Below are 72089 nucleotides of genomic sequence, written 5' to 3' on the forward strand. Positions count from 1 at the left end.
ATTCTGTAGTTACAGAAGTTAAACACTTATTTATTGTTCCTTATTGCTTAGCCAACATAAGCTCAACTTTGTTTAATAGCCAAATGTATTGTTGATTCTGAATACTGGTGAGTCAAAGGTTGATATGGTGAGCTTGGTAGGACCATAAGTTATCGATAATACCTCAGTATTTCAATCCCAGTATCATGAGTACTTGTATATTTTCAAAAATCCTGTTGATCATGCTCTGCCTCTTCCCCTAGAATATGTGCCATTGAAATCGAGCCAGTCTCGGGGTTCCATTCGGACAAGTTTATACTTTGGGGGCGATTTACAGTTTGGAATGATTATAATTTGCTTGTTTTCCACTAGTGAAAAACCCCTACGGAAATTACTATCTTCAAAGTTTGCACTTCGTTCCTTTGCACCAGGAGAGCTGGTTGCCATACTTGGCTCATGGCGGAGATTCAGTCAACTTTCTACCAGGAATCCACTGGTGGGATGCCAGAACGTGCAAAATTAAATGCAGTCCTTTTCCACCTGTGAAATAACAACAGGTTTTAATACCACCACATTCGAAAGCACCCTGTTTGTCTGAATTAGAGAATATACCCCTTAAGAGCATTTAAAGGAGAATCTACATAATAGGCTTATTGTCCCTTCTACTTTCACAGCTGGGCCTTCATTCATTGTTGTGTCAAATAGGTCATTACAATGTTACCCCTCTGTGGAGTATGTGGATGTAGATAGCATTACTATGAAAGACTGGTAGCCTTTATCCATGATGTGTGATAGTCTGATGGCCTACATCAAGGGAGATGTTCTCTTGCAAAAGCCGAGCATGGAATGATTACAGAAAAGGTATTTTTTTGACAGTTATATTTGATCACCCACAGCTTGAAGATTGTCAGCTACTTTGTAATTAGCCTTCACAACATGAAATGGGTCAGTTTGTGAATGTACCATTGGCCCTTAATGATGATCTGAAATGGAGAATTGAACACAACTCAGTACTCAGAATGTTCCACACTCCTTTAGTCCAATGATGCATCAGTGAAGTGGGCTGTCAGCTGGTAGGTTCTGAGTGTCAGGCTCAAGCTTCCACTCCAATGGCTATATGCTGGCATTGACTATGGGGTTCATTACAAGTTTGTCGTCCTGAAATAAGGCTGCCGGCAGCAACATACTGGCACCCTTTCCAGACCGCCAAACTACGAATCTGTCGGCAGAGGCACCTATCTCCTGCCAGGCCTGACCTGCCGGGAGTTCAGGCCCCTACCGGCAGTGTTTTCACTGAAGCATCAGCACCAGTGCTTCAGTGACCCCATTTCCGTGGAGTCCTAAGGGACACCACAGGAATGGGGATTTACTGTTCTGCCGCCTGCCATGATATCCCGGTGGCATCGGGATGTCAGGTGGTGGAAACAGTGTTACGGAGTTGGCGGCAGCCCGCCGTTTACTGGCGGGTTCTACAGCTAACCTCGTAATGAGGCCCATCAATGTCTGCTCTTTTATAATGTTAATTGGAGCGCATTTCGGAAAACATTTATGGACTCAACATTTCCGTCACTTCTGAATGAATTACATTCTAGAAATTGGGTCAGAATCTGAAGGGAGAGTGTTGATCAACCTTGCACCTTATGAACATCTCTAATGGCTTTAGGCAAGGGTGTGTAATTGTCCCCTTAATATGTAATTTGATCACCTCTGATCCATCGCCGATCGGGTGTAAGAATGTAAATGGTATGGCACCCAAACCTGAAGAGATTGCTGTCCCTCCATCTCTTGCGCAGATGATCTTGCTCTTCAATGGCTGACTTAACTAGTCTTTCAATACCATTTGAAGAGCTGAAGAACTTGTTCTCAGTTGAATGGTCCCAAATTAATATTACCAAATCTAAGTATTGGTGTTTGCTGGGACAAGAACATTGAAAAGTAGTTTCTTGGTACAGCAGCTTTTGAGACAGTAACAACATGTAAATATCTGGGATTAACTCTAACTAGAGGGTGTAACTCGGGTGCACAAATTGAAGCACAGTGGAGGAAGGCAGAAGTTATTAATAGGCTGAATTACTCAGAGTTGGGAGTACATTTAAACTCTCGCTCCAAATATATAAAGCAAAAATACATTCTGTAGGGCTTTGTGGTCGGGTGGGGGGGAATTCTGCCCTTTTTGAAAAATGTTAAGAAAATGTCTGCGATATGTGCCTAGACTTAGTCATAAAAGTATCTACCAAATCATCTAGATGGGAACTGGGCCTACTAGCAAGCATTACCTCTTGTGCATTGGCGCTGACATTTTTTGTCACTTCAAAATGCTGACGGAAGATCTAACTCCTTGGTGGGGCTAGTTGTGGCAGGTCATTCAATTCACTGAAACGTCACTTTTATCATAGAGTGCACTCCAAAATGTTATCCACACAACATAGCATGAGAAAACAAGCTTCAAGCGATAGGAACAGGCTAAATGAGCATGAAAAAGCATTTCAAACAGTCAGAGAGTAGGGGTTCAAACACTGTGTGGCTTCAGAAGCTGGAACCTGGACTTATCCATCGCTATTAGATCATGTGGCTATTAGTGACCTCAAGACACCAATCAGGCATATAAAGGATCCAGAGGCATCATGGAGAGCCTCGGCTGGAGGAGACTATCTGAAACAAGGTCACAGCAAAAGTCAACTTCTTGTTTGTAAAATCAATGTTAGGGGAATGATGATGTGCTGTGGTCGGTCTAGCCAAGAATGTGATTTATTGTGGTCTTTACAGCACACATATGCCATTTCTATGCTGTTTGTGACATTGGCCATTGGGTATAGTTTAGGGTTAGGGATTAGTGAATGCACAGTGCCAAAATGTGTATTACATAAGAAAGTATGCAGGGGAGAGAACATTGGGCAGTATTATGAGCCACAGAAGAGCAGGTTAGACTACTGCAGTGAATTTACAGTGGGGGTGTAGCGAACGTCGGCTTTCAGAAGGTATTCTGCCGAATTCCAACTAGAAAAAAAGATATTCGGCTCCAGCTGAATACTTTGTTTTTCCATTTGTAATAAAGACAACTACCCAAAAGGCAAATATAGAGAGCAGAATGCAAAAAGAAAGTGAGTAAAACATTGATCAACAGCTATCTTTAATAAATAGCTAACTGAAGTCTGGGTGTTAGAGAGGAGTGGTCAGGATGAGTGAGATGAGCAGAGCCTCTCCCTGTGAGAAAGGCCTAGAAGGAAACATGAAGAATTCCCAGGATGTAGTGGAGACCAGTAGGCTGGGGTAAAGTCAACTGTACATCAGGCATAGCGGCATTCCTCCTTTTAGAGGGACCCTCCTGTTGTGAAGTCTCTCTATTCCCCCTGTAGTGCAGTCTACCTGAGAGAGCTTGGAGTGATAGCTGTGATATGTGTTTGTATGGGACATAGGTAGATAGTTATGCTGTTATTCGAAATTGGTAAGCAGCGACTGCATCTGAGGCAGATTGGAAGACTGGCAATCATCAGGTGCCTCTTCTTGATCGATAGGCTGTGGACGATTCAATTCTTTTTCAGGTTTTGCAAGATGTGGGCAATACTTGCCCACACAAAATGCCCAGGTAGAAGAACTTGCTTATTTAGAAATCTCTCCATTATCTTTATTTTTCTTAAATTTAGTATTCACAGCCCATAACTTTTGAAAATGATACAATAGCACAACATAATCGATAAAATAGACATAATAAATGTAAACCAATCTAACACATAAGTAACTCTAAAATGTCCTCGATAGCGAGCCACATCTAAGTCAAATAGTAAATAGTCGATAGGTAATTGTCTGCATTGAATCGCTCCCATACATATTCTGTATAATGAGCAAGTGAAATAGAAAGACCTGACCAGTCATATGCCCTAATTCGAAGCTTGTTTAGGCTCTCACAATACAAAACAAGGTGCTTGGCCGTGTCCAATGAACTAGTGACACTGAGTCTACACAGTCTGTGGTCCTTACATAGGCCCATCCTACTCCCCTTAGCCTCAAGTGTACCGGTCCAATTAAATTGTATCCACAAATAGGAAGTGAGAATCCTATTATGTGGGTCATCTCGTAGATATCTCGGAAGGCTAATTTGTTTAGTGAATTGCGAAAGTAACTCACTACTGTGGGATTTAGTGGCAAGATTAACATTGGTCTGTCCACAATCCGCGGCATAGAAGACCGTTTTAATGCTTTGCTTAAATCTTGGGTGTGGACAAACAAGGGAATCATGAGCGAGGTGGGTGCACCACTTCAGTCCATGAGTCACTATTGTCTTAAGGCAAGGTTTTCCAAAGCTGATTGCCGGCAGGGAAGCAGCTGATAGCAGTATGTAAATAGAGATGGTGCAGAACTATTAATTAGCTTCCAACACTAGTGACATCTGTTAGTGATAAGCACACTGCCTACTCTGGGCATACCACATTCAGCATACATGGACTCAATCAGGGTAGCACGTGGGCAATTGATGAGAGCCTTTAGACACAGCCCCTCAATCATTAAAATGGTGGACAGATGCTTCCTGACCCACATTTCTGCCCTCTAGGGGAGGGTAGATTTCATTTTGTACCTGTAGCTAACAGTGATGGTGTACCCACAGATATTGCGGGTGAAACGGAGTATGCCACTCAGCAACTGTCGCATCTTAATCTCTGTACGCTCCATCTTGGGGTAACCATCTCAGATTGCTATCAATTGTGACCCCATGATATTCATAGTTACCAACAGTGTCCATCTCTCCATTTCACCATAGGCCAGTTTGCCTCAATGGAAATGGGTAAGAGGTGAGAGCACTGTTCTGTGTGGCTACAGAGTGGAATAGCGTGTGCTGTAGTTGTTTAAACGTGAGATGCACAGAGAACGTCAGTGGGCCTTGCTTCCTCTGGGGTGGTGGGAAGGAGAAGATACAGGTAAGCGGTGTGGATGTGCATATGGTGATAGTGAGAGACTTACCAGCAAGCAAATGGGTTCTTACAGCTCAGAGGCATTGGGCAAATTCGGTTACACGCTCAGTCCTTTGCCCTGTCTTGTCCTGAGCAACGAGGCAATGCACAATGCGGGGCAGTGCCGGAGTGTTGGCATGGCAGCACCTGCAAAAACTGCACACGACAGTGAAGGTAAAAGACCTGTATGGAATAGCAATCTCCCATCTCAACTCACATTTCCATTTGACACTTTCATAGTGAGCATCATCCCTTAAGTAGGAATGAGTCACAATTAAGAGGACTTTGGGGTGCAGGCAGCAGTCTTTGGTGATTGATGCTAGCACACCCAATGCCAGATGCTGCCCCAGGCACACCTGAAGCAGTCCTGTATGAACCGCTTCTATCGTGTTGGTTACCTCATGCTCTGGACAGAATATTATGATTCAAAGCTTTTTGACCAGATGAGCAGGTAGGAACCATAAATATATCCAAGTGATCGGCAATGACTCATAATGTTACCATTTAACTTCATTTACTTTGAGACACCCTATTCCAGTCCTGGCATTTGATTTTATTTTTGTTTTATGTAAATCCACCAGTATCAATTAAAATAAGCCAAAACCCAGAATGCAATTGGCGGAGACCTGGAAATAGAGTCCCAGATGAAACTGAGTCATTTGGTAAAATGAAAACTCACTTTTAACCTAATCTACCCTGCAACTAGAGACTGCCATGTATGAGATATCTCATTGATAATTAAAAATCACAATGTTCATGTTGTTCAATGCAACCTGCCACCTTACCCTCATGGAGCCTGCCACTTTGAGTAGCAGTGACTTTGCATACATCTGTCCCCTTTCTTTAGCTAATCTATTATTTTCTGTTTTTTATTTAAAGACTTTATTTATCATTTGTGAAAAACAAAGCAGGTCAAAAGTAAAACAACGCTGAAACAATAGGGGTGCATTGGGCAAACACTAATATACTGGCAGTTTGAATACATTTCGACATCAAAATAAACGAGGCATACAGATAAACAAGACCAGACGGTTCCAGACCAAATGCTCTTTGCACAAAGATATTCAGATCAAGGAGACATTTTGTAACATTTGCAGTTTGACACTACATGCGGGAAATTTCTTGCAAAATTCATGGAGAGGAAGCCAAATATTGATGTGTTTGGGCAGGCAATCGTGAACAGAGGCGCATACGTTCTCCACTGCCGTTATCTCCCCGATCTTGTCCCACCAGATTTTGATTTGTGGCCCAGCCTTCCCCCTCCTATTCCTGGCAAATGCTATTGTGGGATATATTTACCCACTCAGCAGTACGTCCTCAAATCATCCAGCTGTACTTCAGCAGAACCAGCGGAATGACTGTGCTGGCTCCTTTCAGCACCAGGGCCTTGCCTCAAAACTGCATTTTGCAGATACAAAAGGATGGCTGCACTGTTTTGCCATGCACCATTGGGCAGGATGGAACAAGGGGGCACGCTGAGAAAGCTGCCAGTGTGTTTCTTACATGCACCAAGAAGAAAATGGAGAAGCAGCACTGCTTTGCTGCTTGATCCACATTTCCCTTGAAAAAGGAAATATTTGGCCTTTATAATGATGGCGCCCTGACGCTTTTTCCATCTGTTCAACATCACACTGCTTTCATGAATGCGGCCCTGCCATGCCGACCCATATCCAGATTGTGCTCCAGCAAAATAGAACATTATCCCTGTATGACAGGCTGTGTCAGCCAAATTTGAGAAATCAAAAGAAGCTTTATTTTCAGTCGCACAGGATAACGCTTGACTTTTGAGTTACAAAATGTCAAATATCAATGCTGCAAAAGAGACTCTGACTCTCTGGGTCTATGTCAATTTCAGTGGACCTGTGTCTTAAACAGATTGTTGTATAAGTGAAACTGACTAGGGCTGCAAAACAATGGGGGAAATTTAGAGAGAAAACCTTTTGAAATGGTCAGCCCAGCAGACTTCACCATGTGTTAAAATGCGCTTTTGTAAATAAGGAAAAATGCCTGTTTTAAAAGTGTAATGTTGAAAAAAGGCCCTTTTTTGGCCTAGCAATATAAAGGGGGTTTTTGCTGGGAAACATATATGGGCTGTTTTATCCAACAGGCTTGCTTTTGATTTAAAACTAAATAGAATAAAATAACAAATAAAGACATGGGCTGCTTTCTGAAAACTAGCCAAACAGGTTTCTGCTTGGGGGGTTGCTAGCAACAGAAGGAGCCACAATAGATTGTAGGACACATGAGTGCTAATTGCTACCCTGGAAAACTTTGAATGGACCCAAAAGCACCAAACAGCCTAGGCATCAAACGTTTGTCCAGGCTGAGGCCTCTTAAAATGGAGATTCTGGGACACGGACATGTGAAGTAGGAAATCACACGTCCCCGCGACTTCTACTGGCAACTTCAAAGCCAACTCAAGAGCAGAATTGGAACTATGCCCTTATATGGTGAACCATGCTCACCATTTTGGCTCTAAAGACTATTTTATTAATCAACTTTTAAGACTTTTGTCTTTGCAACAGGACTTCGCAGGAATGTAAAAAGTTAACAGTTTAAATGTAATTTTGTGGTTTTTAATTTCAGACATGGTAGCCTTCACTGCCATATTGGGAACAGAAATGGCAGAGAATTGGACAGTTTGAGGAAAGTGTACATGATGCCACTGTGAAATTCAATACTTACATGCCTTATGATAATCTATACCCATGTATAAAGTTATAGATTTTTAGGTCGAATATTTATCACTGAAAATCGTGAAAAACTATTAGACGGGCGAAACAAAGTCTTACAGACAGGAGGGTGGGACTGCCCTGCTCTGCATAAAATATGTAATCTGCCTATGTAATTTGTTAAGATGGCACAACTGTAAAAATGTGCCATTTAGGTCAAAACTGGATTTTAGCTAAAGTAACTGTGGGATGATCCTAGTCATTGTAAAGCCACATCATAAAGCTGATGTCATGTCTCTAAAAGTCCAACCAGCTGACAGCAAGGCGGTAACAATTACCCTTGGCCAATCCAGTTGTTAGAGGCATGGCCGGCCTAAACCTGCCCCACCATATAATTCGATGATGTTGTACAGGAGGGCGGAGCAACCTCTGATGGGCCCATGGGATCAGAGCTCACCCTCAAGTACCTAAACACGAGATAGCTGCACCTTGAAGAGGATGGGTGCAGGATTCTCTTACTCCAACACCAATCAATAAGGACAATCCAATGGTTTGGCAAAGGGAAGTCCGTTTAATGACAAGTACAAAAAACGGGGAAACAATGGAAATCAACAGTGATGCGATCGCCCGTCTCGCTTCATCTCCCAAAATCTTCATTCAGACAGCAATAGTTATAGTGAATTTTCGTCATTGTTGACGTGTTACACTCAAGGTTTATCATGCAATTCTATTGGTCAGAAAAGGTAACTTAAGTATAGGTGCTATATCTGTATATGGTAAGAGAGAATTGGATAACTCTTAACGGGTGGGCATCTACGCCCATCCCTCCACATCACTCGTGATAGACGTCACTACAAGTACGACGTCTCATTGGTTCTACTAGCTATACGACCCTAGATTATTTGATCCATTGTGATTGGGTAGGTTACACCCCTAGACATAAATCTCCACTTTAATTAGCAGCATGCAGAATGGACACCCAGATGCGGTGTGCCCCACGATTCACCCTGCATCCCTTCCATCAATCAGTACCCTAGGGCTATGTGTCAATTAGTTGGCTGAGAATGGCCTCGAAACTGTAACTTCTTATCAGGAAGAGTTATGGCACCCTCTGCTTTTGGATGACATCAGGCGTGGGTACCTCTTCGCGCTTGGCTGGTCACGTGTCAGTCCACCGTGAAACTGCTTCGTTTTCCCTCTATTTGTGTATTTGATTCTTCCTTTAGCCTTGCCACCTGCCTGGGCCCCCTCATCTCGACCTTCACTGGCTGGCTGCTATGCTCTTAAGTTTCGTTTCTTCGGAGATGCCACTCTCTTCCCTCTCTTTGGTGACCTCGAATTCCCAGGTATGAGCTGCTTCTTGCTGAGTTTCGATTCCGCTCTTTCGTCTGGCCTTGTGCTGGTATATGAATCCTGGTTTGTTTGACCCCTACCATTTTGGGCTTAGTTTTGTTTTTGTAAAATGGAGTCACATTTGTATAATGTGCTTCGTTGAGGTAGATATATAGTTGGCGCTTGCCGCTCTATTCTCCTACTAAGCTTAGCAAGCAGTACTGTTTTCTTAGCTTCTTGCCTATTTACAGGCATTTAGCCAGTTGCAGATTTTCATCCTGTATTATGGTTATGTTTCTCTATATTTCAACATCTTCTCTTCTTTAAAGTCCGTTACATCCTTATTCTTTCCATTTTGTCTTTGTGTGACATCTTTTGATAAACGTTTTGTTCGTCTGACCGTCTGTCCGGGGCCTTGTATGTTCACCATTTGCCTTCAATTAAGGCCCTTTGGGTCTCTTCGGGGACAGTAAATGGTCTTCATTTCGTGTCAACTGCTGGTATGGTTGTCTCAACGGGTACCGTGCTGCCCATGGTTGTCTGGTTATAGGCACGTCAACAGGTATTGCTCTTCTGATAGGCACTGGGCAGAACCCTAGCGCTGCTCTCTGTTGGTTTATTTGCTCCTCATACGTCACATATCTTGGCGAGTATGTTCCTGGTATCTCAACATGGGTGGCTGGAGTGCAGGCCATATCTGGGACCTCCTCTACACTCCCCCCTCTGGTCGGTTCATCGACCACTTCTGCTTCCTCCTTCGGATTCATCTTACTTGTTTCTTCTGTATCTTGTTTATCGTCTTCTGGGTTTGTACATGATGGTGCGAAAGATTGTGTCTTTGGAGTCCATATTTTTATCACTCCTTTCAGACTTTCTGCTGTTTTTACATGTTCATCTTTGTTCCAGGTCATAAGCTGGCACTGTCCATTTGGACTGCAATAGATCCATTTTCCTTCATACTTTCTTCGTTTTCTGGGATACACAAACTTTGTTCCTTCTGGCGCAAATTTGCTGGCCTTCACAAAGTCTCTTATTTCTTCATCAGTCAGGTCTCTAGGCTTCCATCCTGGTTTGACATCGATCATGATCTTCATCCCTATGGCTTTCTTCGCAGTTTTCTTGCACTGTGTGATGATTATCTTGACAACACCAAATCCTAATAGTATCATCAATAGCAGGGCTCCCAGAAACTTGAATATGTCTGCCTTCCATTGTGGGACCCATGAGAATAGTGTTCCAAACCAGCTGTCATCATCCACTTCATTAGTTTCATCGATCATCTGGTTCTGTGGGTTTGTCAGCATACGTATGGCTTCTGTTAAAGTTCAGTTTTCTTCATCATGCGAAGGTATAAATGTGCAACATGATTCTCCGATTATTACGCAAACACCTCCATCCATCGTTGTGATCATGTCAAGTACATATCTGTTCTGGAGAGTTATCAATCAGATTGCTCTTAGTTCTTCTTTAATCGCATGTAATCCTTTTATAGTGGTGTTGATGGTCTGTAATAATTCCCACCTGGTTATTTGCAACCATTTAGTGTTTGCTCCAACCTGGAATCTTGGCATGATGATTGTTGTGAACACTGATGAGGTGAGGCTGGACAGCCTGTGTTCATATGGGATTGCATGGAATGCTTCTTCCGATTTGGCAGAAAAGTAATTTTCTCTCTTCATTCGGGATACCAGTTCCACAGATCTCCTTTTCCTCAGGTGAGCATCTGCTTTTGGAAAACTGTCAATATTCAGGCCACTTTTCGGGACCACTAGTGCAGGAACTTGGACGTTTACTATTGTGCATATGCCTCTCCAGTTTTTGGGGAGCCTTATGTATGCCTTGGATCCAAACGCCAAGTAATGATCCATAATTACTGCGGTTCCGTGAGTCATTCCGGGAGCTTCATAGATTCACCCGCAGTTTTGATTCTCTCCCATCATCCTCGTGCCATTGTTCCTGAAGCATAATTTTGGACTTTCCAGTTGCACTATCTGCAAGGGTCCACCTTTGTCTTCGACCCATGTTAGTAACTTTACCAGCTTTGGCCATAGAGGTTTGCACAACCTCTGTGAGTTTTCTATTGCTTCTTGGCAGGCTCCAGGGACCATCCAGGCTCAGCAGATCACCACTCCTTCTTCCCATCTGTTTGGGGAAACCACTGTTCCCCAAATCTGCATTTGGCCTCTGTTCTTCAAAATTTGAGCCTCTTCTGGAGACTTTCCTTGGACGTTCAGTCTCGGGTTTATTTCCCATCTTGTTCCTGCTCCTTTAACTTCTGGCTTCTCATACCTGATCACGTGATTCCTAGTATGAGCTCTGTTTCTTGTCTTAATGTCCATCTTCATCGGGGTAATACGTTTCAGTCGCCCATATCAATGAGGCATTTCTCCCCATGAAGTGTCCTCTGGTGTTGCACATTGCTATGTGTGACAGACAGTGTGCTGTTGGGACATCAATTTCTACAGCCACGAAGATCTTGGATTTCCCTATGCTGTATGGTAGAAGTGCACAAACAAAGCATTCTCGTTCTGATTTCCTTCTCCCGACTTCTTTCATGTGTCGGTCCCAAATGTTGTTTCCTAGATGCGCTGTGCTGTCCAGGTAATCGTTTAGTTCATTGTTATCTTCATGTGGGCTTCTCTTGATTCTTAGTGTCTTTCTGTAGTTAGCTATAACTACATCTCTAAACGCGTCTGTGTGACTTTTCCTTGCTGGGGGTCTCTTGGGCATGCTGGTCGGTGGAGCAGGTTTCGTTATCTGCACCGATGTGATAGGTGGAGGTTTTGCAAATCTCTTCCTCTCCTCTTGCATTCTTTTCCTGCCCTCTATAAGTGCCTTTAACCACCACCTGTCTGTCATCAGCCAAACGTAAGGCTGCATCGTGGGCTTGGTACTTGTTCCCTGTGTTGGAACTGGTGTGCTTGTCACTTCAGTCTCTGCAGGTTTATTTTTCAGTTCCTCATGTAGTTTCTTTGCTCTAGCTATGAACAGGAATAAATGACCTATCAACATTTGTGTCCTTGCAGTGAACTCTCCTGTAGCCACTTCTGTCTTCTTGAGGGCTTTTGCTATGTCTGCTTTAGTTGGTCTTTCACTGGATTCTTTTTGGTCTCTTTCATTATTTACTGGGACTGGTTGTTCAGTAGGCAGTCTTGTGCTCTCTGTCGTCTTCGCTTGAGGTTCTGTGGCAAATGACACTTGCCCTGTTTCGTGTGCATTCAGTGTGTGTGTGCGTGTAGTGGTCAGTGCAATGTTTTCATTCATTCCGTGCTGACCCTGTCTCCAGCTTTTCTCTTCATTCGTTACCTGAAGTGTGTATGTACCACTGCTAATTACATTCATTTTTAGTTCATTTACATTACCATCAGATTTTCTCGGGACTGGAATAACTATATAGGGTCTGGGTGCTTTTGTGGGACCTATGTGTACATTATCCGGTGGGTGCACTGAAATTAGAATGCTTCGTGCACCAATAAAAAATGCAGTTCTGATCGTTAAAGACAGCAAGATAATAATAAACACAACGCATAACCACATGATGGTACGGTAGGTCAACCAGCAGCACTTCCTCCCAGAGAAGTGGGGGTGCCCCTCTGCATGTGGGAGGACCAGGTTACTGTTGTAGGCCCCCATCTCAATCATAAAAAATGTCAATGTGTTATTCTTTTCACTCACTCCATTGTTGTTTCTCGAAAAGTTTGTATCATAAAGTGTCTGGTGCTTCTTAAGTGTCCCCCCTCTTGCGGGTGATGATTGTCTCTGGATACGGGATACAGTTCCCTTGCTAGACTATGGAAAATAGGTTAGACTAACACCTTTGGTGAGTCACATTAATTGTGCATATTCAAAATAGGTGAGTTCCCAGTCCACCCGTGAATGAATCTGCTTCAGTCCTGAGGACATGCTGGAACCTGTTCAATGTGAAGAAATGGAAAAAAATGGCAATAAATCAAAATCAAAAATGAAAAGGTGAAGTTCTTGTCTCTGCTCCCTCGATTTGTCCCTCGGCGGAAAGATGAAGTATTTTGCCTCTGTCTCTTCGATCTGTCCCTCGGCGGAAAGTTTCATTGGAATCTCCACATACAATCACTCTGAAAGTTGGACAGCTCCACTTGCAGCATGATTCCATGGAGGAACGTTCCCATATGAGCAACATTAGCTGCATCTCTGATGAAGGTAATGACGTCAACCTTGATAGGTCTCCCCACCATTTCTGGGAAGTCAGTGACTAGACGAAAGAGGACGTTGTGCGCCAGTCGGCTGTCCTCGGGTGACAGAGACATTTGTCCTGCCTTATTGGGCTCTGGATCACAGGCCCTTCCCTTGGCATGAACAGTCCTTGCACTTTCCTGCTGCGTGGAGTGCGACTAAGTAACTTAGTTTAGTCCACAGCTGGCTCAACTGTTCAGAGTTTGCTGGATCTCTAATAAACGATTGCTGGGCACTCCTCTATGATGCGAAAGAAAAGTGTGTTGGTGAGTTCATCTACTGTCGCCTGTGGTGGAAGCATTTGTGACCTTATCACTGTATTCTGGTAACACAATGAAGGCTTCCGCGATGGCAGTAAGCAATTGCCGGATTACTTTCTTGTTGGCAGTATCCTGGATAAAGTCTGTGACACTGGTGACTCTCCCTATAAGTGACGGATATGAAACTAGTACTAACTGGAAGTAGGTCAGCACATCCCTTGTGATATTTCTGCTGGGAGACACCATAAATGCTGCAAAGCGACATCTTGATCTTTGATGATTCAGGATGCTGCATTAAGTTCCTTAGGGCAAAATTCCTTTTGAGTCTTGCTTCTCAACAACGCTTTAGTGTGAGTTGATTTACAAGTTTGTGTCAACAAACGTGTTGTGGCTTAGATGCGCAATTTTCTTCTTCACCCTGCAACTAGAATGCACAGAGGGTCCATTATGTCCTTATCCCCTTTTTGCTTATTAGAGGAAATGTCCAGTTTAAGCCACAACTTGCAAACAGGTTCTTTTGTCTTGGCTTCGCTGCTCATGTGTCCTTCTTCCTCGTCATGGACCTCGTCTGCACATGCTGAGGTTCTTCCCCGTTGTCTGTAATTTCTTCACGGTGGGGTGCAGCTTGAGGGCTTTCTCCGATATAGGGCTTAATGTCATTGAGAAAAATCCATGCTCTCCTGCCTTGCAGTTTCACAGCTGAAGGAGTGCAATCCTCCACAATGAAAGGACCATTGAATCTTGGCTCATCCCACCCAGTAAGGCTGGATGTCATGCAGTTCAGATATTCCTGCAACTCGGTTCCCAGAACCTCTTGGGTTGACTGGGCATCACATCTAGCTCTGTCTTGGGGGATGAGGGGGGTATTCATTCTCCTTCCTGTGACTATCTCATGTGTCGTAAGATGATGGTCAGAGCCTGGTTGGTTCCGAAGAGCATACAATGCCAGTGGAAGGAAGTGCAACCATCCCCTCCTTAGAGTAAGCTTCAACTTGGCTATCCTCTCTTTTAACAAGATGTTGAGCCTCTCACAAATACCATTACCTTCCAGATGATACGCCGAAGCAAACTTGCGCTTTATACCAAGCAACATGCTAATCTGTTCAAAGACAATGTTTACAAAATGACCCCCATTGTCTGATCTCCTCACCTCACACACCCCCCATCTAGGGAACACTTCCCTCACCAGAAATGTGGCTGCACAGGTAGAGTCTGGGTGTGTACATGGACCTGCTTCTATCCATCTAGAGAATGGACACACCACTACAATTAAGTACCTGTACCGTTACACACTTGAACCATGTCGACATAGTCGATATGTAAGTGCTGAAAAGGACCATTTGGCCGGGGGAGGACTCCTCTCACTACTTTTAATGTGTGCCCAGCGGTGAATTGCTGGCAGATTATGCAGTTCACCATAAAGAATGCAACATGCTCTGCTAAATTCGGTATAAACCAGTCTTCAGCGAGCGTTGCTGCTAGATTCTCTTTTGACATGTGAAATGGGTAATGCAATTGCTCCAATGCTATTTTTAGTAGGGCTACAGGCATTACTGGTTTACCAGTGCTGTCTCGCCGCCACAGGCCGTCAGAGGGGCTTAAAGAACACCCTCACCATTTCCACAGGTTCTTTTTGTCCTGCGTTGCCTCCCCTTGAAGTTCCATTAGTTGCGTCTGCCCCATATTGCTATAGGCTTTGGGTGTCGTTCGTGCCACCATCATTCTTTCATGGGTACATGCCACTTCTACTTCCATAATCGTCTCACTTTTGGATGCCATACGCTTGGCTTCTGTGTCTGCTGCATGGTTTCCGCGTGACAGGAAATCTGTCCCTTTGATGTGGGCGGCGCATTTCACGACCGCTATGCCCACTGGGAGCTGTAGTGCCTTGATCAGCCTGTCCAATAAGGCTGCATGTTGCACTGGTGTGCCGTCTGCTCGGAGGGAGCCCCTCCTTTTCCAGCGTGGAAGACCTGTGTGCACTGTAGACGTCACATATGCAGAGTCTCTGTACACCGTAACTTCTTGGTCTGCGTGATTCTCAATGGCGAGTATCAACGCCAATAATTCTGCAGCCTGTGCCGAATAATGAGATGGTATTCGTGCACTGACGAGTACTTGAAATTCTCAGTTTGCTATATGTTTCATTACGGCAACGCCTGTATATCTTTGTCCGTCTTCTTGGTCGATTCTCGAAGAACCATCAATAAAAACGATCTCACCTCCCGCCAGGGCATTTTCTTTCACACTGGGGATTTCATCATAGAATTCTTCATAGTTTGCACAGTCATGTATCGGCTCTCCTTCAGTGACTGGCTCAGCTATGAACGTAGCTGGGTTTACTGTTTTACATCGAACTATTTTGATTGATGGATTATATATGATCACTTCATAGGCAGATGTTCTTTGAGATGTCAGCGTACCCTTTGGTTTCTTTAAGATGGCAAATAATGAGTGCTCGACGTATAGGGTCATGGAACATCTCATTACAATGGTTGTCGCCTTCTCTATGGCTAACGCTGCGGCAGCTAAGCTTTGTTCGCATGGGAAGTGGCCTCTCATGACTGGGTCCAGGTTCCCACTGTAATACGCCAGAGGCTTATACCCCAATGAGGTTTTTTGAGCGAGCACTGCCATCATAACGCTGCCATATGTGTGTGAGAATAGGTAGAATTCCTCTGCATAATTAGGAATCCCGAGAACTGGAGCCTTACAAATCGCTCTCTTGAATTCTGTAAACCCCTTTTCCTTTGCCTTGCTCCATTCAATATTTTCCTTTGTCACCTGGAACTTCTTCAAAGCCTGGAGCAAGGGCTTGGTATACGAGCTGTAATCGAAGACCCACGCTCTAACATAATTGCACAGGCCCAAAAAGTTATGCATTTGCTTTATCGTGAGTAGCTTTGCTGTGTTCATGATAGCTTCAGCCCTTTCTGGGGTCACCTTTTTTCCCTCATGCAAGATGAGTTGGCCTATGTACAGCACTTCCTGTTGACAATACTGTCGTTTTTCCTTGTCAGCCTTATGTCCCTTCTCAGCCAGTATAGTCAGTAGCTTAACAGAATCGCGCCTGCATTGCTCTTCAGTGGTGCTGCAGATTAGGATGTCATCCACACACTGCAAGACGACACTACCTAATGCAATATTGCTTAAGTCCATCTGTAGGACTTAAATATGGACGGGGACTCACAGTACCCCTGTGGCAACCTTGTGATTTTCAGACACATTTGTCTGAATGTAAATGACGTCAGATCTTGAGAGTCACGGTGCAATGGGATTGAGAAAAAGGCATTTTTCAAGTCAATCACTGTGAAATAATTTGCCTCAATGGGTATGTTACATAGGATTGTAGATGGATTAGGGACTAGAGGGAACTCGGCTTCAACAATATCGTTTAATGCTCTTAAATCTTGGATTAGACGCCAAGACCCTCCTTTTGATTTCTTGACAGGATAATTCACTGTATTACAGGGTTATTCTGACGTCACTAGGATGCCCTGATCCATCATGGTGGAAATTGTCCTCGCGATCCCTTTATCCGCCTCTCTGGACATGGGATATTGTCACGCTCTTGGTAAAATTGCTCCTGGTTTCAGTTTAATTTTCACTTCTCCCACCCCCTTCAGGAGACCTACGTCATATGGTCCTGTAGTCCATACTGAGACAGGCACTTGGGCCATGTTGTCATCAAAGTATTCCGGACGTACCAGTGCCAACATCATTTTCTGAGGCACTTCTCTTTTAATAATTTTTACCCAAAATATGAGACTCACTTCCACCCTCGTCTCTTCTGAGTCTGGTTGCTCTTCTAACAGATCATCATCGGTGACGTCAGTCACTTGATACCCTTCCTCAATGGCGATAATCGCACACCACCGTCTACCTTCATCGTCGTATCCTTCGACCAATGCTACTTTCCCTCGTACTGCTGTAGCATGTATCATCAAGGGAAATACTTATCCCTCCTCTTCATGCATGGGTATTCTTGGTCTGAATAGAAACTCATCATGGGTTCTCATAGTTCTATCTGCGAGGCATGGCAATCCTGCCATAAGCACACGCATGTCATATGTGTAGACCTCTGGCTCTAGAGGCACGGCCCTCATGGCTATGTGTCCTGAGTTGCCCTGATAATTTCGCATACATTTGAATAGTGCATTCCTGGAGTGGAGCATACTATGCCCTCCTTCGTGAACGAGATTGTCATATTCAATTTTGTCATTAAGTCTCGACCCAAAATGTTTACTGGGGTCTAACGTGAATACAACAAAGGTACATTCATTTCCCACTCTCCTGCAGAGACTGGGACTGCGTCTGTAAAGGGAACTCGACTGTGAGCTCCTGTATAATTCTGAGTATCTATGGCCTTGCCGGACAAGGAAAACTTGCCTTCTCGTATGCATGAGCGTGTTGCACCCGTGTCAACTAAGAAGGAATATTCTTTACCCCCTATGACGACATTCACCCTTGGTTCCCTGTTAGGGTCTGGTGTCACTGATAGGATAGATCACATCAGGGTTCCCACTGAGCTGTCCTAGTTCATATATAAGTTTGGTCCACTGTACACTTGTGGATTCTCTCCATTCCCAGGGTCGCCTCCCCTTCCGGAGTTTGTGCCCTGAGAAGTTGCGCGATGGTGCATGTTGGAATTGCCCTTTCGACAAGTTCCACATGTTCAGGGGTTGAACCCCTTGTGGTGCACCTTGCTGCCTGCCTGGTGCTTACTGCTGCACTGTGTGATTCTGTGCACCGCCCTGTTATGAGATTGCAGGTGGATTCACCATGCCTGCTCCCATTCCTTGGCCATTTTGCCACGCGCCTTGGCTTCTGCACGAGTGCGCCAGATGCCCTGTCATTCCACACAGCCAACACACTGGCAGTGGTCGGACTATTTGTCCATTTGACATATCTGGACTGCCCATTTGCACGTTTTAAAAGCCTCCTTGATTACTTTGGAAACCTCCCTGATTACTCTGCCATCCTCTTCCTCTAAATCCCCTTCCCCTCGGGTACAATCCTACGTTACCTTGGTTGTTCTGCTCTGGGTTAGCCACCTATTGTACGTTCTGTACAGCTGGGCTAGTCAGCATGGCTCCTTCAAGAGCATACTTTGATCATTTCTTTTGCACCAGCTTCGCTTCCTCACCCTTTCGAGTTGCCTCCTTTTTTCGATTCTTTTCTTGCAACAATCTACAGTAATGTGCAATAGTCAACTGTATTTTGGCCCAAGGTTTAGCCTCTACAACTACCAATTTCTTAAGCTGTTTGTACTGGCTCTGGTAATCCCTGGCACAATATGTGATAAAATACAGGTATAGATTTCGTCCAAGATTCGTGCATTTCGAGCACCCACGCGTCTTGGAAATTCTGGATATAAATCAATGGATCTTCTGACTCCTTCATTTTTCGAGTCATTATAGCTCCCATATCGGAAGTGTCTGGGTAAAGCACCCGTAGCGCTTTCCATACTGCTGCTCTGCAATTATTAAATGGCGCTCCGTCGTGTGTAGTGCTAATTATGGTTACACCTGGGTACCCTGCCCGTTTCCACACATCATCTGCTCTCTCACCAAGTATGGCGATCAGGAGACCTTTAATGTCCCCTATAGCTAACGTGACACCGCCTGTCATTTTTTCTAACTTATGTATCCACTTCCCGGCTCCCGATGTCAGCATTGGGAGTTTGTTTTTCAGGTTTTCCCGATCCATGTGTGGCCATGGAATATATTGCGGTCTGGCTCCTCCCTTTTCTAACAGCAGAAATTGGAATGCGCAGCCTTCTTTCTCTTTGCCCATAGCTCTTCTGTCTATCGCTTGGGTAACATTCCTGCATCGCCGTCTGCCTGGCAATGTCCTCAACCTGTCTACATAGGCGGGTGCTGACACCCCCCTCTGACCATGGGGTGTTCCTTCATGCCGGTCAGAGTGCGCGGCAGACTCTGATGCCCTCGATGCAGACTCGCTAGCATCTGACCATCGTACCCCTTTGTCCCTTGGGAGGCGCTTTTCGAGCCGTCTCCCTTTTTCATTTGTCTCGCACTCGGTCTCCTCTCCGGAGTCAGACATTGATTGTTCCCAATTCACGCAACTCCTTGCGTCATTGTCGTTCTCACTGATTTCTAGCCTATCCAGGGACAGTCTCCTGCTCCCACTACTTCGGGTGACGTCCTCCGTGTCATACAGGTGAGTGCTTTCCAAGCACTCGTCTGCCCTTTGGGATATTGGTTCTAGCCCCATTTCATCATATATTTTATCGATCGCTTCCCCGATGCTTCTGGTGTCGAAGTCATCTTCAATATTAGCCCCACTAGTTCCTGGTACTGAGTCGTACGCAGGGAAGAATTCTTCAATGTCTTCCCATTCTACAACAGGATGGGTTTTTTTTAACTTCCCGCTCCAGATATTCGAGATTGCATGCCCTCTGTCTACGCTTGCGTTCAATATCATCATCAAATTCTTTGCGCTTCCTCGTCTCTTCTCTCACCTTATCTTCTTCCCTTCTCCTTTCATTTCTACGTTCATTTGTCCTTCGAACTTCCTCATCTTCTCGTCTCTTTATCCTTTTTTCACGTACTCTTTGCTCCTCTTACAACCTTAGCTGTTTCTGTCTGTACTGGTCATAGGCTGCTTTCTGTTTGCGATCGAGCTGCTTTTCTTGCTCCACGCGATATAACTGCTCTCGCCTCAGCCTATCTTTCCTTCTTAGCTTTTCGTCCCTTACCTTCTTTTCCTTCTCTTTCTCCCTTCTCTGTGCCTCATCAAACTTCTCTCTCGGTCTCACATCATCACTTCCTTTTCCATCAAGTTTCAACAATATCTGTCCTCCCAACCATTCGTCTTTTGCGAATGCTATCTCATCAGTTCTGTCTTCACTTCCTTTCCATTTCTTTCCCTCTATCTCTTTATCGAGAGGTGCACTTGTCTGTACCTGATCCTTCCTCTCATCGTCACGTCTCTCCTTGTCCCTCGGGACTGCAGAGGTAAGATTCTTATCCTGATCCTTCCCTTTATTTTTGTCACTACTGTACGTAGGGGACTCATATGCGGGGTTGCTATACCCCTTGGCTGCCTTAAGCTCTCTTAATGGGTAGAGTACCTCTGGCTTACTTCCCTCAGTTTCTGTTTCAGGAGGGGCAGGTGGTGTGGTAGGCGTCTCACCCCGCTGCGTGCATACATTTAATATCCAATCAGCAGGTGGCTCTTCTTCCTTCAACTGTTCAAACATTTTCCAAAGTTCTAGAACAGCGAGGCATTTCTCTAGCTTCTTGCCTGTATATGTGGCATGCAAGTAAGTCGTCACGTGTTGTATAACGGCTTTAGATAGAAGCCCATTGTGTGGCCACGGCATAAACATGTTGTGGGCGGTACCTTAACCCACTGGGTACTGTATTTCTTAAGCTTGGGGGCATGTTTAGGCAGTTGTTTACATAAGTGTGCTAATGGGATAATGTCTTCCATGCTTAAATCTGTTTCTAACGATACTTTCGTGCAATTTCACACTCCCAACAATATGAGCGAGCACCAAATATCGCAAGCTCCAATCCAATCTTTTCCCGTCAAAACCTTTGTTTCACCACTTTATTCAAGAACATCAATTCATGTGCGATTCTCTCATAAACTATAGAATCGCGTAAAACCCCTAATCAATTTCAAGCAAAAAGGAGACAAATTTCCTTACATGTGACACATCAACAGAACATATATGACAAACATTAAACAGACTAGACAAACACCAGCTGGACACAGATATCTCTGCCTTCTAATCAATACCCCGACATGGAGTTTAAAGGAACTCGTTTTACAACATCTTTAATCATCGTAGTAGCCTAGTCGTTCCCTATTATGTGGGACTATGAGTTCACGTTTCTTCTGACCGCTATTTTAAAGCGCAGGAACAAGGCAAATCCTCTCTTTATCTCAGGTGTCCGCCCCGGTATCCTCTCCCTTTATCTCAGGTGTCCATCCTGGTATTCATTATTTATTCAGTTATTCTCGAGTCATTATCCCCTTATATATATTCAGTCTTCTCTACTTCTGACTATTTTGTTTTATCCGCCTCCCTCTGTTACCGTTCCCTTACTTGTTCTAATGCCTATAACATTTGTCAAAGCATTACATTTTTTGTTTCACTCACCGCTCGCATCGTTCCTCTCTGGATCCTTGGGATCACCGCCTCCGTTACCGCCTCTTTAGTCTTTCGCCTGATCCACTGCCCGTAGGAATGGAAGGGTTTATGTTATAAAACGGGTGCCTTCAGACCAACTGCAGGTTTTTTGGACAGATTTAAACTATCATTGTCCACGGGAAGCTTCACAGTCTACTCGGCCAAATGGTGAAGGGCTCGTGATACTGCCGAAGACCTAGAGTTACTTCGTGTCGACGGTCAATAGGTGTCAATAATCAATAGTTGATGGTCAAAACCATCCTCTGCTACCAAGTGTACAGGAGGGCGGAGCGACCTCTGACAGACCCATGAGATCAGAGCTCACCCTCAAGTACCTTAAGACGAGATAGCTGCACCTTGAGGAGGATGGGGTGCAGGATTCTCTTGCTCCAAAACCAATCAATAAGGGCAACTCAATGGTTTGGCAAAGGGAAGACCATTTAATGACAAGTACAAAAAATGGGGAAACAATGGAAATCAACAGTGATGCGATCGCCCGTCTCGCTTCAACTCCCAAAATCTTCATTCAGACAGCAATAGTTATAGCGAATTTTCATCATCGTTGACGTGTTACACTCAAAGTTTATCATGCAATTCTATTGGTCGGAAAAGGTAACTTAAGTATAGGTGCTATATCTGTATATGGTAACAGAGTGTGAGGATTGGGTAACTCTTATCGGGTGGGCGTCTACGCCCATCCCTCTACATCACTCGTGATAGACGTCACTACAAGTACGACGTCTCATTGGTTCTACTAGCTATAGGACCCTAGATTATTTGGTCCATTTTGATTGGGTAGGTTACACCCCTATACATAAATCTCCACTTTAATTAGCAGCATGCAGAATGGACACCCAGATGCGGTGTGCCCCACGATTCACCCTGCCTCCCTTCCATCAATCAGTACCCTAGGGATATGTGTCAATTAGAGGCTGAGGATGGCCTCGAAACTGTAGCTTCTTATCAGGAAAAGTTATGGCACCCTCTGCTTTTGAATGACATCAGACGTGGGTACCTCTTCGCGCCTGGCTGGTCACATGTCAGTCCACTGTGAAACTGCTTCATTTTCCCTCTATTTGTGTATTTGATTCTTCCTTTAGCCTTGCCACCTGCCTGGGCCCCTTTATCTCGACCTTCACTGGCTGGCTGCTATGCTCTTAAATTTCATTTCTTCGGAGATGCCGCTCTCCTCCCTCTCTTTGGTGACCTCGAATTCCCAGGCATGAGCTGCTTCTTGCTGAGTTTCGATTCCGCTCTTTCGTCTGGCCTTGTGCTGGTATATGAATCCTGGCTTGTTTGACCCCTACCATTCTGGGCTTAATTATGCTTTTGTAAAATGGAGTCACATTTGTATAATGTGCTTGGTTGAGGTAGATATATAGTTGGCACATGCCGCTCTATTCTTCTACTAAGCTAAGCAAGCAGTACTGTTTTCTTAGCTTCTTGCGTTCCAAGCCTATTTACAGGCGTTTAGCCAGTTGCAGATTTTCATCCTGCATTATGGTTATGTTTCTCTATATTTCAACATTGTCTCTTCTTTAAAGTCTGTTACATCCTTATTCTTTCCATTTCGTCTTTGTGTGACATCTTTTGATCAACATTTTGTTTGTCTGAACGTCTGTCCGGGCCCTTGTATTGTTCACCATTTGCCCTCAATTAAGGCCCTTTGGGTCTCTTCGGGGACAGTTTGTAAGTGGTCTTCATTTTGTGTCAACTGCTGGTACGGTTGTCTCAATGGGTACCGTGCTGCCCATGGTTGTCTGGTTATAGGCACGTCAACAGGTATTCTGATGGGCACTGGGCAGAACCCTAGCGCTGCTCTCTGTTGGTTTATTTGCTCCTCATACGTCACATATCATGGCGAGTATGTTCCTGGTATCTCAAAATGGGTGGCTGGAGTGCAGGCCATATCTGGGACCTCCTCTACAATGTCACCATGCCTTATAAATAAGGGTGGCTGACAGAACTCTGGACTCTCTTCTGAATTTTTCAGCGCCTGCGTATCCAGATATTCCATCTTCGCTCTGCAAGATTCCAGACCCCACTGCCAGAAAAGGGATAGCTGACCCAGGCCTTCCTATCCAGGCATAACTACCCTTCAGCACTAAAACCCCATAACAAATTCCCACTAACTTCAGGGAGAAAGGGGAAAGGTGGATGAGCCCGCTCTGGGATTCTCCAGTGCCGCCTGCTTGCCCTGCTTACCCCCTCCATCAGATTTTGGTTCTGTTTGCTGCCTCATATCCATTACTACCTGCTGCTTCAGAATTATATTAATTGTGGGTTGAGAGAACATTGCAGGGGGAAATCCTAACTCTGGTGCTATCTATCCTAATTGAAAAAGTGCTCCTTTTCATTTGTGCTTTGGATATCTTCTTGTAGAAGGTTACCCAAGTGTATTTTGGTGGTTTTCATTGTAATTATCACCCTATTGGTGATTGCTGCCCAACATAAAAATTGTGTGATTGTCTTTGAAATTAAAATAAATAAATATTGTGTTACCACCCACCGGCCCGGTTCATGGTCCATTGTGAATACCCGGGGGGTATTTGTAAAAGGGGGTGTGAGACGGGTCGGGTATCGGCCCAATTTGAATTTGCTGAAATTAAAGAAAAAGCATTCTAATCATGCACTACATCTAAGGATGGGGGCATAGGTCCTGGTCCGGTGTGTGACGCCCGATTGGAATCCTCACACTATACAGTCTGCCAAACAATAACTGAGTTATGAGTGATTTTCTAGGGCCCCCTCAAGGGATAGAAGGAGTCTACTGGTTTGCCCAAAAGAACCACCAAAGGATCCATGGGTAGTGATGGTACCGTAAATGTCCCATCAGGGCAAGTACCTCCCCCAGGATGCCTGTGCTTTCACACAGGACCACCAGAGGAGCAAGTAATCTCAATTTTGGCCACAGATCCTCCAACACAGAGGGGGAAATTGTTGGATTAATCCTACGAAGCCGGATGGGGTACAAGTATCATCGAAAGATCACCTTATACTCATTCTCTGTGTTTTTGACACAGTTGGATGTGGTCTCCACTCTCTGCCAGATTCACCCCCAGGACTCCTCAGAGATGAGATGGCGCAGATCCCATTCCCATTGCCCCATGTATGTGACCTTGGAAGAAGGATCAAATCTATCCAATGATTTGTACAATCTAGAGAATTTTTTTTGTGAGGACCTTCCTCATGCAGCGCAGGTTCCAATGCTGAGGGTGGGCGAATGCCCACTGTTAGCATTTCAGGGTTAGTGGCCAGTGCCGAAGTTGACAATAATGAAAACTCTCTGTCTCAGGGTCTAATTATGAGTTCTTGCAGGCCGTGAAAGTAAGAGGGACTTTCTCATGATATATTTGGCTCAAATGACACAGGCCCCCTTCCCGCCACTATGTGAAATCTTTCTGGACCAGTCCGGGCAAACCATGGGTTACCCATGACCTATGTATCCCCATAACCTGATTGCTCCCATCAGGAATGGATCTGAGAGATGTTAGCTGCTATTATGCAGTTCTAGAGGCTAAGGAGAACAAGGCCAACACAATATTTGCTTGCATGAAGGGCTTGTCTGCTGACTCATGATTTATGACTGGCGCATATGAGTTTCATGATATCCCGGTGCAGGGCCTGGAGGGGGGGACAAGGAATCGAAACTGTCAAGGCTAGAGCATAGTAAAGGAGTCTGGGAACTATGTAAATTTTCACCACCATATCCCGGGCCAACCGAGAGATCTCCTGAGACTCCCACCTCGCCGAATCATCTGCCAGCATCATAAACAGGGCCAAATTTCACTCTGCATAAGCAGGCGTATGATGGAGTCAATTTAACTCCCAGATAGTCACTTTTTGGTATCACTCCATCGAAACCGATATTCCTGCTGGATTATGGACATGTTATCTGGGCATTCAGAGATATTTAGGCCCATAGATTTCCCAAAATTTATCATGTACCCTGAGGCAGTTTTAAACCTCTCAAGTTCAGACATCATAAAGCAGAGGGTCCTGCGAGTGTGCAACCTCATTAACAAGATGCTGTTGGCATAGAGAGCCGCTTTGTACACAGTCTGCCCCACGATTATACCTCAGATTCCCAGGTTAGAGCTAATATGAATGGCTAAGGGTTCCATTAACACCGCGAAAATTAAGGGGGGCAAGGGACAACCCTGACGCATGTCCCTAGTGATAGATATGAAGCATGAGTAGTGGCCATTGATGCTAATCGTAGCTCTAAGAGAATTATAACAAGCCATCACCTGTTTCACAAAGTTAGGGACAAAACAAAATGCTGAAGCGTCAAACAGAATAAATTGCAAGCCCACTCAGTCGAAAGCCTTGTTAGCGTGCAACGCCAACAGGGTCATCGGGGTCCCATTCCTTCTTCCAAGTTCCATAATGTCAATGGCCCTTCTGATATTATTGTGTGCACTGCACCCAATTATAAATCCAGTTTGATCCAGATGGATCAGAGAGGGGAGATGCTCCATCATTCTTGTGGCAAGAATCTTTGAATAGAGCTTTGTGTCAATATTAAGGAGGGAAATTGGTTGATAAGAATCGCAGCAAGTAGCGTCCTTACCTGGTTTGAGCAACAATGAGAGGTACGATTCTCCCATCGTTCACATCACCACTACTGAATCAAGAAACAAGTTAAACAAGGACGTCAACGAGGTTAGTCATTGTACTTTGAAGGTCTTGTAAAGTGCAGGACTGAAGCTGTCAGGACTAGGGGCCATTTGATTAAGAAGCTCCACCTCCTCCTCCATAATGGGGAGCTCGAGCTGATCATGGGACGCTAGGGGTAGTCGAGGAATGGACGGCAGAGCTAGGAAGGAGGTCTACACCCCGATTTCTGGTCGCTCCGAAGCAAGCAATTTCTCATGAAAGTCAGAGAAGACATCAAGCTTCTCCGAATCCGAGAACCTGAGAATGTCAGTTCCATCCCTGATCCCCAAGATATTATTTCTAGTCTTCTGAGTCTTCAATTTGTGTGCCAGAATCCTTTTAGCTTTATTTGATTGAGAGTAGTAACATTGTTTCGTTCAAATAAGAGAATTGGCCGTTTTGGAAGCCATCTGGCCAACCTCCATTGCATCATTGCTCTTGTGGTCCTATCATGAGCATACAACCTCTCCAGGTCCTTCAACTGCAATTCCAATAAGACCATAGAACAATACCTAGCCACAAAATCTGCTGCAGAGCAGCTAATAAACGATCCCCTCAAGAGTCTTAATCAGTTCTAGCGTTACCATCAGTACAGAAGAAGAAAGTACCAATCCTCGTCACCATGATTGTGCACCCCATGAAACACCCTGGAATTTGCAACAAAGGAAACCCTAAACAAGAAACATAACAACTGACACCCGCCCCCAAACCCAACCTGCCCATCACTGCCTTTTGGGCAATAGGGAAAGCTCATGCCGGGCCTAACACTGGCCCGAGCCCATTTCAACTAAAGTAGTGAAGTCCCATAACTTAGTGTGATTCCCAAAAACACAGCAAACCCATGACATTATCCCATTCTACTTCTCACCATCCAGCTAAATGAACCATCTGTACAAGCATTAAAAGGAACAGTGAGCCCAACTGACCGGTCAGGTTGTGGGGTGACAAGACAGCCAGACTCAGGATCTCTCAGCGCTCACAAGACCAGTGGTCATTTGGATCCTGATGCCGCCCTAGAACCATTGGACCTTTTGCAATTTTTGATCTTGTGACCTTAGACCTGGCTGTCCTCCGGGCTGAACTACCAACCAAAGAGACCTCTTCTTTAGGCAAATTGGAGGGAGAGGAGGGAAGCGAAGGGGGGTTCATAACGATCATTGCTTCCTGAGTGGATGAGACAGTCCTCCGCTCCCCCTCCGCGACCCCATGATAGGTCAAGACCACAGCACAGGGGAACACCCAGCAATATTTTATGTCCTTATCCCGCAGCCATTTTGTGAATCCCCGGAAAGCTCTTCTCTTGGCCAATGTGGATGGGGCAAGGTCCTGAAGCAGCATATCCTGGAGCCCTTGAACTGAAAATCTTAAAGGGCTCATGCGGTCACCATAATATCCTCCTTGACCCTGTAATAGTGCACTTTGGTTAGAGCATTCTGCGTCCAATTGTTGCATGGAAAATACCAGTGCGGTCCAGTTCCAGTTCCTTGTCGACTGGCCATTGCTGGAGATATCTTTATATATCACCACATAGGACCCAAGTTCAGAATCAGGAACCTGCGACAGGATATCCGTGAGCCGTATGTTGTTTCTCCTCTACCGGTTCTCTAGGTCCTCCTGTACCCGCTGCAGGCGGTTGTTAGTGGATTTGAGCTCTTCCCCCCTGCCCATTAATTGCAATAGCTCATATGTACCACAGGTACTTTTCTCCAGCTCGTCAATGCAGGATTACGCTGATTCGATCACCAGAACCTTCTGAGTGAGTACCCCCACTGCGCTCTGTATCTCTTTCTTAATGTCTGCAAACATTTGTTGCAAGTCTGCCCTGATAGACCAGTCTTTCTAAATCAAACTGTCACGCCCCTGCCACACACAAGTGCACGCAGGGGCTGACTGGCAGGGCCAGGCCGGAAGATAGAAGACACGGCCGAAAAGGGTGTTTTTATTTTTGGGTGTCTGTGTGTATGTTGAGGTGTATGTGTGTCTGGGGGAGTGTGTGTGTGTCAGTAATGGGGGTGGGTTTGGGATGAAGTATTTTTAAGGGAACGGGCAGAGAAGCAACCCTCTGTTTTAAATATAGAGGGTGGGGGATTGGATGAATGAGGCTGGGGGTTTGAAACCCTCCCAAAAAGGGAAATATGTTGAATTTTGCAGGCCGCACCAAATCGGCTGAAACAAATTGGTCTTTTTGGTGTATGGCCTACAATACTCGACATTTTCACTTAGAACCATTGTACGTATACCTGTGCATCTGCAAGTAAATCCTGATTCTTGGTCTTTTCCTGGTTGTGTATAAGTGCCAGGACATCACCACCCACCCCTGCTGCCCTTCTGTGTTTTTGCTGCCTTGTTTATGGGGGTTATCTTCCAAAGGAGAGCTGTGGGACAAAGTGGTGTCCCCCCCAAAGCCACCAATTCCGGAAAGCCACTAGGGCAGGGGCCTCAGAGTTTCAGATTGAATGCTGAAGGGTTAATTGCTCTGTGATAACAATTGAACAGGACTTGGGAGCACAGCCAAAGCCAGCACTTCCCAGTAGAATGTCTTAACCAAAGTGATGTGCCGATGAGCATTGCCACATAGACCATCCCGCTGGGTCTGCCGGAGAAACACTTCTCCCTCTCTGGCCGTGCCCTGCGTTCAACCGTGCTGGCAAACAACATGTGGGGATTCAAAAGAAAAAGAGGTGGGGTGGCTGGATGGCCCCCCGCACCCTGAAATGTATGTAGGCTGATTAAAGGGAGTCAGGCCCTGGAACTCTCACCTTGAGCTCTTGCAGAGCAGCCCCAGGTGCTGTCATAAATCAGAGCGCGGCTCCATTCAAGCACCTCTTCCGTGGTTCATGGAGCGGAGCCAAAGTCAGCGCTTCACAGGAGAGCGTCACGCCCACCACACATGGGGCCAACCACTGGATATCTGGCACAGCAGGCGGTCACGAGATGGAGCACCGGCCATCCCTGCCATGTAAACCTATTCACGTTGTCTGCCAAGGACTCACTTCCTCTTCTCCCCTCGTGCATCGGGTCCTTCCCTGCTGGAACACATCAGTTGAAAATACAAAGATGAGGGGTGGTTGAGGAGGGAAGGCAGGAATGCCGCTCCGCTTTCAGGCCGGTTAACAGGCCTGATGACCTGTATCACCTGCTTTGTGCTCACATAGCATAGCCATGGGCATCATCTTGGTTCGGATCACAGCACCGGATGATCGCTCCGTCGCGGTCTCTGGCAGGAGAAAGGTGGATTCATGGAGGCAAAGCCCATCCCGGACCGATGCTGCTCCTGGGGGACCACTTGTGCAGTGGTGGAAATGGGAAGAAATTGGCAGGGGATCCCACATGGGCTGGGGCACAGTTCCGAGGAGGCGGAGTTCAGAGGGGGTGGAGCTGGCTGTTGACCTCCGATCAAAGGAAATGTTCAAAATAATAGTTTTAAAACGGCCCAATTTCTTTCATGCTGCTTCTTTGCCAAACTCCAGACTATTTATACTCCGTCCCTAGACTAAACACACACGTCTACTTCCCACCCCAAGTCTCCTAGCAGTGCCCTAGGAAAATACTAGAGTTCATTGCTAACTGACGGTGAACTCTAGAATTTCCCGATAAGCACCTAGCTAAGTAATCTGTTTCGAGAAACAGGTCACTTAGCTAGGTGACGATAAAGAAAAAAAACATTAAGTACAGTACATGGTTCAACGCTCTGTACAATGAGAAAGTAAAACTTAAGCAAATATAACCAACGGTAATGTAATGTGCTCTGCAGTGGTGTACCGACCATAGGGGCATGCACCCCTGCCCCCTACAGGCCCTTTTGAAAGTCTGACCAGGACTTTTGTCACTGGGACACCTCTCCCGTTCTGCACCTCAATGAGGGTGTGTAAAGACTGGAGGGGGATATCTGTACTCCTGATCTCTATATGGCAGAGTAGAGGCACAAAGCACCCCAGCCAAGATTCTCTATTGGGTAGCGAAGGTTGAGTAATTAAGGCTTAAGCTCTCAGGAGGTGATGCGGACTGGTTCTTAAGTACAATGTAGTCCCCAAACACCCACAAAGGAATGTCCACACACTATGTTACTGAAAACACAGTTCTTTATCCAAATAGGCTCAAGTTATGTACACAATCACAATAACACACTTTGTGCTTAGGTAAATCTAAAATGATAAATATATACAGTTTTTATGTGGTACCACAATTACTCTTGTGATTCCTTTAAAATGCATCAGTTTCAAAAGACATACAAATCAGTTAATAATGTGAACCAACAATAGACTTAGGAGAAAAACAAGTTGGTTAAACAATAGGCAGAATACTGGCCTGTTACCTAGACACAGTTCTGTGTGAGGATCCCCCCACCTGGGCAACCTGTAAATAAAGATATAATACAATCCCAGACCATATATTGTTTGTATGAGTTTTATTTCCCTCTTAAGAGGTTCTACCGCCCCAATGTACCTCGTTAAGCAGAGTTCAACATTGGGTCATCGATGGATCCTTCTTGAGCGGCTCCCTTTAAGGCAGGAGCCACGGATCACCGAGATCCCTCGAAGAACTGGTGAACAAAGGTGTTGAGGCAGCAGCTTCGGTCCTGGAGGTGCTCGTCGACGATCAGTCGTGGATGTCCTGCGAAGATGGGGCGTGTGATGCACCTCAACGACGATAGTTTGTTGCCGCAAAGAGTTACTGAAGAACTTTGGCCCAGCAAGGGCGTCGGGTCGTCGGCATCTTTGTGGTCTTCGGGTGGCAGGAAACCCACCAGCGGATTCTCCTTGGCGCGTCGGGCAGCCTTGACTTTCTCCAGCAGGACAAAGCGGTCGTCGGTGATGAGCGAGGGAGTCCTTTGTTCAAAGTGTTCTTAAGCAATGGAGCGTTGCGGCTCCGGTCGACGATGATCATCGTCAACGGTGATTGACTTCAATGTCCGGGCGCTTCGCTTTGTGATTCCGCAGCAGTCCCCGTCTCTGGTCGGCAGCCTTTCGAGGACTGACTTCCAGGGTGCTTCGGCGAAGGTTAGCTGGTGCACGATGGTCCCTCGTAACTCGGGGAGAGGTCTCCTAGCCAGGTCCTCTCTTGGATCAGTTCCTTGAAGGCACAGCAGCTTTCAGATTGGCGAAGGACAGCAGCAGCAATTCTTCTTTCAGTGGGCTTCAAGGTTAAGCATCAAGTATCAACTTCAGCTTCTGAACGATTTCCATCAGTGAGAGGTCCCCAGATATACTGTTTGGTCTCTCATTCACTCTGCTGGGTCACACTCAGGCAACCAATCATCCAGAAGGGCATTCATTCAGGCAGGCAGCCAATCATGCTCACATTGCATTCAGGCCATTCTCCTCCCTCCAGACACGCTCAACAAGGAATGTGTATTGGGACAAGTACCCAGCCATTCAGCACTCCACACTGCATTCATCCCAGTTTAGGGCAGGACTTCTCAGTCTCTCAGAAATGTGCCAATTCCCTCTACCTTAGAGACCCCCAGCAATTTTGCCGGATTATGAGGACTTGATTTTTTTAACGTGGAGAGAGTAGGACCCTTTTTCCCACTCTCTCATGTGTTTTAATGTGATTTTGTACACTGTGTTTCTTTTTAATGTGGAGTCTGACAAACTCCATAGGCATCATCTTTTACCTTGTGCCACACAGCACCTTCAGTGCAGTGACATAGGGAAGTCTTTCAGTATTCCCAAAGGTTTAAATACCTTCTCTGGGATAAACTACTGTTTCCCAGAGCAGTAAAGTGAAATTGACTTTACTTCCATGTGTAACTTTCTAGACCCATTACACACTATCTTACAATAGGGTGCTGGAGGGGTTACTTAGTATCCCCTTTGTCTAGCTTCTCATGTAACATTTTTATGTTACCCATTCCTCACTGAATGACTGCTGGCAGCAGTTTACGTTTTTACTACCATTATGGGATTTTACCACAGGCTGCTTTCGCAGCCACAGTAAAGCACCCATGGGTGCCATTTTTGCCAAAATGGCCCGGTCTTCTTTTTTTGCCATTTCTTTGTGGAAAGGTCCTTCTTGAGATTTACTCTGCGCGCCAAACCAGGTTTGGTCCCCTTGTTCATTTTGTCTTTGGTGGGCTTAGCGAGTGAAACCCGCCTCTGGCTGCAGGGTGTCTGGCGGGGGCAGGAAGTGAGGGAGGTGCCCGAAACTCCCTGTGCTTAGTCTCCTAGCAGACAGGAATGCACTCTTGGGTGATTGGCTGGCTGGCTGTCCGGCAAGGACAGCCACCGTGCTGGGTGACTGACAGCTCGGCTGGAATGAATGGGAGCAAGCTGCATAAAAGGCAAGGCTTTTTGGCATGAAAGGCAGTCGACCACTGGATGAAGGAATCTGAAGAAGAACTGAAGAGGATGCCTGCTGCAACTCATGGACCGTTGGTTTGCCCGGTGAAGCCCTGCTGCTGTGCTGAAACTTCAAATTTGCTTCGACAGAGAAGCTCCTGCAAGGACGACTTCTCCCTTGGAGTTGGTGGGACCAATCAACTCCAAAGTAAGTCACCTGGACATCCTCTCAACGCTGGTCGAGTATCCAATGCAGTCGCTGCTGGAACCGGATAGCCAGGGAGAGGAACACCAGTTTGTGTGTGTTGCTTTTAAGCTGGCCAAGAAATCCAGGAAGATCCTCCGGACTTCCAGGAAGCAGGACTGACCAAGCCTGAGCCCCTTCAACAGAATGCGGGACCCCAGAAGCCCATCTCGACAGCCAGGAACCGCTGTGTTACTATTTGCGGTAGACGCGAGGAGCTGAAACACTGAACAGCCACTTGTTTGAAGTTTGCCGGTTGCGAGTGGTGACCGTCCCATTGCAGTGCAGGAGTCCCCAGAAGTCCTCCCTCTTGTCCCCACGACTGAGGCCCAGGAACAGCGAGATCTGCACAGCTGCACAGGAACAGAAGTCATCTGCTGCAATTTTTCTTCAACCTAAAGGTACTGTAAAGTCTAAGAGAACTTACCTCTTGTTGCTTGGTTGCATGTGTGGAGTTGCTGCTAGCTTCTTTACTTCACAAGCCTAATCAGCTTGTGGCCCTACTTTCATTGCTTCTATTCTACCAAGACTTTTTAGACATTGGAAAAGACTTTCTACTTACCTGCAAGAAGTGCTTCAGTTCACTTTGACTTTTTCTAATTTAACATTGGCTGTCCTAGGCTCCATGAATGACTCTTCTCTCTTCTGCTCATGTGTTTTGCCTTCCTCCCAGGAAAGGGTTAACTGACTTTGCATTGGGGGGTTGTATTGAAAGTACTTACCTGCTTGAGAATAACTGTGTGAATACTTGTTTTATTCTGAACTCTCTTCTCTTTAACACTACACCCAAGAATATTCTAAATGCAACAGTAATATATTAATGCCAACAGCACCCCCGCTATTGAAGTCACCTAAGAGTAACCTGAGAGTGTAGGTAGTGCCTCTGTGTCATCCCATATGGGTATTTGCTGATTTAGATAACTAAGAGTGTGTATCTTTGCAGTATATTTGTGTGGTGTTTTATATTGCTTCCCTTCTGAAGAAGGCTAATTCTAACAGACTGATAAATAAATTAATAATTGTTGTATCAAGAAACCTTGTGTGTAACAGTTTATTTTAATACTTGTCACTGTCAATCTCTGTGTACCTCCCCTACAGCTCACATTGACACCCCTTGAGATAAGCCTGGCTGCTCCACACGCTACCAACCTGTGTAGTGCAGACTTATGCCAAAGGTTGGGTTTCTATGCCAGGGGGTCAGGGTTGTTGTAGTACACCCAAAGGGTACTGCATAACACACTCCATTCACCCAGGTCACACCCCAAGAGTGTACCCACAACATACAGTTACTGGAAAGGCTCCACCCAGTCTGGCCTGGACTTCCCCACAACACCATATTTGGAACTTCAACCCAACAGCCAGTAGGGGGAAGGGACAGAGTCAGGGCTTTGAGAAAAACAAGGTAACAGGCAATAGAAAGCAAAAGGCCACAGGGGCCATCTTGTCTTCTAACAGGAATCAACTGATTCCAATGGCCGGGCCTGGGTATCCCAAAATGGAGGATACTCAGAGCACCTGTCAAATTCAGCATTGAGCTGCCACCAGCCCATTCCCTGCTCTGTGGTCCACACACAGGTGCCCAAAAACATACACTAGGAGTACAGAGTCGTACTCCCACCCATGGGTGCCATAAGGGTATCCCAAGTGTCTGTTCACCAAACCAAAAAGAGGAAGAGCCGCACCGCCTGGAGTCCCACATGAACTCCTGCGTGGAAAACAAGACAGAACACACATGATAAAGCAATAAAGGACAAGGATATGGAGGCCCTGTCCCTTCAATGCATTTTCAGCATCACAGGGTGCCCAACGGAAAAGGTGTCCCACTGGGAGGACAATGTGTGCTGAGCAATTCCTGCTCATCAAGGTCATTGTCCTGGCAGCAGGACACCTTACCCTTTCCGAACGGGAGAGGTATCCCGCTGCCAGGACAATGTCCTGTGCCTGCTGGGCCTAGAGACCCAAGCTGCTCCTTACTGAGGACGCCCAGCAAGGCTGAAACAAGTCTGGGGATGCTTGGGGTCTCGTGCAGAAGGGATGTGACCTAGCAGTTCGGGCTGGACTACACCTTTGTGGGTGGGACCAGGCCTGATTTGCATATGGTATTTTCCCTTTTGTAATGGCTTGGCAGGTGAAGAACGATGGTCTGGAGGATTGCCCAGAGCAATGCCAGAGGTTAAGCTTGATTTTAAACCTTACAGCCATCACCTCTTTTGTTTTGCTATTGTCGCCCTGAGTGGGATGGGTATGTCCAGATGTGGGTCCCGTACCTGCTGGGCCTAGAGACCCAAGCTACTCCTTACTGATGATGCCCAACAAGGCTGAAACATGTCTGGGGATGATTGTGGTCTCGTGCAGAAGGGATGTGACCTAGCAGTTCAGGCTGGACTACCCCTTTGAGGGTGGGACCAAGCCTGATTTGCATATGGTCTTTTCCCTTTTGTAATGGCTTGGCAGGCAAAGAACGATGGTCTGGAGAGTTGCCCAAAGCAATGCCAGAGCTTAAGATGTATTCCAAACCTTCCAGCCATCACCTCTTTTGTTTTGCTATTGTCACCCGAGTGGGACAGGTAGGCCCACACGTGGGTCTCATGCCTGCTGGGCCTAGAGACCCAAGCTACTCCTTACTGATGACGCCCAACAAGGCTGAAACATGTCTGGGGATGCTTGTGGTCTCGTGCAGAAGGGATGTGACCTAGCAGTTCAGGATGGACTATCCCTTTGGGGGACGAACCAAGCCTGATTTGCATATGGTCTTTTCCTTTTTGTAATGGCTTGGCAGGTGAAGAACGATGGTCTGGAGGGTTGGCCAGAGCAATGGCAGAGGTTAAGATTTATTCTAAACCTTCCAGCCACCATCTCTTTTGTTTTGCTAATGTGAGCCATTATGCACTGATGGGAGGGAAGAGGACTATTAGCAGGGACCTTTGTTCCTTTCGAAATATGCATGGGAGAGAGTGATCAGCAGTGAGAAGGGTGCATAATGCTACAGGCTTTATGAAATAATGGCTATGGCTTTAGCCAAGGGGGATTTGTTAGGCTAACATTAATCTGTATCATGCTATTGTGACTTTGCATGAAGGATAGGGAGAATAAAACTAAAGCCATCCTTTTATTGCTCAATATATTTCTATAATGCTGTATATAGTGTAAAGTTAATTATGAAAGGGTTGTTTCTTATGTAATGTGCTTTGCTTCCAAGGCATTGCTTTAAATAAAGTATTATTTAAGCACATGAAATGCAAAGGGAAACCTTAATAAATATCCTATCTATATTAACTAAACCTGTGAACATGTGCTCAGTTGCTTAATTAGTCAGATCCTGGTTTCACCATTTAACCAAAGTGTGTGATCCTGGGCCGATCATTGAATCACATTGTCTTATCTGCACCTCTGTGATTCACTTCAGAATTTATGTTAATAGATCATGCTGTTATTTTTTTTAAAAGCCTGACTATAGAGTTGCTCCCTAAATAACAATAGTGCAATTTAGGTATTTTGCACCACAAAGTTATTTGCCACTTGGATTACTTATGGCAACTTATTCTAAAGTCGCTTCCATGATGCCTCCAAGTATTACAAACTGTTCCTTGCGATGTCCTTTTCGGTGAAGTCATTTCTGTTGGTGCAATCCATATGCAAATTAGGAGGTGAATATGTATTTTGCCCCAGAGCGCCTGGACAGAGGTCCAACAGATGAGTGTCCTGCATCTGTAATGAATCTGCAGTTTTATGTATTTGTGTTATGTGTTAAAATGACATCTACCACTAATCTTACCAGAAAAGTAGATTGAGGCAGGGGTAGGTAGTTTGTGGGTGCGATTGAGACTTTTTAGAATTGCGCGCACTGCATTTGGTGGGAAAGTAGCAGGACTTTTTTTGTGGTTTGCCCCCCCCGACCCTCTCCACACTATTGCAATGTTGGATACTCCCCTGGTGCTCTGTGGTTGAGCACAGGGCAGATTAGATCCCGAAAATGTCCTGTACACAGCCACATAGCACATTACATCATCGATTGTTATATTTGCTTAGGTTATACAAAGCGCTTTTCATTGCGTTGCTTACCGGTGACTGGAGCGCTTGTTTTAAAAATAAAATTAAAAAAATCTTCAAGCTTTATGGGGCTGAGGCTGGCCGGATCCCGAGATCCGGCTACACATCTGATTCTGGATCTCATATTCGGCGAGAGCTGGCCCATTGGCCAGCGCTGTCCTTGTATATAAAAACCATTGGGGCTCGGACCCTGGATAGACCCGTCGGGCCACGGTTTACAGAGCGCACATCGAGCTTCTCTGCCATTCTTTTCTGTCTTACATGCTTTAAATAAGGATAATGTTTTGATGAATGAAGAGACATTTTTTTTAAAGTGAACATTTAAAAATAGTGATATAAGTATGATTTGTAAGGCTTGAAACATGATTTATACATCAAATCTTTGTCGATGTATAACAATTCATACTTATATTTGGCCGAAAACTTGACAAACTATTCGGCCGAATGCTAAATATGCTATTCAGTAAATTCCTACTTTATAGGAGCCAGAAGATGGAAAGATGTGGTAAAACTCCAAAGATCAAAAACCTGGGGGACTGCCTTGAGAAAAAAACATGGCCTGTTCACCCATGTTTCCACAGTCAGGTAAGAGATCCAATGGCTCTGATAGAGAAACCAAATTACTGTAAAGACCATATGCCTGGTCTTTAAGTGTGCCCACGAGGAGGACCCTGCCTGACTGAAATAATGACTTCATACTACAAATCTAGGCAGATTCTCTGATCAGGAAGAGATCTACCTGTAAATATCACACAGCGGGACAGGATGTTCATGATGTTTGGGCCATGGCTCTGAGATGTTTTTCAACAAACATTCAAAGCTCCTCTATAATCCGCTAGGTTTAAGAAAAGCCTTAAGGGCAGTCAATGTTGAAGGCAAAGAGCAGTCCTCAAGGTCAATGCCAGAGAACATACCCTTTGTACAAGCAGTCTCAAAGTGTACACACTCACTCATTGCGTGCCCCACCCCATAAAGCTGTTTTATACAGACAGCTGGCTAGGGCCCCAACACCCCACTATAAAACAATGTGATGGAACAGCATATCACTGTAAAAGGGAACGCTCTGTTAGTGGGGGTGGGGTGGGGAGAGGAAGAGGCGCACGTAGGTGTGGGGTTCTCAAGGCCATGGGCCTCCGCGCCCTTGTGCGTTCAATTCGGCCATGCATACGTCATTTCATACAATGTCGACTAATGAGACGGAGAGATAGATAGGCCAATAGGCGAATCAAAAGATTCCTAGGGCTGGTTCCTCAGAAGGTCTGGCAGCAGGGCAGGGGGAGAGTCTATCACATCGAGTTTGCCTGATCCCCTTCCCCAGTGGCTCAAGTCCTTCTTCTGGAAATTTCCCCAGGCAAAAACAAGCTTTCCTCGGGCAGCACCTGTCAGGAAGCTGCCAAGTCTGCTGACCCTTCGACTGTGGGGAAATTTCGGATTGCACAAGAGTCTCTCCTGTCAGCAAGCCACCGGCTTTCCGACAACGTGAGAGAGGGAAATTCCCAAGCATGGCTCTGTTGGCAGGCAATGAAAGAGCCATGGTCTGATAGCACAATGGGTGGCCACATCCCCTTCGGCCCTGGTGGCTAGAAAATACCCGGCAGTGAGGTCAGGAACGGTGCAAGGAATGTCTACATCGTAAGGGCCTCTCTCACATTCCACATCCTACATCAAAGAGATGCAGGCAGCTGCAGCACGTTTTAGCTCTATTAATGTTCCCGTTTTCCTGATTATTTTTTTGGCAATAGTAATTTTAGTCAGAACAGTGCAGGCAGGAAGTTCCCGCGACCCATCACTTCGCAAGATGAATGGTCGATCGAGCCTTTCACCCTTCCCAGGTCAACACATCGAACATACCATACAATGGGATAATAATAACACACATTGTTACAGCTCTTAGAAGCATAAAGAAGTATAAAGCGCTGTATAAGTAAGCAAAATATTATTATTGGCAATGGTTAGTGGTGCATTTATTTCCCCCCTCTATTATCATAGGTCACTGGTTCATTGATGATGCTGCGGTAATGTAAGGGCTCAGATCGGATCTTTCTCTGCTGCCTTTTACTTCTGACTCACTTTCCTTTCCTCTCTACTAAATGCTCTTCTGTGTTCTGTTAGCCTATGCTTTCTAGTTCTTCCAAAGTGCATCTTTATTTTGCACAGTTCTCTCCGTTTCTTTTTTACTTTTTAAATGTTTTGCTCAGTTTTAATTAATTCAGCCTCATTAAATCATTAAAAGTTGGGCGGTGTGCGTAAAATGCGGCGGTAATACTGTATACTGCAGCATTACCTCACCGCCCAACTATGAGTTTGGCGTTAAGTTGGTGGATTCATCTCCAGCTGTGAACTGGAGGTAAATCCTCCACCTTGCTGCCAAATTTCAGTGGAATTACCGCTGGTTGAATTACCACCGCAGTATTTCCACGGAAATCCCCCATAGAGTCCTATGGACACCAATTAAATGGCAATGAACACCGCCACGCCACTTGTAATCCAGCAGTAAATTACCACTGGATCAAGTGGAAGTAACGGCAATTGCATTTGGTGGTATCTCATTTAACTTAAAATGAGGCCCATTGTGTTTATAGTTCAGGCAGTGTGTCAGGTTTCTACTCGTTTTCTATGTTTCTTCAGTATTGATTTCTAGAACATTTGCCTACATTCTATGCGTTTCTTTCTTTCTTTCTTTCTTTCTTTCTTTCTTTCTTTCTTTCTTTCTTTCTTTCTTTCTTTCTTTCTTTCTTTCTTTCTTTCTTTCTTTCTTTCGAATTATAAAGCACCCAGTGGCCCGTAGGCATCGTGGCGCTGCTACAGTATGTTATCACATTGTTTACAGAAGCAAATATAGACATTAAATGACATTGTCGAGAGCAGTGCTGGTCATTGGGCCGGCTCTCGGCGGATCTGAGATCCGGCACCAGAAATGGAGCCGGATCTCGGGATCCGGCCAGAGTCAGCCGCCCAAGACCATAAACCACGCTGGAAAACACCTGGGACGGCAGCATTGCCATTTACCGCGGCTTTGGCACTGGTGTGTAATGCACAATGCTCATTACATGTACAACTGATTCCTTTCAGTTGTACATGTAGCGAGCATTGTGCATTACTCACCAGGGCCAAAGCCGGCGGTAAAAGGCAATGCTGCCGTCGCGGGCGTTTATTATTTTTTTTTTAAGTCTTCCAACAAAAAAAAAACGCCCGAGACGGCAGCATTGCCTTTTACCTCCAGCTTTGGCCCTGGTGTGTAATGAACAATGCTCGCTACATGTACAACTGAAAGGAATCAGTTCTACATGTAGTGAGCATTGTGCATTACACACCAGTGCCAAAGCCGCGGTAAATGGCAATGCTGCCGTCGCGGGCGTTTTTTTGTTTTTTTTTGTTTTAGGATTCCAGCATTGCTGGAAGCACACTACAAGCCCCGCCCCTCTAGACCATGCCCCCTCGAGCACCGCCCCCCAACTCCTCCCCTACCCGGCCCTTGTGTTGTGGGATCCCCCACCACATTTATTTTATTTCCAGCACTGGTCGAGAGGGTGTTCCGAGGTTACAGAGGAACAATGTTGTAGCCAATGCAGAATGGCGACTGTTTAGTTGAACAGCTTTGTTTTTAGAACTTTCCTGAATGTAGCTAGGGATTCTTCATTTCTTAAACCGAGTGGAAGCGAGTTCCAGGCTTTAGGGGCTAGTACTTCAAAGTTAGTTCCGCCAGCTTTATCTCTGTTGAATGCTGGGACTGAGAGTTGGTGTGAGTATTGGTCACGTTTTGGTCTGTGGGCTGGTGTCTGATGTATTCTCTCTGATAGGTAAGCTGGGGTGGTCTGGGCAAGGCATCTGTGTGTGATTGTGAGGGCTTTAATTGTTATGCGCTCTTTGACTGGGAGCCAGTGGGCATCATTTCTAGCCTGGGAGATGTGCTCTCTCCTGGGGATGCTGAGCGCAGCTCTAAGGGCACTGTTTTGTGCAATTTGCAATCTGTCGATGTTGTTTGTGGAGGTGCCTAGGAGTAGGATGTTACAGTAATCCAGCTTTGTGGCAATTGCGGCTCTAGCAATGTTGAGGCAGTTTTTCTGGTGATAGGTAGGGTTTTTCGGCGTTTATGATTTTTGATGTGAATGCTGCTGATCATGAAATGGCGCTGACTTGCCTATCCATTGATAGGGTGGAGTCCAGGTAGACACCAAAGGTTTTCACTGCAGTCAATGTTTTAATGACGGTGCCCTCAATGCTGAAGGAACTTTATTTGGCATCTAGTCTTTTTAAGGCTTCTTTGGGGCCTACCAGTAGTATTTCCATTTTTTCCCCGTTTCGACATAGACCATTGGCCGCCATTCAAGCCTGGATGCATGCATGTGTGTCTTGGAGGATGTTGAGGTCTTGCTCATAGTTGCCTGTTAAAGGGAGGAGAATTTGTGTGTCATCGGCATAGTTTGTAAAGGTTATGCTGAAATCTTCTAGGTCACTGAATAGGGGGAGAGTGAATAGATTATAGAGAGTTGGGGAGGTACATGAGCCTTGTGGGACTCCACAACCTATGAGTGATGACATGGCAGATGCCTGGTCCGCGAAGACTCTCATAGCTCGACCATCCAGGAAGGAGGTGATCCAGGTGGTGGCTTCTTGGGAGAAGTGAGCTGTGTCAGTGAGATGTTTGCACAGGATCTTGTGGTCTACCAAGTCAAAGGCAGCCGAGAGATCTAAGACTAGGAGGAGTGAGGTCTTGCCTTTGTTCATGGCTTCAAGTAGTTGGTTATTGAGGTCCAGTAGGGCTAACTCTGTGCCGTGGTGAGGGAGGAAACCTGATTGTCTTTTTCCAAGGAGGTTGTGCACTTCCAGGTAAGACTAAACCTGTAGATATGCCGCCTTATCCAGAATTTTCAGTGGTAATTGGACGGTAGTAGTTTGGGGAGTCAGGGTCAAGGGTAGGTTTTTTTAATAGCGACCGAACCCAAGCTTCCTTTAGGGTAAGCAGGACAGTGTTGGTGGCGAAGGAGGCATTGATGAAGGTGGTGACAAAAAGGGCCAAGGCTGCTGCACAGTCTTTGATTAGGCTGGCTGGGCAAATGTCTCCTTTACATAACGAAGGTTTGGTATGCTTCATGATTAGAAGGACATCAGAGATTTTTACTTCCCTAAATGCTAAGGATTTGGGTGGGTTTATGCTGTGTGGAGTGTTTCCATCTGGTAGGTTGATGGAAGGCTTAGGTGGTGGTGAATTAGTTTTGGGCAGTTTGTTGAATTGGGTTTTAATTTTGTTCTGGAGTGTTTTGATTTTGTCTAACATGGCATGTTGGATGTTGTTACACCATGTTGCATTTTTCGCGGTAGGTTGTGAGGAGGTGGGGGGGATTGTCAGCTCATTGTAGATGGCGAATAGCTCTTTGGATTGTGAGTTAGCTTTCTCAATTCTGGCGTTGTATGTGGTTGCTTTGGCTTTAGAAATGGCCTTTTTGTATTGTTTAGCGACAGTGAGGTAGGTGTCTCTTGTGGTAGTGGAGGGATTTGTTTGCCAAGAGGTTAGTGCCACTCATTTAGCGGTTCGGGCATCATGGAGTTCTTGTGTGAACCAAGAGTTTGCATGTATGGTTGGCTTTTTTCTTTTCCAGTGGAGCTACCACCTCTACTATATCTTTAAGAGTGGGGTTGTAAATCTCAACTAGTATTTTACGGTCGTTAGATGTGGGATGGGCCAGTGCCGATGTTTCCAAGAGTGGACGTAACCTGTCCACAGTGAGCAGTTTTTTTTTCTTTACTGCATTCTTTCAGCTAATGCTTTCGTCCTTTTCCTCTTTTAGGCACGTGCTTTCTTATCTTACTTTTTTAATGGTATTTATTTTTTTTGTCTTTTTTTGCACTTTTATACGGTGTATATATGAGCTTACCCATCAGATGTCTCATGTGTGTGTTTACGAAGGGGGGGAGGTGGGAGATTTGTGAGAAAAGGTGTAAGAACAGACGGGTCTTAAGAAGCTTCCTGATTGTGTGAGATATCGGAGTTGTGATAGGAGCATGTGACATAAGGGTTCGGTAGGTCTATGACAGTGTGGTTTCTTACATTTTTTGGGTGCAAATAAGAATGGAAAGTGAAACGCGGGGATCAGCTGTCTGTTTTGAATGGCAAGCCTGCTCTAAATGGTCAGCTCGTCTGACGGTCAGAGAGTTTAGGAATAGTGCTTATTGACGGATGAGTACATCTTTCAATAGCAGGCGTATAGTAATTAGCAGCCAGTGGAGTTCATTGAAGAATTGGCCCATATACTGCAGCCCTTCCTGTACTCTAGTTATCAGCCTTGATGATGAGATATGCACTAATTTAAAGCTTTCGGTCTCGTTATGAGAACTGAACTGGTCATTTCTGCCGTATTTAGAGTTGTGGTTATTGCCCATTTTGGAGACCCACTGGATTTAGTTGGGGGAATGTGGTATTACCTCACGTGGCAATACTGCATGCACATTGCCTCCCCTTAGTTAAAACCTGGTGGGTTTCTGTTCTGTGGGTTGCCAAACGCATAATTGTGTGTGTGTCAGCTGAAAAAGGCAGTATTCCAAAATGCCTTTTGTTACACCATTACCGCACAGCTAATAATGAGGTTGTGTGTTATAATGTGGCTTGAATGCATGTGTTTCGATAGCTCACAAGTACATGGCACACAGCTGCATTGGGCAAGTTTGAATCCCAGGCTCATCTAGCCTTTCATCCTTCTAAGGTCGATACATGATGTACTGTTAATTCAGGTACCAACACCTGTTATCACAGCACTTAGGAGCTGCAGGAAACCAGCATGACGCGCTATATAATAAAACAAACTACAATTATATGTATGATATGATGAGCGTTCCGCTTAGTGGAGCCTTGAATCAATGCTTTGAGTGTTCTGTGATGAAAATATATGGCTGAGTGATGGATGTCTGGTCTGAGGAGGTTTTCTACTGTTCTACATAAAGAACATTATCACAATTGAAGACTAAACAAGCATATCTTTTGTACCCTTTTCGCCTGTGTGTTTCTTCTAAAAGTAGGGCAGCATTAGAATTGAACACATGAATGTTACACTCCTTCATCCAACCACAGATGGAACAACGAGGCGTTTCGAGTCCACGGCAGATTTAATAAGGTGAAACAGCAAGGGGGACCTTCTATCCCTGAATATGGGCACAGGCACATGAACTTGTTTTCCAACATGATCTGCCAGAGCTTTTCTGAGGCAGGAATTAGAAACTACCGACCTGGAGGACTATTGGAGTATGTTCCCCTCTCTCTGTTTCCTCTCCTTTCATGGAAGGAATCACGCGGAGAGATGGAATACTAACAGCCTCCTGAGGAATAAAAACACCCCCTGTAACCGAATATAACTACATCTGGGGATCACTGCACGACCATTCAGGTCAGCCCTGTGCACACAGTTTACCAAAATATCCTTCTGAACCATTCAATGACTTTTGTTAATACTCACTGGGCCTTATTACGAGGTGGGCGGTAAGGGGATAATGGCGCCCATAAAGGTGCCGGAGCCGTTAACCCCTTACCGCCCTATTACGAGGTCTGCTCACGGTACCCGCTCAGGATGCCTGGTTTTACCAGGCGTCCTTAGCGGGTCCCGCGAGCAGCACAGCATGCTAACAACGGGCCCCTCATTAACAGGCCCGTTGTTAGCCTGCTCCCCATTCCCATTGAGCCCTATGGGGGGCTCGAATGGGGATGAGGATAGTCCGGGTCTGGGTTCCCTGAACGGGGAAATACCGGGCCATCCAAGGTCGGAATGGACCTTTATTTACCCATTCAGGGAACGCGGACCCGAGTTTGGAGGCAGCCATGCCCTTGTTAAGGGTATGGCTGCCTCCAAACTCGTAATGAGACGCACAATCTTTAAGAGACCATGGTCATTTATATGTGGAATTTTCTGTGTTTATTGTGACAAAACATGTACACAGGAGTCGCTACTAACTCGCTATCTTTTGTGGATTTATGTCTACAATGTGCAACAGCACTGTGACTCCTTGAAATGTGCCTTGCAGGGTAACGGTTCCAGTCCCAAACCTAATAAGACTACCCCTATCTGTTAAGGAATCACACACATGAGCGCACAAACAGAAAACTAGTGAGCATTGCATTTTTTTTTATGAAGACTGTCCTGAAGAAGGTTGGCGCAATACAATGTACGACTGAAACCGGTAGACGAAGCAGACTGGAGTAAACCTAGAGTCTGATATCTGATCACTGCGGACTTAGAATATTGATGAGTCCACCACTGATCTGATTATATGTCTTCACTAGATTTTAATAGAAAATCATTGGGGCTCGGAATATAAGAGCACACGCATTACTTGCTAATAAAATAGGTGTTGCCATAAGCAATCTGGTGTAGCCTTACCAGCCTCCTTTTTTATGTATAATTGAGATACGGAAAGTTTTTGTTGTTGGGAGAATGAAGTGAGTTACAATCACGAAGTGTGTGATTATTTGGTAACAAAACAACCCAAAAAAAGAAAGACTGTGCTCGTCCTACTCTTCCTCTATCCACTTTTAGAAAGGCGGCACACCAGCACAGCCTAAGGAGATTTCTGACAGGTCCGGACAGCTAGACAAGTGCTCTGTCCTGACCTTTGACACTCTTGTCCATCACTTAGGACTTATGCACTCTCCGCCATACTTCAATCACTACTTCGCCTACGTATTCCTTGTGAATGTAGAGTGCGGTGCAACAGATAACTTGAAGGCCCAAGCAAGAGCATTCAGTTCTGTTTTTATCCATTTTTATAAATAAATTCAGAAAGGAAAAGTAGTGACTTCTGTCTGTATTTATGTGTAAAAGCTCAAAACAAGGAGACTTAATTATGATGGAATGATACGGATGGCGGCATAATGTTGAGTTTCTGGGTTGTGCGGAAAAACGGGTCATTTTTGTCCATAAAATGGCCTATTGTCTTTTACTGATTTCTCCAAAATGTAATTTGCGGTTCACATTTTGTGATGTAGTGGTGCACATGCATATATTTTGTACACATGCTCAGTACCGCTTGGTTTTAGGAGATGAGTGGTAATGCCGCCATTTTCCTTTTCCATTTTTCTTTATGCATGCAAGTTCTTATTTCACATGCCTTTTCAAACTACATTCCCGAAACACTCTCAGGGCCGGATGCTGAGCTCCTAATAAAAGTAGTGAAGAAAGCAGACGTTCTCTTCTCCAGTTTCCAGCACCACCATTCTCAGATGGGTGGAAGAATTGGAGGGGAAATGTTGTGCTTTCAAGCAGCGAAAGCTGCTAAAATCTATCCTTTTGATAGAAACATGAGCAACAGTTGCACTGCAAGCGTTTAAGAGAGTGCCACTTTTCATTTTCAAGCATTCAAACTAGGAAAGTAGTGCTGAATTCTAGGAAATGTCATTTTTATAAAAGGAAAAAGTTAGCAGTATGGTTTATTCCTTTCTTTGCTGTGCAAAGCCAAGGCTTTTTGTTGTATTGTGCCTGTCTGAGGTGAGGTAGCTTGAGATGTCATGTGGAATGTTTATGTGTGGATGATGGAATATCCTGAGTGAGTGTTCTGTGTAGAGGCGGTTACAGCTGGCTGGCCCTGGGTGATGGGAGCCGGTGTTGTCACAGCTTATGTCCTTTATGTCTTCATGTGGATATGTAACTAAGAACTTGGAAATAAACTTACCTGAAGAAATCTTAAAGAGCCTGGAACCTACTTTTTAACACTTTTGAAAGAAGAATCGCCTTTCAGTGCCTGCCCTGGATTCATGATGGTTGCTAGGACTGCTGTTAAGCCGTAAATTAGGCACATGCAAACGCGGATGCTTAGATCCCAGGCCACCACATCATCACTTTGACAGAATATGGTGCTTTTAAGGAAAGTGTTCTACCTTCATGGAAGAACACTTTCCTATGTTTGCATGCACCTCAGAATTGGGCCCTCAAACTTCTGAATTGGCATCACATTACTACAGTTGTTGTTTCCTCATGTCTTTTTTGCACATTCAAGTGGCAGAAAATGTCTGAACCTTCAGCATTTCGGAAGAACAATTAGACTTTTTCGTCTGTTGCTCTGAACATTCTAGTGGATGAAGTAATCAAGCATGCGTGAGGAATCAACCATCCGCACGGTGGGTTTGAGCTCGACTGGGGTTTGTTTAAATTTGAAAAGAAATTGAATGATGGTATAGGAGCCTGCTGAAAGTGTGTTGTGCTAGTCCACACACATTTTCATATGCTCACTGCATGACATACACATAGCCCCATGTACTCTGGGTGGACACAGCCTAAAGGTGCAGTCATCACTGTCATATTTAGTTGGGATCTGACAAGTGGATTACACAATGCATCTCAGAAGGAGGATGGCCAAACCCTTCTCCTACCATGTCCAGCCTAATTAACTATCAAAGGCTCAATGGATCTGTCTGTTTGTTTACCCTCTGCAGATGGTGTCAACAATTAACATACTAATCTAATATAATTTAAACAGGCCCACATGGGGCCTGGCAGCAGAGGCTAAACAAAGTAGACAAGAAACTCCACTGCACCTTTGATATGCATTGAAGCTAGCGCCGACCCCTAACATCAATAGACAGTGAAATGTCATGTGTGAGAATGCGTGGATTACAGTTGTCATCCCTGTGGGGAAACCCCATTCAGAAGATAGGGGTATGTGATTTAACATAGACAGAAAGTCTGTTCTCACAGCAGCTTCAAGGGAGACCTGCCGCTTTAATCAGGAACCACAGAGAGCTGCATTAACTAGAGACCCTTTGATCCACAACATGAAGATGGGTGGGTCTTAGCATTACATGTTTTCACCCCTTTACCTTCTCTGTTGGAAAGCACTCTGGTTATGACCTCATGCATACAGGAGGTTGTTGGTGGGGACCCAGGATTGGTTCATTAAGGTAGGCTTAGCCTACACCAATCACTGTGGCCCATTTGGCTTTAAATGTGGGCTGAGCCCCTGTTTTGGGCAGATCATCTGAAGACCTTGCAAGGAGTAACAAGAAGAACTCGATTAGACCCTGGCTGAACGCACAGTTTCCCTTACAGCTCCCGCCAGTGAAGAAAGGCCAAGATTTCCGAATAGGGAAGCAATATCCCTCCCCTAAACATCTCCAAGGGAAAACAGAGAGAGATACTGAATCCAGCGGACCCTCCAGCAGCTCCAGAACCAAGTACCCAGATGGCATTCATTGTGCCCTGCTTGGCTCTGCAAGCAAGCTTCCTAGGTGGGTAGTCAGAACCAAACCCAGGGCAAAGCTGGTGCTTGCAACACTCTCCTCAGCTTGGCCCGTCCACCTTAAAGGACAATACAAGCCTAGTGAAGAAGCTAGGAGGAGTGCATCGACAAGCATCAACCAGCGTCCGCCTTAAACTTTTTGATCCAGTCAAACCCCTTGAGCTACAACCGACTGCACCGCTGACTGTTGTCACGCTACAGCCCCTAATGCTGTCCGAGACCCTCGACCGGTGCTTCAGACCCAGCAACCAGACCTGAGACAACGATTTCTGACCCTGAGCCGCCGTGTAGGCCAGCCTGCAGCCGTCCGTCCAGCCTCGCTTGCAGTACTGCCTGCCGCCTGATACCCACAGCTATCTCCTGTCTTGAACTCTGTTGCGGGAGCTGCAAAGCGCCCTGAAACCGACTCGACCCTGTCGAGCAACAATAACCTCTACAAGAACAATGTACATTGTGGTCTGTCCCCGTGGTCCTTCTCCAAGGCCCCTAGTGAAATATTATGACCCATTGCTCCCTGTGTGTTGAAACCAAGTATCCTTGAACTATTGCAATTAATTACTTTACCAACAACCCTCCTGACAGTATACAGAGTGCATCCCTTTTCCTTCTTGAAAATGTCTGTCCTCTGCATTCCGTTACAGGGTGCATTGTATTTTGCAGTGTGCTAGAACTGTCTGTTGAATAATAATAAAGTAGATATTTTTAGACAACCGTGACTGGATAGTCCTTTTTAACATTCAGTAATAATTGTATTTTTGCTGTGTTGCAACTAACCAACGATCCACGAGCTTGCGGAGATAAGCCAGCCTGCGTTACCAAAATTGGACAAGGAGGGTTATAATTTGCTTGTGTTTACAATCTGTTTGGATCCCTTCTGGTGTACTAGAGGTCTGGGGCTGATGGATGGTTTAGACCCGATATTCATCTCTGGACCATTGGTGCCCCGGAAGTTGATTCGTCACAGCATGAAGATGTTCTTTTGGGCAGAAAGGTAAAATGCACTCCCTTACAGACTAAAAACCGAATTTGGTGGCCAATGCTTGGAAAAAACAACAGTGTGCACAATGAAATACGTATCATTGATGAGTTAAAGAAAACATTGAAAAATGTGTGGAGCAAAGTATGTGCAAAATTCAAGACCTTGACTACAGCGAAATTAAGGCAGTGATTCTATAGCTTGACCAAAAACAGCTCAAAATTATTCTCAGCATTTTATTTTTCAAATTTGAACACCAAATGTAGATGATGAGATGGCTTCTGGCAATTTTGGTGGGGGTGTGGTAGGTTAGGTGGTGATGGGTGGTGAGGTGAAGTGGGGGCATGTAGGGGGCTCCTCCCCACATTCTCTGGTAAAAAATGTGAGCAAACAAAATCGAGCAAAACGAGTTTGGGACATTTTGTTTCAAGCAATAGACATACATCCGAAATTAAGAAAAAGGGTGCAGGCTACAATGGTTCCCGGAAGCCTTCAAGCACTCAGTGGAGTGCACACACTAGAGCACATCTAATCTGAGAACGTGTAAGAAATAAGTATTTGGCTCTGTTGGTTGTATGCACCTCTTGTGTTAAATGTCAAAAACAGCTTGAAAACAAAGTAGAATATTTGGAGAAGGATTTTTGACCCTGGGAGTGAGCTTTGCTAAGCAGTAAAGCAGGTTTAGGGTGGAATTTGAGTGTGCGTTCATAGAGGAAGAACAGACATTGTAGCAGCGGTTGTGACCTTCTATTCAACCATTACTTGAACCGGTGGAAATCTTTGTGGCAATGAAGAATTTCAAACAAGTATGTGTTTTTAAAGCACTAAATATAAAGTATCAATGCTGTGAGGAAGGGGTCTGTCAGCGGGAGCCTCCAATTACTAAATATAAAATTAATGGCGCAAAGACATATGTACAGCACACATCACTCTCCATGAATAAGCAACCGATATATTCATTTAATCAAATTCATTTTATTTATTTCACTCCTTGTTTTAGGTTAACAAAAACACATTTCTCTTAATTTCCGGAGTTATAGCAAAAACATTCCAATTATTAATAATAAAATAATATTTGTATGATTTCTTAATAAACAAATACATTACACAATTTGTTTAACGATATGGCATGCTTAAAGGATGTATTCTTAAAGTATTTGTGTTTTGTGGACATAGAAATATGTGAATGTCGAAATTCCAAACAAAATCATTCTTTAAACCCAATGCAACCCGGGTCTTAGAAGACCCATCTGGTGGGGAAAAATGTCCTGTCACCCTGTAACAATCAAGAAAATAAACCTCGGTTAATCTATTAATCATGATAATGCTGCCAAACAAACTAATCAAGAAAGAGACATTTCCACCAACATTATTTTTGAAGCCTACACGATGCTCTTCAAGAAATAACACTTTACACTTGCACTTGGAATTCCACACATTTACTAAATGCAACTTTGCAGATTTTTTTGTTGCTGATTTTTTTTCCACTTTTTTTTTAACCTCAAAACTATAGATGTTATGTTATATTGATTTATACTGTGAACCGCTGCCATTTGCATGGTCTCCAGCCGCTCATGGTAAGTATGGGTATGGTATATAGAGGTGGTGGGGTTGAGGTGTAAGGGGGTGCACTGAGGCCTCCACCTGCTTTTCGAGGTAAAAAAGTGGGAACATTGGCAAGAAGAAAATCAAGAAGCACTTAGAGATCCCTTGCACTCATCTCCTGTAATGATTCATTGTTTTTCACTAAGTAAATAAGGCATAACAGAAGTGGAGTGGTCACAGAGTGTTGTTTCCTGTGTGGGGGTTAACATTTCACAGCGAATCGGTGAGTCTATTTTTCCTTTTTATTGCCTTTCCCCTTGATAACATCAACTCCGGCCTTTGGGCGTCACAGTGTGGTCGCAGAGTGTTTCCTGTGTGGAAGGAACGTTTCACAAAGAGTGGGTAAGTCTATTTTCCCTTTCTATTGACTTTATCCTTGATAACATCAACTACGGAAGCGGAGTGTAGCAGAGTGGTCGCAAGTGTTTCCTGCGTTCCCTGGGCACCCGGTTCCCACATCTTGTGGCGAAGTGTGACTAGACGTCAACCCTTACACACTTACAAGGTGAGCGTGACCACTGATTGCTTTGGCCGCATTGATTCTGGGGGGTAAGATGTGATTACAGCACAATGAGCACTTTGCCCTTTGAACTGAAAACTGAGTACTGGAGCTGTCAAAGGGTGAGGAGAAATGAAGGGTAAGGAAAAAATGAATAGAGAAGCTGAATCTTCTTGCCCTGGAACATAGCAGCAAACCCACTCCATTGAAGAGGGGAGGCAATCCTTGATGGAAAGATGTATGATTCTGCCAGGAGGAAAACTGCTGAAAACGGCAAGGCTGCTTTTTGGGCAGCCCCCCACCCCTGGAATCCCAGACTGGCTTTCAGCCGAGCATGAGAGATGCTAATATGTGGATAAAAGACTCAACAGCAGGCATGGAATGCATGGGACTCATCAAAGCAATGAAGACCAAAATATTGCCATTGGCAATGCCAGAAGCTCTTTTGTTTACATCGATAACTCAACTTCTGCAACCCAAATAGATAGGAAAGGGCAACTGTCTCCGTCTGCTCTTGACTCCTCAAACTTGAGGAAAAACACCAACGATCTAATGGATGCAGACCTTTTGGAGATAAATCCCCCCTTAACAACTTTTAAAGGTGATGCAAGCCTTAATATAGACCTCTTGAACTGCGCTGGGGCTGATGCCAACAAAAAAATAACATTGAAAGAACAGCCAAAGCATGACAATCAAGCACTGTGGTCTCTGCTAGCTTTTCGTTCACATAAGGAGGGTTCAACTGATCTATTGACATGCCATCTAATTGCTCGAACGATGAGCAGGTGAAAATAAGTGACACTTCCTCTGCCTCGCAGCTCGATTGGCCAGAGATATTGCTCAAATCAAAAAGGACTTGGAAAACAAGGCGAAGGAGCGTAATGTGGAGCTGATCAACGAGTTCTCTAATAAACTCAATTCACAACGCGAAGAGGTCATTACAAATCCAGTACACGCTAATGCGTCAAACATTGAAAAGAGACCCATTTTTGGAATGGCGGTTAAACTAGTGGTAGCGAGAAGAATTTTCAAACAACCCCGTCTGATCTCTTTCTCCACTGATCTGCCACCACTGCCCTTCAAGAACCTCCGCCTCCACAACATCATTAGATTCCCTATTCTCACCCCGAACGCTCCTCGGTCTGGCCCATTTTTCAAGTTTCACAACTTCTAATATTCAAGTAAAGGTTATGACAGCAGTAACCACTGCTCTTATTCCATTTGCAAAATTGTATAAAATCACACATTAATCTTTCGAAGACCAAGCAACACTTCTAGCGATGATCCATATGAAAATGATCTATTTAGAATAATTTATAACATCACTTCAGTCCAGAGTAGAAAATGAGGCATCAACCTCGTCTTATGTCATGAGTAAACTCCAAGAGATGCTGAATTATGAACGTGCTGACAAAAGAGAGATTTTAAGAACGCTCTTGGAGATTTGGAAGGGCAATAATGGTCCAAGTAATAAAAGTCCAATAACGGCTACATTCACTTGCGATGAGAATATATCCAATCACAGACCACGCAAAGAGTTGGATGGCAAGCAGGGAAAAATGCCTAGAGCAGAATTATTCAACAGATTTGAAGATCCATCTTGCGAATACCTCAATCAAAAATTGAGAATTTGATAGTGTGACAAACAATCGCAAACAATAATAATCCTATATTTGAGAATCATCCATCTGAAGCAGGATCAACGATAAAGGACAACACGGAGGTGGTGCCACTCCTGGAAAATTTGGTCGAAGAAATTCCTGAAAGAGTGAGTAATGGTCAGGATGCACCGCTTGCCATATTTCAAAGAAGAAAAAAAAAATGAAAATCCAGACTAAGGAATTTAGGGAGTAAGTTCAACAAAAAAAGATGAAGAACTTTTTTTGCCAGAACATAGGCAATATAATGATGCAAAAAACTTTTTTCGCAACTTGTCTTCTCCCCCAACTATTCCCAAAAAAGAATCCAGCAGAAAGTTCTGCTCGACAACCCTCGAAAACATTGCCCATCACCGTCAGATCAAATTCTAATTGACGGCGGCAATATGGAGGATAAGAAAGTATTGATTGTTTCGATTTGTCAACTTACTCATTTGAACAAGATGAGGAGATGGAGCGCTCCAGTCATAACTTACAGACCACTCAACTGTCTCTGAAATATCAAAGGACTTGCTGACTACAGCCTATTAAAGAGTAAAAGCAAAGTCATAGACCTGCAGGATCGCTGCCCATCTAATACAACGAAAGGGCTAGTGAACATTATGAACAACGAAAAGTGGACTGACAAAGATAATGTCCTTTTGAAAAGGGAAACGAATAAAAAGCATTGCCCTCGATCATCGGGCTATGTGTTCCGAACATTGGGCGAAAAGCACTTGGTGGCAGATCTAAAGTTTCACTCAGTAAATCAGGAGGCTGAAACGGAAATTTCGAAGCCCACCATTCAGGCAATGGATAGTACATAACCACAATAGAGCAGCTTGCAGGATAAACTGTACCAGTTAGCACATCCTACCGGCAGGAGATGGCCTAATCTTGAACCGAGCCAATGTCATGAGATGTCCCGCTATTGAGATTTGTCACCACAGAGGATATGCAAATCATTGAATTCCCAAGGGAAAGTGTACTGGACAAGGTCCTTCTACACCCGACTTCAATGGCAATTAAATCTGTTCTATTGGAGGCAGCACACTTATTGCTTACTTTGGGTTTTGAAGTAACGGTTCCCTCTAGTGGTACTAGGTTGGAGCTGACCTTGTGGCAGGTTTTAGCTGGACAAAGAGAACAACTCGGATAAACCACTCTATGAGGTAACATTAAGAGACACTGAGAACAAGAATCATAGAGAGACCACCTGCCACAGAATTATAATGAGCTGACTTACAAGACATATACTCTGCCTCTTGGAAACTTGATTGCAATCCACCCAGTTGGCGGAGGGCTACACCACTTTTTTGAATCCCGCTTATAGGGTCCTTAGAGGCAGGCACGCCTCGGGCCTCTTCATAATAGTGAAAATGGGTGTGGGCCTGACATTGGTGGATGAAGGAGCTACAAACCCCTTTGTGCAATTTCTTGTTTTACAAATTGAAACACTGACTACTAATTCTAATCACATGATACTTAATGTAAATGATTATTGGAATCCAGTGGCCATCAACATGGACATGATATTATATATGATCATTTATTTGTATTTTGCCCATACATAAGTGTTTCACAGCACGGTGAGGCAAGGGAGGGGAACAAAGGAAGACAAAACAACAATCTTACTAGGCCCAGTGACATTGAGAATGTCCAAGTGCAGGGGAGATGAAGGGGGGAAAGTGCAAGGGGCAGGGGAGGAGTGGAAAGTGCTGAACGCATGATAGAACAGTAAACAGGTAGTGCAGCCCACAGGTGGTAAGTGCAAGAATAAGGTGTAGACAACGGGTGCAGGAAGGCGACTGTGGGGTAACAGATACAGACCCAAGTGCAAGGGTTTCCGGTAGGCAGTGCGGGTGTGTGGCTTGGTGGGCAAGGATCTGGGCCAGAAATCAGAGGGTAACCAGATGCCTGGTGCCAAAGCAGACAGATCAGTAGGGGAGTAGAAGAGAGAAGGCAGAAGAAAAGAGGAAGGTCTTGAGGAGATTCCAGAACTGAAGATGGTTCTCTTCAAGATAGTTTTATTGATTCAGTACTGAGGTTATTGACGAAGTTTCTGCAGGGCATGATGAGCTCACAGTCTTGTTATGTGGGGATTTGAATATTTCCTATGACGCCATGGTGGTGGGCAGTTATAGGGGCTCTATTTAAAGTGTCAAATGGTATTTGGGCTAGGGATCTCCATAAGCTCAACGGGCAAATAGTGGGTGATACCCCAGCTGCTCCAACTTGGTCCAATTGACCTTATTGAAGAGTTTTGGCTTACGTATATGTGTCATACGAATTGATAAACCAGGTAAAATCAATGAAAGTGTTGAAGAACTCTCATAGTGATCATGCACTATTAAGAGTGACATGCTGTCAGGGTGTGAGACAACAACCACATTTCTCAGACTTTACACCAGACATTACACAGGACAGAAATCACCTACGAATGAGCACATTGGCGGCAGTTCACTTTGTCAGTGGGCTTAGTGAAAGAATGACAGAAGACGCCCTAGGCATCAATTATGTCCCATTATTGCTGTAGTTTGGCTCAAAAGTGATCAAGAAGAATACACTACATTTTTCCCCAAAGCATTCATTTGACCACAAGGTAGCACTGGTAAAAAAGTTCATAAGAGATCTCAGGGGGATCATCAAAGAGAAGGGGAACAAAGAATCTCGATGAGCAACAAAAGAAAACAGAAATATAAAAACTGGCTTTTTTCACACCAAGCCCAACTGCTTCAAACCGATTCTGAGGCTATGTTGAAGGAAATGATGACTGGAGATTCCAGACAAACTTGGCGTTTGATCAGCACTCAAATATCCTCTCGGGCAGCTGTTCTGGTCAATGGGGTAGCAGAACAGGACTGGATAACATTCTATGGCAACTTTTTGGCCAAGATAATTTAATCTCAGGACAATTTACTGATGAAATCAGGGGGCCCTGGGCAATTGCATTTGACAAAGAGGCCTTGGAACGTTTCGTCAAAAAGGCACATTCGGCAGGTGCACCTGGGCCTGGTGGCCTCACTAATAACATCGCTAAGAAAGATCTAGAAATATGGCTGCCTTTTGTGATGGACTTATTTGGTTGGGTAAACAAGCTGGGCATAATACCGGATTCTTGGAAATCAGCTATAATAGTGCCAACATTCAAGAGAAGCGATAGGGCTGATCCTTGCAACTATCGCCCTATCGCCCTCTTGTATATTTTTTTAGGCAAATTGTATGCTTCTTTGATCCTACTTCATCTTCAGAATTGGATTGAATTGGCAAAGAGAAACGATCCCCACCAAACAGAGTTTTTAAAAGAAGTTGGGACGGGCCTCTATCTTTTTCTTTTGAACCTTTTAAAGTGAAATATGACTAAACAGCACACAAAATTGTATCTTGCCTTCATAGACTTAAGAAAGGCATTCAACAGTGTAAAAAGAAAAAAATTATGGACCAAGCTGAAAGCTTGGGACTGTCCTGCGCATCTTGGTTTGGCAATGAGGGCACATTACACTTCTACCAAGATCTGTATTAGACTGAACGCCCAGGGCGCCCTGACAGAGAAATTCACATGCATAATGGTCTGAAGCAGGGCTGCCTTTTGGCACCAACACTTTTCAATCTCGTTTTGAGTGACATGCCAGATGCATTGAGACGATTGAGATCATTTCCTCTGAAAATCTGTGATCAGGATTTTGGTTGGATGATATATGCGGACGACCTAGTCCTGATCGACCAGACCCCAACTGGGCTCCAACGTTGAATATCAGCACTGCAGGAATACACTATGGAAAATCACTTGGAGATAAACATGGCCATATCCAACATCTTAATCCTGGGCTCTTCTGGAATCATCCGTAGAAACACCTTCAGATGGCATTGAGATGGCATTCAGATGGCATTCAGATGGCAATATCCCCTTCCCATTCCCTTTCTTCCCCCCCTTCACCTTCCTTCTCTCACCCACTTGATTTTGAATCAGATTTCTGGAAATCATTACTTCCTCCCTGACCACCCCCCCCCCCCCTGCCTCCTCAGCCTTCCCTCTTCCCCTCGATCTATGTAAATTGTTCCATATATTGTCTCACCGGTTTGCTTCATGATTGTATATATGCTTTTTTCATTATTGTACCTTGTTGTTATATTGTAAAGCGCTTTGGATTAAAGCGCTATATAAACCTAATAAACATAAACATAAACATTTAGGTGACAAGCCTTTAATGGAAACCCCACACACCATTTATTTGGGCACGTGAGTAAGTGCTAGCATCTGTGAAGCCCCCCGCATATTAGATTTAAAAAGGAAATCTAAAAATCTGATTGCTCAAGAGCGGGTCATATGCAACAAATAGGGAAATTCTCCTAATAGCCGGTCTGTATCTTTTATAATCAAAAAGCAGTGCATATGCTAATCTATGGTGCTGAGTCTTTTTTCTGCACATCAGTAAAAATGTGGCCTACTCTGGAGGGGTCCTTCTGGAGAGCGATCCTGCGATTACCATGTAAAATCCCAACAGTGATCATCAGATACAAACTTTGCCTAACCTCGCTGGCTGTCAGAGTAACTTGGAAAACCTTATAGCTTTTTTGGAAGTGCCTCACCTCAACAGTGGCATCCTCTTATTATATTTTAAGAGAGGAACTTTGAAGGGGGAACAAAAGTCTATTGATCCATTGGAAATTGGAATGCCTGTCTATTATACAACAGTTGGGCCAGAGCTAGAGTTTGTCGTGACCAACCCACATGGAGTGAAACGCAAGCTTTGGCAACAGGATTGGATCAAGACTCTGGAATCAAAAACAAATATTGCTTATATGAGACCTTGAAGTTGGAAACAAAGGGACTCAACTCCTTACCAAAATACCTGTCCAAATTCCCTTGCCCAAGATTCAGATATGGTTTCTTAAGATTCAGGATGAACTTCTAACCAACAAGGCAAATCACAGCTCTCTACAAACAATCTAACAATGATGAAAGCTGCAGATTTTGCTATATAGAGGGGGAGATTAATCTTTGAAGCATATCACTCTCTTTTGCACAGGCCTCACGGCTCTTAGGACTAGACACATAGGAGGAATTACAGAAAGAGGAAAAACCAATGACTGACTATTTTTAGGTTGGGACAACATTTTAGGATGATTTTTGCACTGCCTAATTTTTAAGAGCTGTGTTTTCACAGCAGTAGATGGCGTGAGGCAGTTAGTAAATTAACTATTAACCATTGAAATTGGGAATTTGATGTGATGTAAAAAAAATAAGGGTGATTTGTATCTGATGTCTTTGTTCTTTTTACGATTCTTCGTTGGAATAAGGTTCAGGGTCTAGACAAAAGTTTGTAAAAAACTAAATGTCTAATAAAAAAATAACACAAGTATACCTCTAACAAGGGGTAACCCTTGTGTATATATTTGATTACAAAATATGTAAATATCCACTGACCACAGAACTGTTGTCATTGCTAATTAAGGAGTAGCGGACTGACACCTGGTTTTCGTGATAATTCTTTCTCCTCGAATGTAAACATAAGAAATTCTAAATACAAAGTTAAATAATCTTCTGTTGCCATCGTTCCCCAATGATGTGGTAAACAAAAATTATAGAGACCATTTCCTACAAACAAATCAACATACCCCATAAATATCTGGAGGGGTGTAATCTGGTAATCCGGTGAAATTGGGTTTGAAAAACGTTTATACTTGCTCCCGTAACGAATCACATGACCCCGCTCCGGAAACAAAATGTGATACAAGTGGAAGTTACTTAGATGAGCATCTTTGATAAAATACAGATGAAAAGTCAAAATGGCCTTGTGATTGGGCAAAGTATATTCCAAATCCTGTTAAGCGCCTAGAGGCCTTTTCAAGGTGATAGTCTGCGATCCATATGTTCTAGCACCATACCATTCCACATCAAGTAACTAAGGTTTAAACAATTACTTACATATTATTGTTGGAAAATGTTTTAAGTATTAATATTTCTTTTAAAGGCCTTGTGACATCATTGAAACACCCAGCTAAAATGATGGCCTCCTGATATGCCATTCTTTAGAGAGACCACGCAAAAGTCCATTGTTAGAATGCGGGAGAGTCTAATTGTGGGATGGGTGTCAGATTGGATTGTTTTTATAAGTGTTGAAAGTTTCATTTTATTTTCTTCCTGGCAACTGAAGAAGATTATTTTATTTATTTATTTACATATACTCCAAAGTGCCAGATGCTGGTCAAGGAAACATGAAATGCAATGTAGGAGTAAGTGGTGCCCCTCATGTTAATGGGGTGGTGGATTCACCAAGGAAAATGCTAAAGCTCTTCATGCTGGGCAACAACAGCTAGTAGATCCGAGTGACAAGCATTATGATCTTTTGAAGACGCACAATGGAGCTCATAACAAGTTTGGCGGTGCAGGAGAAAAGTGGTGCTTGTTCCGTTACTGCCACTTTTCCCGCACCGCCAAATCATAATTTTTTTGCTGATTTGCCACTGGTGGAATTACCACACTGTAAATCTGCCGATTTTTTTAGGAATAAATCGGAATCGCCTTCAGAATGGTGCTGCGGGTAAATCCTCCACCTTACCTCCATATATCGGCGGATTTGTCGCGCTGCAATTCAGTCAGTGGTAAGTCCACCCAAAATCACCATGGAGTCATATGGACGCTAAAAATTGGGAATTACCACCACTTGTAAAGCGTTGACCACCTCGCTAAAGCAGTTACAAAGAATAACACACATGCTTGCTTTCTAACTGTGAAATTGTGAGCTCTCTGGTGCCTTGGCCACTTGTGTTAAGAACATTTTAACAATGATTTAGAGGAATTAATCACGTTCTGTAACAGTGGTACAAGCATCATCGTCCACTGATAGGGCAAGTACTTCAAAGCACGGGTTACTTCATTTGTTGTCCACTGACGAGGACGAAGCCATACCTGAAGAAGAGGCTCCGTAATTAAGGACACCAGACTATGGCCCCAAAGAAAAAGAAAGCATGCGCAGGATTTCCCTCATATGAATGCAAGTAGCTCACGTTATGTGCATCAGTGTCTTCTAGTTTTGTAGGCTAAGCATGTAACTGAAATGGATTATCAACTGCAATTTGGGTCTACAATTCTTCAGGGGGTAAAATGGATAGTACCAGAAGTCCCTCACAGTGCGCAATGGCATTTTTCCTTTGCGGATTACCCGTGAATTTCGCCAACATATACATCAAAGACACTGCCATCGTCAGTTTGAGACAGGTTTCTGGTCTAGTGTCTTTAGTGGTAACCAGTTTCACATAGGATTAGGTAAGTGCTATTTAAACATCAAAGGGACCTGCGATGAATCTGACGATGTCATCACTGCTTTCCCAGAGCTAGCCTCTCCCCATGTGGCATGGGGATGACAGCCGCTACCTGATCCTGACCAGGGTAAGACTGGGGCATATAATTGTCTCGGGCACCGATGAAAAAGTACTCCACATTGGCAAATGTCAATTCATTCCTTTTGTGACGGGCTATTTAAGTAGTACCCTAGGGGGGAGGTTTTTGATAAAATGTGATGCAAATTGTGCAGTTTAAAGAATATTTGTTCAGTAACACTGGTCAAAACTACTAGCTGCATGGTGAAGTAACTTATCAAACTGGCGCAAGCAGGCCAATAAAGTGGCCCACTGTGACCAAAAAAAAAGGGCCTGCACTAGCATTTTGCGTTTCTGGTTTAGGCATTTCCCTATTGCCCTATAGGCCAATCCAAACCTGATCTTGACCCTGGGGGCGGCTATATGAGGGAGGACCACATGGGGAAGGTAACCCTTAGGGGGATGCCACAGTATCATCAAGTGAAAGCATATATCCCCCTTTCCCTTTTAGGGACCAAGGGACAATCGAACCACAAAGCAGACCATGGACCAAGCCAGCTAAGTAGGACAGTGAAGGAAGGTGAAGGAAGGAAGACTGCAGGTGCTGGTTTGCTATGTCAGAGCCATGAAAGGAAGAAGAGGGAAGTTTCACTGATGACCGCGGGAGCCGAGCAGCAGTACCAAAGCTGCCCGAATATGCAGAAGGACTCCACAGCAAGATGGGAGCAGCAAGGGAATGAGAGCAGCTGAGCGAATCCAGCAAGCCTGTGAAAGGGAAGCAAGACCCTGGAACGCTGCAACCAATTTACCCTGGAAGAGCTGGAGAACACCAAGGAAAGCCAGTGAGTCCTAAGAAGGGAAACTTGGACACTGGGGCGCTCCAGAAACATTACCAAGGACACATAAGTGCAAGCAAAGTGAATTAAAGTGAATTTGAGACCTGATGCCTTCGGAATAATAACAACAAAAATACCAGAAATTTACAAGATGAATGCAAGACAAAGTCAAGTTTGCAAGTGTGTAAAGTGAACTACACGAGAAAAGCACTGGCAGGAGAGTATACCAGGCAAAGTCAAGTTTGCAAGTGTGTAAAATGAATCACATGAGAAAAGCCCTGGCAGGAGAATATACTAGGCAAAGGCAAGCTTGCAAGTGTATAAAAAGAAGCCACATGAAAAAGTCCTGGCAAGAGAATAAACAAGGCAAAGCCAAGTCCAAGTTGTTTTGTTGACCAGAGAAACCCCAAGGAAGACTCATACCCGTAGGAGTTCTAATTGTGTTTAATAGACCTGGGGAAGGAGTGAACTGCGACAACAAAAGGAGGGAGTTATGCTCTTGGGTTATAAAGAATGTTGGTGGTGCAAATGATTCATTGTGTTGGTGAAGAGAAACCTAGGGAAGGGAGCCATCCTCTGGAACTGTGAACTTTTGTGTTGGAGTTAAAGTTATCATTTGATCTTAAACATTTGTGTACATTCAAGCCCTAAGACATTGGGGGTCATTCCGAGTTTATAGCACCAGTTCTAGCACCATGGATGCCTCCAAACCCGGGTCTGGGTCTGGTCTGGCTGAATGGGGACTTACCTAGTCATTCCGACCTTGGAGGACCCGGTAAGTCCCCATTCAGTAAACCATTCCCCATTCCCATTTGAGCCCCCACAGGGCTCAATGGGAATGGGGAAGGCGCTAATTACGGGCCTGCAAATAGCGGGCCCGTTATTAGCGCCCTGGTCCCTTAGCGGGACCCGCAAAGGGCGTGTAGTCACACCACACGTCCTTTGCGGATCCCCCTTAGTGACCTCGGAATAGGGCAGTAAGGGTTTACCGGCACCGGCATCCTTACCGGTGCCGGTAAACCCTTACCGCCAAACTCGGAATGAGGCCCATTATCCTTATCTGCATTATCCTTATCTGCAACTGCAGACATTATCTGCAACTCATCCAGAACAGGACTGCAAGACTTGTCCTTGGCCTCAAGCCCAGGGATCGTATCTCGCCAGCACTGAAATCTCTGCATTGGCTCCCAGTGGCTGCAAAGATTAAGTTCAAGATCCTCTGCATTGTCCGCAAGGCCGTCTGGGGCATGAGTCCTCAATACCTTCAACTCTCTTCGTAAATACCTTCCTACTCGAGCTGTTCACTCCTCAACCTCCAACTCTCTCAGGGTCAGTTGCTTGTCCAAGCAACAAGTTGGTGGTAGATCTCTTTCTTTCGACTGGGGCTTCCCTCTGCAACAGCCTCCCTGCCTCTCTGAAACTTGAGGACAACCATCTCTAGTTCCGGAAGCACCTCAAGACCTTCCTCTTTGCTTCTGCCTTCTCTCTTCCTCTCCCCTGCTGATTTCATGTCTGATACTGCACTGGTCACCTGACTACCCTCTGATTTCATGCCCAGGTCCCTACCCACCAAGTTGCACAAACCCGCACTGCCTCCCGGCAACCCTTGCACTTGGGTTTGTATCTGTAACCCTACAGTCCCCCTACCTGCACTTTTGGACACCCGCTGTCTGCACTTACCATTGCACCTGCCACCTGCTGGCTACACTTACAGTTATTATTTTGATCCCATGTACAGCACTGCCCCCTTCACTTACCCCTTACCCCTTGCACTCCCCCCTGCACTTGCGCGATCTCAATGTCACTTGGACTAGTAAGATCGCTGTCTCTGTGTTCCCTCTGTTCCCCCTTCATTGCCTTGTCGTGCCTTGAAACACTTGTGTATAGGCGCGTTACAAATGCCACATCATATCACATTAGTGTTACTTTTAAAGTGTGAGGGCTAGGATAGGATTTTGGCACAGGACATTTTGCTTTGGACATCTCGACACAGGACAGATCCTTAGTTTCTGGTTGAGGTAGGGAAATTCCTCTTAGGGTCGGGTGAGTGAGACATTTTCCAACCCCCTTTTATTTTAAATAAATGTCTATAGCGAAAGCCAAAACTATGAGCTCTCTGTGTCCGCGTCTCATTCATGGCTCTTCACAGACCCTTGATAGCATCTTTGAATAGGAATAGTGATTAGAAAGATGCTCTTCTAACTATTTTTTATTCTTTCAGACTCTTTTGGGAACTTTGATTGCTAGATGCTTGGGATATCAGACATCCTTCTTTCCATGAGCAATCACATATCAGTACACTTTTTTAAACATGCACATGTTTGCATTGATCTTGTACCGGGTGTATTCACAAGTGCTATTATTTCCACTAGTGACAAGTATGCATTATAAGTTTCAGGTTCATCATAATACTATTTTTGTAATTAAAAATGTATATGGTTTATATCTTAAAACTTACATTTACAAACATACATTGTACCATAAAATTAAAAGTCCAAAAAACGAGAGAAAAAAAAGAAAATCAAAGCGTCTGTTATTCTCATTAATGGCGATCCAGTCAGATATCCATTTCTTGCATCACTGATGTCTGTCCAGAAGCGTACAATCGTTGTCACCATTTTCCTATTATTGCCCATCAACATTTGTGACCATCGTTCAGCGACCTCTAGTTGAGTCGGTGCACTGAAGTATTTGCTACTGAGGGTAAGGCGTTTCTAATTTAGTGCTTGACATTCCATTAGGATATGGAAAATAGTTTCAGTTTCCTTTATATTTTTGCAAAATCTGCACGAGCGATCATTCGGTTGGGTCTGCCTTCGTATCGCTAAGATTTCTTGGGTGGGAAGAATATTAAGTCTGAGTCTCAAGAAAGTATCTCGGATTAACCGATCCGGACACAGGTTTAGCTAGTGTGGGAGTTGATTTAGAGCTCTGACTTTGCCTTCACAATTTAAGTTAAGCTTGTATTGATTTTTGAGGTGTTGTGGCAAGCAACAGTCTAGCCTTGCAAGATGAATTTTGTCTTTTTGTGGTCTTTTTAATAGCATCTCCATGGAGATGTCGCTTTCGGTTCGTATGCTATTAATCAATTCCTTCCATATTGTTAGGACAGCATCATTGGCTTTGATAGTTTTCGTTCTCATTATATCCAAAGATGGTATTATGTCATCGTTGTTCAACTTCCTGAAGAAATCAAGTTTTTTCCATGTTACTATGGAGTGAAGGGATTGGAGGGCAAGTTCATACCTAATCCTTGACATCGGTGTTGATTGGGGGAGGGCCAGGACCTTCCTCCAGAATAGGCCCTCTATTTTTTCCCAGATTGACTGATCGATGTTTATCATTGTTTCAGCGCCATATGCTAATATGGCAGTCACTTTTTGCTTATAAAATGATACAACAGGTTTGATTGAGAATTTTCCGTACTTCTTATGTATGAGAAGCAGGGTCGGATTGGACCCTCGGCCTTTCGGGCCATGGCCGGGCCGAAATCGTCCCTGGGGAATGGGAGCCGGTTTCTGGCCATGTCTGGGCCGGTTTGAAAGAAAAAAAATTGAAAAAAAATATCTTTTTTTTCACTTTTTTTTCTTTTTTTTTCAAAAATCCTTTCGTCCTTCTTAGGTCGATAAATGAGTACCAACACAGGTTGGGTGATATTGTATACAATAACATATTATCATTTGGCCTTGGACGTCTGCTTGGATTTACAGTAATTTAGTGTACTTAGGAACAATGCTATTTGATGCCACTTCCTGTTTTGCCAAGGGGTGAAAGGTCGTGTTTCATCGCTTCCCGGGATGTCACTTTGGGGTGGGGTCAAATGGCATCACTTCCGGTGATGTCATCAGAGGTCAAGGGTCGTGAGGCGAGGGGTGGGCCACTTTTTTGAGGCAAGGGGTGGGCCACTTTTTTTGGGTGACCGGGCTTATTTCTTGCCCCAGTCAAACCCTGATGGGAAGAGCCTGTCTTGCCAGTGCCTTTGCTTTGGATTTAAGTTGCCGGGACCAAGCTTGTTCCGTATGGGATTGGTTAATCCATATCCCCAAATATTTAAACGTTTGAACTTGTTACATTTTTTATTTTTGAAGGTAATATGAATGACACTTTTGCTTTTTCCCATATTGCTGACTTAGTGTCATGATTTTGGTCTTTTTCACATTTATTGCAAGTTCATTCGTTTCCATATATTCTTGTAATTTGTTTAAGGCAATTTGCAATCCTCAAGGAGTTTTTCTCAAAATGACAATGTCGCTTGTCAAATTAAGTTTAGGAGGATTCATCTGCGGAGTCTGCATGGCATCTTCGAAATCCAAAGTGAAAAGATTAAAAAGGGCGGCGGCCAATGGACACCCCTGTTTCAGACCGTGCCTTGTTTGGATTGATTTAGTTATTTGGCCATCATTTGTCATACGAATCTGAACCTTGGTACTGAAGTATAGTAATTTGATGGGCTCTAAAATATCACTTGGGCAGCCCCATTTTTCCAGTTTTTCCCAAAGTATGTTACAATTTATTTTATCGAAAGCAAGATGTAGATCGACAAATGCTGCGTATATTTGAGTTTTTGTCTTCGTTGCTTTGTGTTTTAGGAGATTCAGGATCAGTACGTTGGCATTTGTCCCTACGTGTTTGACAAAACCAGTTTGTCTGACAGCTTGCCTCTTTCTTAATGTGGCCCAAATGTTCAGTTTGTTCAGGAGTAAGTTGGCGAACATTTTCTCTAGAGGGTCTAACAGGGCAATTAGTCGATAGTTCGATGGCTCTTTGGGTGAGCCCTGTTTAAAGATTGGAATCAGGGTCGCCAGCTGCCATGTGCTCGGAATTGACTTTGTGTGGTCTATCAGTTCAAAGATTGATATGCAGAAGGCTGCACAAATGTCGGGGTTCTTTTTGACGATGTAGTTTGAGAGCCCATCTGGACCAGGCGCTTGGGAAACATTCAGTTTCAGTATTGCAGCTGTTATTTCATCAGGATCCCATGAGAATGACCATTGCTTCGTGCTAATAGGGGCAGTGTTTTTCCTTGTCAGAGGCCGTTCTTTATACAATTCCTCGAAAATATGTTATCCAGTCAGATTCTTGAACATCTACAATCATTTTCTCTTTCAGTGACTGTTGCGGGTTTAGTAAATCCCATAGGCGCCTAGTAATATGGGATTTCAGTGCCTCTAGCATGGTTTCCGCATCATCTTGATCTTGGGTCATTTTGGCTGTTTTGAGCCAGTTTTTATACGTTTGCTTGGCTGTCCTTATCCTTGATTTTTTTCCAGTAAACGAGTCATATTTTATTTGTTTCAGGGCCATTTTCAATTCTTTCTTTTTTCCAGCTATGGCTTTGTTGTATACATAATTGATGTTATGTTTTAAGATATCTCTGGGCATAGCTTTTTGGCTGAATTTCTTAAGTAACCATCCATAGTCCAGCTTCGGTAGGTCATCCATCTGTATTTGTCTAAAGGTTGTTGTGAGTTGTGAAAGGTGTTCATGATTAATTCTGAGATGATTAATTCCCGTATTTAATTGCATTTGCGGGATATTTATTCTTTCTAAGTATTGTCCATTCATTTCCCATGATCGCGACATGATGTAATGGTCGCTATATTATGAGTATGTGTGTTTTTTTCCTATTACACAGTTTTTTATGCCAATTGAGGTGTATATATAGTCGAGTATTGTCTTGGTTTTGCCATGTGACCATTTGGGAGTGGGATTATTTGTTCCTGCATCATAAGCATCTATCTGTTCGATGTCTTGGTTTTGTCATGTGACCATTTGGGAGTGGGATTATTTGTTCCTGCATCATCAGCATCTATCCGTTCGATGTTTCGATTTTTCATCTCTATAGACCATCTCTGTGCACGATGTGCCAACAGGTACTCTTCTACTTCTAACCGATTTTGGTTGTATAGGTGGAAGTTAAAGTCACCATATATTATGAAGTCCACTGTGGTATATTTCAAGGAAGATATGTCAATTGCTGCAAGTATTGAGTCTATCACCATTTCGTCTTTGGATTTCCGTGGGTTCCAGTAAATATTTATAATAATGAGAATTAGGATTACTTCTTTGCGAGCATTTTGGTTGTTTATCTGTTATCAAATGCTGGGCTAGTATAGTAAGCTGCACCCACAAGTCTATGTTGTTGTACTCGATAACTTCAAACGGGGTCCCCAGTTTAAACAGTGTTAAAAGACCTGCCGAGGGACGACCTTTGAATTTACTAATCGCAGGATTCATATAGGTTGTATAGCCTTCACAGAGAGGTTGCTGGTGAATCCAAGTCTCTTGTAGATAGATAATATGTGAGCTTGTCAAGGCCAAACTTTCATTGTGGAACAGACGATAGTGGCCTCTAGTGTTGCATGAACATATTGTGGCTATTTCAGTTCCTTTATTTGTTTGTTGTTATTGATAGTCTTAATGTGAATTGGTTTGTATATCCCTCCAAAAGGGAGATCTAAAACCTTTGTGGGGAGATTGCAGTTGCTGGTCTGTCTTGTTTTGATTTCATCTATCTTCGTCTTTGTGTTCCATATAGGTAGTTCTAAAATAGTTGCTTTCACAGATGCTAATGTTTGAGTAACAAGATCTATTCGCTGCTTTGCTACTAGAATATCTTCAATTATGGTTGTTGGCCTTTTCTTCACTTTTTTCAATCATTATGTCGAAACCAAGGTGTCGAATCTGACGTGTACACTGTTCAATAGATTTCAGTATTTCAAACGAAAAGCAATCTATCCAGAGCCGATCCAATCTTTTTGTTTCAGTGAATTCAATTAGTTTGATGTCTTGATTTCAGAAATTTCAGATTTGGTATTGCATGAAAAAGGCGCAATGTGTTTGACCTGTTTAGAATGAGTCCCTCTTCAATGTGGGTCCTCCTTTCTAATTTCATCCTATTTCGTTTACTCAGTTTCAATGGATCTATAAATTGTGGGACTCTGAGTATAGGTTCTGAATTTCTGTCCTGATCCTCAAAGGTATCTTGATTCGTTGGCAGTGTTTCCCTTGGTATGCTGTTTCTATTTGTGCAGCAACTTAGATCTTTGTTTGAAGGTTCCTTCCTTCTTGGTGTAGATCTGTTGGTGTATGTACTTAGCTCTAAATCCGAGATATCTTCACATGAGAGATCAATTCGATTTTGGTATTCTGAGCAAGTTTCCTCGTAGTGATCTATTACTATTAGCGATGACTCATTAATCTGTGTGTAGTCTTAATTGATGGGGCGGGTAGCATCTTGATCGTTAGCATCTGGATCTTCTATGGAGTAAGTCGATAGATTTGCTAAAAGTTCAGTCATAGTAGGGTCAACTTCACATTGTACCAGGCCGGTCTCCAATCCCGTTTCCTTTGCAAGTCCGATCTGATCACATTGTTATGGGAGAATGGAATGTAATTCTTGAAGATTAGTTTCCAAAGTTATTTGTCTTTTTTGTGTTTTTTGTTTAACTTTCTTTGGTTGTGTTAGTGACTTTATTAAGTTTCTGAGGAACCTTGAACCTTTCTGTTGTTTTTTAAATTAATTCTTTATTGTTGTTTTATTCGGCTTGGGAAGGGCAGCTTGGTGATGTTGTTCAAATATACTATATGTGTGCTGTGTTTTTTCAGTCAAGCCAACTTTATTTACTTTTTGCTCGTTTAATTGAGATTTTGTTTCTTTGGTGTTATCAGGTTTAGAAGCATCAACAGTTAAATCGATGAGTAAACCTCTGGTATTGGTTTGGGATCATTTGGTAGCGGTTTTTCATATTGTGGAATGGGTGAGAGCATTCCAATGTCATCCTTTCCAGAAGACATTTTAGGTTTGTGAACATTCATCATTGAAATTAAGGCACCCGTAAGGTGTGCTTTGTCCGTTCGATCTTGTCTAGCGATATCTGCTAGTCATTGTTGCCAGGCTAAACTTGTTTCTGCCTCAATATTGAGCCACCCTTGGATTTTTATCATCAAAACTTCATGGATTTTTTGCTTGGAATATATTGAAACTAATATAGTTGCTTGTTCACGTGCTGCTTCAAGGTTAACTTCCTGAAGTTTCATATATGGAATCATCGTCTGCGTGGTTACAGCAATCAGCATATTCTGGAGGTCGACCATTGTTGTAGGAATGGATTCTTGATGTATTGTGTCTATAGGTTGGTATACACATCGGTTGAATTCCTGTGGAAGTGGTTTTTTGTCTCCCTCAGTGTTTCCTACTGTCTGTGTCGTAGAGTTCTCTGTGAAGATCAGTAGTAGATATTTCTGTCGGTTTTGTGAGTTCTGAATCTTTTGTATGTCTTTTAAGTTTCCTGTTTGTTTCTTTCAACTCCATCAAAGCCTCTATTTTGGTGAGGTCGAGAAATAGTCTTTCTAATCTTTGATTACTAGGGGGTCTAGGTATAAAATCATATTGCTCAGATCTTGTTTGTCAATCGTATCGTTTTTTCCATTGTGCTTTTGCTATATTAGCTTTTTCTTTTTGTGTAAAAAAAGTTTGTGTATGTATCATTTTGGATTCATCTTCACCTGCATGATGAATGGACCTTCGGTTGCTCAAGGGGATTACATGAAACTCTGCCAGCTTGGTAGGGGGAGTCATCTTTTCGTCTGGCAAAGAGTTTGCCATGTTGTCCTCTTTATATTTCAGCTGAAGAGTATTCGCTAAAGGTTCAGTTTTCGGAACCTCCATCTGCATCATCAGTGTGCCTGGTGGGTGGCCGCAGTTTTCAGATTCTTGATCATAGTTATTCGGATGGCACAGTGGTGGAATCATGATGCTTTCCTGTCGAGCAATGGAGTGTCCCAAATTTGGTGGTTGCACAGATGTAGCTGAGCTTGGATCCATGGTCTGTGTCATCTGCTGGGTCTTTCCTGTTTGCTGGATCATATTGTGTGGTTTAAGAACCTCATCCCTTAAGCTTGCCTGGATAAGTTCCACTAAAAGGGTTTCAGAAATTTCAGCATTTTGTACCGTTGAAGTTATTCGTTCATGGTGTTTCAACATGTCATGTGGGACAGGTACGGCATTTGAAGCTGCAGATTATTTTCACCAAGTATCACATGGTTTGTGGCGGGCTCCTGCTTAGTTGATTTCGCTCTGTTGCATGTCAAAGAGCCTGTGGTTGTCTCAGGTTGTTTAGAAACTCGTCTGGTTGCCATCCTGGTATGCCAGCCCAGGCAAGACTTGTCCACTGCATGCTAGATTGCTGTTCCAGCCGCTGAGCACTAGCCCAAAGAATCCCACCCACACAGGTGGGCTGTGCCATGGGCTCGGCCGGTGCGTCTCGCGACCGGGAGACACCCACCACCACCAACGCTGTGCGGGCCGCACCCACGAGGCAAGCCGACTGGGCCGCGGGTCGAGGGGGGCCTGGACCTAGATAACAACAGGTAAGATCGCGCAGGTAAATTTCCCGGGTTGTCGTATGGTTTGAGGGGGGGAAGTTCTGGTCAATGGAGAAGGTGTGTGTAATTCCGACAGAATGGGACTTGTGCACTCAAAGAGTCTTTGCCATGTGAGTCAAAGGAAGTTCCCGCAGTTTCCACACGCGATGGGAAGTATTACATGACAAGACACAGGGATCATCCCCTGGGTGGATCAAAGGACTAGTCCCGCAGGCTCCACACAGAGGGGAAGGAAGTCCGAGTCTGTCGGTGCCGATTTTATGAATTGATTAGGGGGGTGGCAAATGAGAGGAGCTTATTCTATGCGGTAGGTCTATAATTGTTGTGTGATCAAATAAGGGGCAAAGTTACTTCGGATTTGGTGTAAACGATGCTCTGAGTGTGAATCTTGCTTATGCTGGTTCTGCTATCAGCGCAGTCCTCGCGGTCCTTGCAGGGACTGCAGTGACTGCTTCACTCCTCTGCTCACTCCGCGGCCCGCTCCGCGGCCGGTGCAGGATGTTAAGTAATTAGCTCCTCCTCCAAAAACAACGATACTGCGATAAGACTGGGCACGGTTCCTGCAGTGACTGCTTCACTCGTCTGCTCACTCCTACTAATTTAGGTTCATGAGATGTATAGACAGACAACTTAGATTCATATTATTATTTTTTGCATCGATCATAGAATCAGCCCGGATGATGGACACTGGTTCCGAAATGCTTTGGCTACAGGTTCTGCCACTCCAGCAATGGTTAAAGGACAACACCAATAAAGACACGATTAAGCAAATTAAGTTTTCTGGATCTTTCTGTTTACTAATGTATTCAACTCCAGTAGTGAACACTACAAAGGTATTACCTACGCTGATGGTGCTCCATCCGCTTTTTATATAACAAAGATGTGCTTGTGCTTTCGGGAGTCTCATTGCAACACATGAATTCTAAAAGAAACACCAGCAAATGCCCAGCATGATGCACGATTGAGCAAATGAGTTGCCATTTAATGGCGCATCTGGCGAGATGCAGGTGTTTCCGTTCCGGTGAACCTGTCAGATGCACACATTTTATGGGCAAATGTTGTCACGAGCAGCATGTTGCAGCATTTACATGTGCATCCTGCCAGATGTGCCACAAATGAGTGCAAGAAGCCCAAAATACACAAGCAAAGTATTTCAGGCAATGTTTTTATGGCTCATTTTCTTTTTGTGTTGTGTGCATAATGTGGCTGATAATCTGACAATAACACATATCTGTAACTTCAGCTGTGTGGTGATTCTCCATTGTAATGTTACTTGCAATGGGGAACAGGCGTATGTCACACATGTTAGGCTGACTATGCCATTCAGGAATGTTGATGGGCTATGTCTGTGTTGATGTAGAGATGGGTTATGCCTTTAATTGACAGAATTGTGTAAAAGCTGTCAGTAAGTGTGTGATCCCTAGCCAGCCACATGGAGAGTGCTCTGCTTCCTAATGCCCTCCCATTGTTCTGACCATACACATTGCAATATTCAGAAACTCTGAAGAGAGGCCCAGGCTTTGTGTTGGAATCATGCATTGCCAGAACACCTCTGATAACATGTGCATGTCAAGTACATAAACCGGCCAGTGGTCTGATCAAGGGCAACCATGCATCAGCATACTAACCTGCCCTGAATTGCAGTGCTATTTCGAAATACCAGTAGATGTAGCTGTCATTTGTACCGCTAGAATAGTTAACACTCCTATTCATAATTATGTTGTGTGATACATGTACTATAAAAGGTACTGCTCAGACATGGAACCTAGCCATGTCACAAAAGGCCCTTGTACATAGTTAATGAGGCATGGCT

This window comes from Ambystoma mexicanum, chromosome 10 (assembly GCF_040938575.1).
Source record: "Ambystoma mexicanum isolate Mex_15411 chromosome 10, UKY_AmexF1_1, whole genome shotgun sequence".
Lineage (NCBI taxonomy): Eukaryota > Metazoa > Chordata > Amphibia > Caudata > Ambystomatidae > Ambystoma > Ambystoma mexicanum.